This window comes from Myxine glutinosa, chromosome 2 (assembly GCF_964187855.1).
Source record: "Myxine glutinosa chromosome 2, kmMyxGlut1.1, whole genome shotgun sequence".
Classification (NCBI taxonomy): domain Eukaryota; kingdom Metazoa; phylum Chordata; class Myxini; order Myxiniformes; family Myxinidae; genus Myxine; species Myxine glutinosa.
In genome coordinates, this window is record NC_136262.1 from 158,556,641 (window position 1) to 158,628,729 (window position 72,089).

General features: G+C 44.3%; 1 protein-coding gene across 1 annotated transcript; it reads right to left on the reverse strand.

Annotated features, from left to right (window-relative positions):
* Positions 1 to 24,153: 24,153 nt before the first annotated feature.
* Positions 24,154 to 57,388, reverse strand: LOC137422256 (disabled homolog 2-interacting protein-like; the record flags this gene model as incomplete). Its single annotated transcript, XM_078772663.1, has 11 exons — positions 57,040 to 57,388; positions 52,538 to 52,635; positions 47,779 to 47,916; positions 47,336 to 47,554; positions 45,686 to 46,090; positions 40,354 to 40,498; positions 35,810 to 35,954; positions 30,061 to 30,297; positions 29,602 to 29,803; positions 25,591 to 25,832; positions 24,154 to 24,346 (listed from the first exon to the last, which is right to left on the reverse strand). Coding segments are annotated over exons 1-11 (2,373 nt in total), but the record flags the coding sequence as incomplete, so codon positions are not given.
* Between the last annotated feature and the right edge of the window lie 14,701 nt (positions 57,389 to 72,089).

Here is a 72,089-nt window from a genome sequence, read left to right on the forward strand (position 1 = left end):
TGGTCGCCGTAAAAGTATGGCCCTGAATGGATTTCTCTCATCTACTCTTCCTGTTCAGGCTGGAGTTCCCCAAGGCAGTGTTCTGGGCCCTGTGCTTTTTCTGGTCTTCATCAATGATCTCTCTGGAAAATCTCTCTGGAAATGACTCTCTGGAAAATCTCTCTGGAAATGACTCTCTGGAAAATCTCTCTGGAAATGACTCTCTGGAAAATCCTCTCTATCTCTTTGCTGATGACTCCACTCTCTGCCGCTCCATTCCTCATCCCTCAGATTGGCAGTGTGCAGCTTCCTCACTCTCTGCAGATTGGACAAAATCATGCACTGGTCAAACAAGTGGAACATGTCTTTCAATCCTGACAAATCTCACACTCTTACTATGTCTCTCCAAAAAGACCAACTGGACAACCCTCCCATCTACTTTCTCAACAATCCTCTCCAAGAAGTTCTGTCGCTCAAGCTTTTGGGTCTCACTATCTGCCATGATCTTTCCTGGGAAAACCACATTTCCAAGCTGGCCTCCAAAGCCAGTCGCTGACTGGGCATCCTCCGTCGTGTGAAGTCCTTCTGTGGCACACCTGAGCTCCTCACCACATACAAGGCTTTCATCCGCAGCTCAATGGAATAATGTTCTCCCCTATGGGCCGGTGCTCCTGCCTCACACCTAGCTCGGCTTCACGCTGTTGAAACCAAAGCTTTCAGAATCATTGGAATCTCCCGTGATGACTCGAACTCCGAGGGCCTTTCACTCACTCACTGCAGGCAGGGAGGTGCTCTTTCTGTCTTCTACCGACTCCTCTCCGGCCTTGCTCCCCCAGCTCTCTCTGTGCTCTGCACCCCAAATATTCCTGCAGGAGGAAAAAGATCTGCAGGCAACCCTCTTCTGGTGAAACTACCAAATTCTATGCTCTCTGCTCACCTTCACTCTTTCATTCCTTTTTTCTCTCACCTCTGCAACAAACTCCCACACTCTATTCAATCCCACTTATCCCTCCAGGTCTTTCAAACAGCTGTTCACCACCATCTCTTATCTTCACCCATGCAAAACCTTGATCTTTTCTACCCCCGCTAATTCACCCCAGATACACCTTCTTTTTTTTTTTTAATTACAACTTCTTTCCTGGAAGTCCTTGCAGTGTTCATATGTTTTTTTTACCTCTCCCACAAAAAACACACAGAAATGCATCTGAAACAGTGTTGGACATCAATAAATGAAGGCAAATTTAGGTTTATAGATGGATATGAAAGGGATTTATATTTTAGAATGAGACAAAGAAGTCTTCTTCCATGTTCATACTTAGCAAAAGACTGTGGAGGAGCAAGTACCATCGGCTGAGAAGGCGGATGTCCCGCTGATGCAGTGCCGTCTGCTGGTTATGGCAGGAATTTGGAATTTGTCCAGGGTGCCAATGATACACTTGGCGACGGTCACCATGTGATTTTTAACGCTCACCACCTCATGCCAAAGGCCCCCCGACTCTTGGCGAAAGGTCACCATGTGATCTTTAACGCTCACCACCTCATGCCAAAGGCTCCTCGACTCTTGGCGAAGGTCAGTCACCATGTGATCTTTAACGATCACCACCTCATGCCGGCACACGGGACACCCAGTTTAAGCACCATCTCATGTCATCCAACCTCATGACCATGACCTTTATGAACCAATCTTTAACTTCCTCATCTATTCCATCATGTTGTCTCTCGATTTTAATCCTTGCCTTCCTCCTCTTCCATCAATATTACCAATCAGTATTGTTTTGTATTGGTTCAGGTGATGCTCAGTGTGGGTCCCTCTGCACTATAGTTACACCTGTGACCAAGTGAAGCTGCTAAAACACCACCATGGCATTACTGGAGGATCAAAACAACAAGTTTGGAGCATTCATGGGAAAGGTTACTGTGATGAGAGGAAGTTGTTTGTGTCAGTGTCATGATGAACAAGCAGCCACCACCAGCAAATTGAAAAATAAACAAATCAACAACAAACATTTTCAGGTGTCTCTTCTTGCACTTGCAAATGAGATAATTTATTTTGTGAAAGGATTAATTCTCAAAACTCACCAGTTAGCGTCTCTTCCTCAGCAGATACATTTGTCACTTGGGGTGCAGCATTCTCCTCATCAACAGATTCATTTGTCACTTGGGGTTCAGCATTCTCTTCCTCAACAGATTCATTTGTAACTTGGGGTTCAGCATACTCTTCATCAACGGATTCATTTGTCACTTGGGGTTCAGCATTCTCTTCCTCAACAAATACATTTGTCACTTGGGGTTCAGCATGCTCTTCCTCAACCGATACATTTGTCACCTTAGGCTCAGCATTCCTGCAGAAAATAAAGATTTTGTAAAGCTGTCGTTAAATAAATGTCATAAATAAGAAACAATGTCACAATAAAAATGCAATCAGGAAGGTGATAATCAGACTGCATCGGTTCATTGTGTTTTCTACATTCAGACAGCAAACCACACCCTGCACTGGGCTACCCTCCCAAGTATTTTCAAACACAGTTGACAATGAAGCCAAGAAATGACACATGGTAAAGAGGGGGTGGGGGGGGGGGGGGAAGATAACCAAAGAGTATTATTTTTAACCACACTTTTTTCTTTCCCCTTTCATGTCCCAAGCTCCCACACTCACCTCCGAGCTGTCTTGCCTGGAATTGAATCCGAGAGAGTTCTAAAGATCTAAAGGGTCATTCTACAGGCTGAAAAAGGATAATTATACAGGGTTCCAAAGGGTAATTCTTATGGGTTTTGTTTTTTCTCTCCGTGTTGGTTCTCAGGCCTCAAAGGCCTCTGGTGTACATGAACCGCTGCAGGTTACCAGCATCGGTGCTGTGGTTACGTGATTGGGTGCATGTGTGGATATTTGGAGAGGCGAGTATTTTCTGAGAAGAAGAAAACAAGATTGAAAGTCTACCAGCGGCGTAGCTGGACTTGTTTGATACTTCAGGTGAAAAGGATAGTATGACCTGCATAGGGATACCAGTTAGCAAATAATGTAAGTGTTAAATTTTTTTTGAAGTACTGTAAGTCTTTAAGCTGTCTGTTACCATAGAAGTAAAGAGACTGCACTGATACAGTGGTTTATTCCATATGTTTTGAGTCATCAGTGAACGATACAGCGCTTCAATCCAGTAACTTTGCAGTCACGACAAAGGGATTGCAGTGTTACAATTATATTTACTGTATCATTTTTATTTATGTTATTATTATTATTACGAAAACGATACTACTTTATGAAGAAACCTGGGCTAATTTGTCCGAAATGGCCTGAAGGCGAGCCATGAAGGGATGAAGCCAAAGGCTTATACGAACTATCGTTGGAAGACCCATAACACATATGCTTTCAATATTTGATGGTCGTTTAAACAATCGGTTTGTTTGTGTTTCACACAGAAATAAAAATCTAAAGGTAGAGCATAGCGATTCTGATATATGACAGGTTCAACAATATGTTTGTCCTGAATGGCAATTTAAATCAAAATGGTGGTGTGTGGAGTCAGCCATCGTACACCACAATGACATCACAGACATAATCACATCACATCATCCCTGTCATGTGACCAGATCCTCAGCTCTGATTGGTGTACTTTTGTGAAGGACATACATACATACGGACATTCAAACACTGTTCCAGACGGCTTTGCCCGACGCCGTAAAAACTGGTGTGTTTGTGGGGACTCAGGTTTTGATTTTATCAATGTTTAAAAGTTCCATGCTTTGAGGCCTCACAAAGCTAAAGCATTTTGGGCTCTTCTACGATTTATTCTTATGATGTCCTCGTTTTGTGATATCATTTTTCACTGCTGCTGACAAAGTTTAAGACTCGACTCAAACAAATCCCGAGAATTCGGAAAACATTTGACTTTTTAAACAGAAATATATATATATATATATATATATATATATATATATATATATATATATATATATATATATATATATATATATATATATATATATATATATATATATCGCACCAGTCCGTAGGAAGCGGTTCAGTTTGGCATTTTTCATATGAAATTGGCAAAGCCGAGAAACGCACAAAATCCGTTAAAATTGCCCTTTATAAACCGATAGAACCAGCCTTTCAAACCCTTTAGAATTACACTTTCGAACCTGCTAGAATTATCCTTTAGATACCTTTAGAATTGCACCTTAGAACCAATTAAAATTACCCTTTGGAACCTTCAGAATGAAAAAGAGGTTCTTCTTCTTCATTTAGGCTTACGAACATAGCCATCCATATTGAAGCGGGTTCACCGCTTAAAAACAGTGGTGACTTGATTTTGAAGCCCCTTCCTAAACGGACAGACAAACAGACTGGCGGAGAACAGATAAATAGACTAGAAAGGGCATTCGGTAGAGCCAATACCTCTGCAAGGTTCAGCAGTTTATGTTTTGTACCCCACCAACAGGCCAGATCCGATTCCGGATGTGAACCAAAATTGAATTGGCTTGTATTTGACACTTATGCAAATCATGCACCCAGTTTGGCTATAACTCGTCCACAATATCATGCTAAAAATCGTTTTTGCCATTATCACTCAATGGTAAAGAATCACTTAAACTTAAAAAATTCTCATATTGGTATTCGGATATTCATCAAATTTGAATCAATTCTGCAATATATCTGATTTAGCATGAGCTTATCACTCAATTGTGGGAATCACTTTTTAAACTCTCAGATCTGAATCTTCACCAAAATTTCATCCTTGTCACACACTCAAACCCTCCACCAAATTTCTCCGAATCCATCCACAACTCTTTGAGATATCCTGTTCACAGACAAACAAACAAATAGACAGGCAGGAGTGAAATTCCATAACCTGTGCCCACCGATGGTGGCAGAGCTACAAACATGGAGAGACAACGGATCTGGTCCGAACACTTAGCTTTGATAAACTTGAAGGACACATGGCACGATTCAAGCCATTAAGAGTGTGGTGATGCGTGAGCTGGACGGAAGTACATGTTAATTTTGTTCAAGACTTGACCTGCTGCCCTATCATCAGTTCACGCTCTCTCTCACCATGCTCTTCCATGAGACTCCATGTTGCAGAGAAACAATAACAATGGAAGATGTAAAAACAGAACAAAAGGAGTGCCGGTTACCTTAAATATGTCAGAGGGTCATTTTCCTTGAACCAAGTGTGGTTCACAATCTCCTGCAAAACAATGGATGTGTTGGAATCAAATATGAACACGATCATGAAACACCTCCACTGGTGAGCAATTGCATTTTGATCCACAATAACAGGTGGTCAGTTACCCCAGCATGTGTGAACATTCATGTTTATGCAAATAAAACACTGCAGATGAAAACTGCATCAATCCCTCACCGTCATAGTGAGCCTCTCCATTGGATCCTCCCGAAGCATCGCAGCCAGAAGGGAAACCAATGTTTCCCTTGCAAAGGTTGGTGGACTGTTTCCCACATTTAAGTCAGTCTTGTCATGTGACATCTGCAAAGAAGTAAAACAAATGTATTCATGACTGAATCCCAAACAATCGTCGCAATCGAATACGAACATTTGCATAATAAGAACATTCCAAACAAGCACTAACTGATGCAATAACCAAGGTTTGACTCGAAACTAATAAAATACATTTTCATTCATCAAATAAGTTATGGTGTACAACACAAAAGTTTTTTTTTTCGCTGAAAAAAAAAACCCTGTCAACTCAATAATTGGATAATTTGAGGGTGAGATGCAAAATTGAGGGAGAATTTTGTGAAGCCATGGTGGACAATGGGGCCAGTGACACCATTATTGATCCAGGTGTGTCGAAGATTTTAATCCACATGTACAGGCAGACACACACCAACAGACACACTGACATTGTTTAACTCAGTAAGGATGTTACAAAGGCGAAACGTATTTTAATTGGATAATTATAAAGGTGATTGATTATTGGAGACTATTTAGTTCATGAAATCTCCTCTAAGAGTGTTGTGCCCCAGCAGTGCTGTTGGTGAGATGGCAGGGTGGAGTGAAGGCCAGCCAACTCCTCACTTGGTGTTTGCAGGAGATGTCTGGAGCACAGCGGCCTGTTTTGAACTGATAAATGCAAACACCTTTGTACGAACATCTCACAAAAGGAAACATTTGCCCTATTCATATGCAATTTATATGTTACATCTTAAATGCTAAACGAAATAGTGTGGCGTTTTACATGGTTGTGAATTCGAATTAAAATGTTGGCAAACTAGTTAATTGTATTGTGGTTAATAAAAATGTTCTTATAACTAAATATATGAATGTCCATACAAAGGTCAAGACGCCCTGGGCTCCAAGATGTCTGCAATCCCTATCGCTTGTACGTGACACAACCTTTGGTCTACTGCGGCATAATTTAAAACATTACATCTGCTGTGGCCTTGATGATGAGATAATCGGCCATGTTCGAGAGTATAAAATTGAGACCACTGAGAGAGGGAGGGTGAGAGAGGTCCTGGCCTAAATATTGTTAATGTTCTGTATTTGATGTTATTTTAATGTACTTTTGAAGGTACTCCACGTACCTCTGTATCTTTGGTATGTTCTTTGTGCCAGACCCCCTCTCCCGAGTGTGATGAAATGAAGGAGGAGATCCTCATTGTAATTCCCTCTCTTGTGGAGGGGCTTCCCTATAAGAAGGACGGCTTTGGGAGTGAGGGATTACTGCGCTATTAAATGTGACTGGACTTGAGTTGGTAAGTTGACTAATGTTGCTTATGGGCTTGCTTGAGAAGTGCTCGGGAATTATGTTTAGAGTTCTAATGTATTGCTTATTCCATGTTGTAGATGATGTGGAGATTGATTTCCATAAAGCTCTATATCTTGAGAGAGGTTGTGGATTTAAAATTCTACCACACCGAGAATTTAAAATATTCTTCATTGTAATCCCATGCAGAGGACAATCGATTATTTCATTACAATTGTGTTGACCTAATACGAATGATCGCAATTAATCCTCGTTAGACCAAAGTGTTGGAGACTGGGAAAAGAATTGATAGGTATTCAGGACACAGCCTTCAAATGGCTATGGTGGTGACGGCACCAATATTGGGATGCGGAGTTGTAAAAACAGAGTTGGGCAGTCTGGAGGTCAATGTGGTGGTATGGGTGGCCGAGGTGTGCGACCATGTCTTCTGGGATTGAGTTTCTTGGTTGAATACGACTGTCAACTACACCTTTGGTGAGGTCAAATGTGGTTTGACACGGGGGGCTGCGCATTTGGTCGAACTGGGGGATGTGAGGAGGTGCAGGGGACATAATGGGGATGCCATGCACTACGACAGTGCTCCTCATGTCTGAGGCCTTGGTAATGGCGGAGTTGGCGGCAGGTGCTCACCACGTTGGCCAGCTTGGGCTGGTGGAGCTGTGGTCCTCACAGGAGGCTGAAGGATGGATGGTGGGTCACGCCCTTGTGGACACTTGTTGACCATGTTGGCGGTCTGGCTGTTCAACTTGTCCCGATAGCCCTCGCACGGTAGAGGGGCAGAGCTGTCGTAGCCAAGTTTAGTCGCGTAATAAAGGTCACCGGAGGAGGCGGGTCCACATGTTTGCCAGTACAGTTGGATAAAAGGAAATTTGTAGGAAATTGGTTGGCCCCATGGGTAAATTTGGAAATTCGGCAGGGTGGATGACACTCTTGGACCCAACCAACCTGTGACTACCTGCACTTAAGGTAAGGCCTTCATGTTTACTGTCCCAAGTATTTGGTACTTGCTCACAAATTGGAAAATGAGTCATTTGGAATGGGGAGGACTAGAGTGACGACATGGTCGTTGAGGGAATCGGTTTGAGCGCCACAAAGTGTCTTTTGGGTGGTGATTGTATATGTGTAAACGTTTTGGTGTTTTTGTATTGTCGTGAGAATAGAGATTGAATTGTGTTTGGAAGAGTGAATATGGGAAATACAACATGTAAGCAGGCCATGGCAGTACACCAACAAATACCAACATCTTTATTGCGTGACTGTGTTGAGAATTGTATGGCAGCAGGGGAATGAATATCATTTTGGATTTTGTGGGTGGGAAAGGTGCGTGTGTCTGTAAGAATGGATCAAACTCTGGATGAGCGGTGACTGCGCCTCCCCCCTCTCCCCCCCCGAGGTAATTGGTCCCTGGCAGCCGGTGGTGTCGGAAATTGGAAACCCGTCAGAGGGGGTCTGGTTGGGCCACCAGCGGGTATTGAGACCCCTGGCGACCCAGAGGCTATGACAGCCTGAGGTCAAGGGAGTCTGGTGTGGATACCCTTCCTGGCAGGATGACAGATAAGGAGCTGTTTGGGTGTCAGGGGCCTATAGCTGAAAGAGGGGGAGGGGGGTGAAGAAGTCAGCCAAAATGTACGCCTTTTGGACTGCGGGCACCAAAGCCTGAAGTGCCCCCACCATCTTGCGTGTACGGTACCTCCAATCTACGTAATTGAGGTTCACACTTGTGGGTAATGACACGGAAGCATGGTTTTGCAGGGGGGTTGGAAGAAGTGTTGTGATTATTGAAATGTGTATGATTAATTATTGTGGGTTTATGTGAGTGAATGGGGGAAGATCCAGCGCATCATGTCACTCACCTGTACTACCAGGACAGGGCCCACAGAAATTTGCGTACATTGGGATGGCTCCGCAGGTAATGTTGGGCATTGTGGCATCTTTGTTGGGCATTGTGGAACGTGGTCTTTAGAGAGATACAGGGGTTGTACAAATGTTCATGGTCTTTCATTAAAGTGTGTGAGTAAGAAAGAGTGGTTTTGTGTGGTGACATTTTTCTTCCCGCCCAAGAGTTAGGAGCGAGGACTCAACTCAACTCAAATCTTTGAATGGTTGCTAAGGGGTGTAGAGCGGAAAGGAGAACAGGTAAGTCAGCTACTGCTCGTTTCCCACAGCCCCTCCTAATTTATTTCAAAGGCTAATTAAGTGTGAGTCGGTAAGTGTTAAGGCTGGAACGGTAATGCCTGCATTGAACCTGGGGGGGGGGGGGGGGGGGGGCTGTGTTACGTGTGTGGGTGTAGGCATGACATATCTTATTTGATATATAAATTGTGTCAGCTAGCGTTCTCCGAATGTCGTGTAGAACCACTTCTGTATCTAAGTAGGCCGAATGTTCGGGGTAGATTGTATGTCTCTCCATGTGTGGAGCTATGCTGACAAGATAGGGTCCATAAGGATAAACCCAGTGTGTAATTGCCCTGTGATTTTTCCCTTCGTTTTTATTGAATCAAAAAAGGCACTTGACAAGCAAACTGCAACAAGCACGGTAAATGGATCAGTTCACTCACAACGCAACTAGGTCCGACAAACCTAGCACATTCGCCAATTGGCAAGGGAACGTCATGCGAACATTCCCAAAAGACTGGGCTCTGCCCCCTCGATGGCCTGTAGCTGAGAGGCCACGCCATCTTGTCATCTTCTCGGTGCTAGATAGTGAGCGGTCGCATTCTTGCTTCTCTCCTGCTGAGTGGGCCACGGAGGTCGCTTACGCTCGTGTTTGGAGTGATTTGTGGGTCGAGGACGATTGCGTTTGGATACGTCATGTGCTGAGACGCTAGTTTCAAAACAGCTGGAGCTCGGAACGGCTAAGGAAGGAGAAAAAGGGCTGAGGTGATATGCGCCATCTTGGGTACCTCCCTGCGCATGGCTTTGGGTCGCTGTGAACGCCGATTGGAATTTGACGCCCTTGTTTGGACATAGAGCTGAGTTTGGCCGATAATAAAACATTTATTTTCTTTACTTTATCATTCCCCCTTGTTGGTTGTGTGCGTCAGAGTGTGGAGACGTCTGTTTAGTTTTATGAGTTACCTCACGTTTTCCTTTGTTCATTATTAGTGTAAATAAATTTATTTGTACATTTTATTCACTGTGTCTGTGTAATCGGATGACCACGTGTGTTTCCGATCAGATAAGGCCTCAAGCCTTTCCCACGAGCTCCAAACACAATTCCGCCAGAGATTGGAGTCTTCGCCTCGGAGTGTGAAGCTCGTTTTTGGCCATCTGTCACCCTGAGGTGTTCACGACAGGGTGGACGCGACAATACCCTCTCAAGGCACTGTGTGTGAAACACTCAAGACTCCCTTCGCGCAACACACTCATAGTATCAGCATTTCCTTTCACACCACATTCATAATCATAATCATGACACCAATACAAACTAGAACGGCACTCAGTTGAGAGCATACCACCGCCAGGTGAACAGTTTACGTTTTGTATCCCAGAGTAGACCAGAAAATCACAATACAGAATCACATTTCATCAAAATCATCCGTCAACAACTTTTTGAGATCTTCTGCTGTATGTAGTTTTTGGCCCTATCTCCCAATGGTGAAGAATCGTTTTAAAAAATTATACTTGCCGGGTCCAAATCCGGATCTTCACCAACATCTAATCATTTCGTCCTCGTCACATACGCTACCTTTCTGCCAAATTTCGTCAGAAGCCGTCCAAAACTTTTTGAGATATTTTGTTCACAAACAAACAGACAGACAGGGGTGAAAACATAACCTCCATCCACCTTTGGTGGCGGAGGTAAGAATACTCACTTCAATAATATTATGTCCATCAAATCGAAGTCCATCAAATAATTTTGTGAAGAGGATGCCAAGTGCCCACACATCGACTGGGGGACCTTCGTATCCATGCTCTGTGAGCTCTGGTGCCATATAGCCAGGTGTGCCCCAGTCATCGTAAAAAAATTTACGATGTATGAAAGGTGTGGCCATGTTGAAGTCGATGACCTTCACGATCCCCTCATTGCTGAAGAGCACGTTTTGTAGCTAGAGAATAAACAGAAGTCAATATGTGAAAAAACATGAAACCTTTGGTGATATATTACACTGAAGGAAAGATGTAAATGTAAATGTGAAGGGAAGGCAGGAAAAAAATTCCAGAAAGGGAAAGGTTTTATAAAAACATCCTCTATCAATTTCTGTCAGGAGTTTACATAATATGGAGGCAGCTGAAGTGAGAGTAGAAAGCGAGGTTTACAAACGATATCCAAATGAGGAGTACAAAGTCACAGGAAGTGAGACTTTGTTGAGCTAAATGACAGGAATCGAAGGCCACAAGTTGTGGAGGTGTGAAAGGAAAGAGAAACTCAAAATAAATTTCGCAATCTCGGTAAGGGACAATATTATATCAAGAGAAAAAGGCGATCTGAAGCATGGAATTAATGAAGAGTGTTCTGTGTGGATAGAGATTAGGGATGGAAGAGTAGTTAGTCACGTATAATCAGGCTCCTGGTGTGACGGAAGAGTAATATTGAAAGATTCATGAAGAATTCAAAAAGTATTGTCGTGTGGCTGGCTCAGTGAACACCGAGAGCATGCCACGGATGGATATAATCGAGCTTAACGAACGAGGCGTTTCCCAATTGATGGCGGATCATACATGAGATGGGGATTGGGGGATTATGCCGATTACCTTCACGGTCCGATGTCTTCTCCCTGTGGAAATTAACTCACGAACGAACACGGAATTTATGGCACAAACAAACAACAACAACAGGCATTTTAAGGCCATTTTCCCTGCAAGAGAAGGGGTTAGCCTTGCGGTCCCCATGACAATGTTCTCCATTTTGCCCTATTTTCTGCATCTCCCCTTGTTAACCCCCTTGCCCGCATTTCTTCTTCGACCATCTTCAGCCAAGTCTTTCTCGGTCTTCCCCTTCCTCTACTTCCTTCTACATTCATTCCCATCACTCTTTTCAACCAGTCACTTTCATCCTTCCTCAACACATGACCAAACCAGCTCAAACTGTTTCTCTTCACAGCATCCATCACAGGCTCTATTCCCATCATCTTTCACAATTCATCATTTGTCTTCCTCTCTCTCAACGATACTCCACACATCCCCCGAACCATTCGCATTTCCACCCTTTCCAGCCTTCGTTGCTGCTCTACGTTCATTACCCATGTCTCACTCCCATAAATCATAACACTTCTCACACATGCAGCATACACCTTTCCCTTCAGCTTCAATGAAACTCCCCTCCTCATCAGCACGCCACTCAGTTCCCGAAACTTCTTCCATGCACATCTCACTCTAGCAACCGTTGCCGAGTCTGATCCACCTTCTCCATTCAGCATGTCTCCAAGGTAACAAAATGTTTTCACACCTTCCAGCTTCACGCCATCTCCAAGATCCTACTCAACATTTCCTCCATCTGCAGCTCCCTCTGTGCACACCTTACACTTGAATGTAGCTGCCACACTGGTTAATGACCCTCTCAAACCACTACATTTTTGATGAACCCACTTAGCGCACATTGTACATTGAATGGAATTCACTCCGACACCCTTCCTGCACACAGTACACGGCCACTTCCCAGTTCTTTCCACCTCACCACATGCTTTACCACTTGCCATCACCTTCGTTTTTCCGATATTCACCTTCAGACCTTTTGTCTCCATACATTCCTTCCACTTGTTCATCTTCTCCTTCAGTCCATCCATACTTTCTGCAATCAACACCAGATCATCTGCAAACAACAACTCCCACGATAAACCCTCCTTTACGTTCTGAGCCAGCACCTCCATCACAGCTACAAATAGTAGTGGACTTAGTGCCAACCCCTGATGCACTCCCACCTTCAACTCAAACTCACCACTGTTCCCGTCCTTCGTCCTTACAGCTGTTCGCGTTCTTTTGTACATTGCCATCACTACTCTGATCAACCATTCCTCCACTCCTAACTTCCTCAATGCCCGTCACTACTTCACGTGGAACCCTATCGAATGCTTTCTCCAGATCAACAAACCCAAGAAACAACTTCTTCCTCTTCTCCATATACTTCTCCTGCAACTGCCTCACAATAAAAAGCGCGTCTGTCGTTCCTCTTCCTGGCATAAATCCAAACTGCATTTCGTCAATCTTCACTTTCTTCCTTATCCTCCTCTCCAACACCCTTTCCAATACCTTCATTCCATGCTCCAATAACTTTATCGCTCGATACGAGCCACAGTCCGGAGGGTCACCTTTCCCCTTGTATAGAGGGACGAGGGTACTCAGTTCCCAATCCACTGGAATGCGGCCTTCTTTCACCACCAGATTGCAGATCTCTGTCATTCTCTTCACACCCCAATTTCCCGCTTCCTTCAACATATCTCCCACAACTCCCGTCGGCCCTTCCTCTTTTCTACTCTTCATTGCTTTTATCGCTTCCTCAACTTTCTTCTTGGTTATCTTCTCTGCCGGTCCTAAAACTGGGTTACTCTCTATGTTGCCATCCCATTCATTCTCTGCATTCAACAGTATTTCCATATATCTCTTCCATCTTCCTTTAATTCCATCTGGGTCCACAACGATTTGTCCCACTTCATCCTTCAAGCAACTCACCCCCATCACATCACACCTCTCTGTCGCTATCTGCTTTGCAATCCTGCATAGCGCTCTCTGACCCTCTTCCAAATCCAAGCGTTCTCCGAACATTTTCCTACATGCCTCCTGTGCCTTTGCTACCTCTTTCTTTGCAGCCTTCTTGGCTGCCTTATAACTTTCATGCTCTGCCTTTTCTGCCCCCATACCCTTCGCCTTCTGCCACTCCTTGAACTTCTTCCTCTTCTCGGCAATCTTCTTTCCAACTTCATCTCGCCACCACCATGTTTCCGAGTGCCTCGGTGGTCCTTTTGTCATCCACATACCTCACCAACGGCTCCCAACAGACTATCTTTCATTGACATCCAACCACTTTCAAGCTCAACCACATCATCCTCCACCATACTCAGCCTCTCTTTTAATGCCTCCCTCACTGTCACCTCTTTCAACCTCCACACCTTCATTCTTGGTTGGTACTTCACCCGCCGAGCTCTCCTCGCACCTTTCACCCTTATGTCGCAGACAACCAAGTGGTGCTGTGAAACAGCCTCCTCCCCCGGGATCACCTTTGTGTCCTGGAGGTGCCCCCTATCTCGCCTACGCATCAGCAGGTAGTCAACGGTTGTCATCGACCCACCTGACGTGTATGTAACAAGCTTATTATCCTCTTTCTGGAACTGAGTATTGCAAATGAACAAATCAGCTCCATCAGCAAACTCCAAAATCCTTTCACCTTCTCCATTTCTCACACCATATCCGTAACCCCCATGAACTCCCTCAAAACCATCCATACTCCTTCCCACAAGTCCATTTAGGTCTCCTCCTACCACAACAACTTCCTCATCTTTCACATTTTCCATCAGCTTCTCTATAGCACACCAGAACTTGTCCTTCTCTTCATCGCTCCGGTGGAGCATATCCCGAGATGATGTTCACCAAGAGCTTTCCAATCATCATCAACCTTTCACTCACTCTAGTCACACTCACCACACTGTCTACAAACTCCTCAGAAAACAGGACACCAACACCATTCACGCCCTCTGGGCACCCTTGCCACACAAACTTGTATTTCTGTCCCTGCCTACCCTTCACCATTCTCACACCACTTCCCTTCCATCTCGTCTTCTGCACACAACATATGTCCACTCTTCTTCCGACCAATACGGAATTTATGGCACAAAAAGAAATATTTATTAAACGGAACTGAGAACAATGAAACGCGACAAAAGATAAATGTTCCAAATCGGGACGGCCCCATACCTCACTTCAAATACACGGACCGGAGGTGCCCCCCCCCCCCCCCCCCCCCGTTCACCAGGCCTGACGCAGCATTTATGGACAAGAGACCACAAGATAGTGTGTGTAGACTCGTAATAGATATCAAATTTACACACCAATAGATATCCAATATATATCAAAATTACACACAAATTCCAACAGTGGGTGGCAGTCTTTTTCACAGACTACAACCGAGCTGGAATGGGTATTTAATTTTGATTTCTTACTTTCTATTTATATTTGAAGTTTAAATAATTCTATAATGAACACAAAAAGGGTCCATATGTGACAGATCCCGCCCTCTTTCCCTCCATTGTAGGTTTCACCCAACAATATGAATTTTGTTCTTTCCTGCCCCCTTTTTGGGTAAAGTGGCAATGTTTGTTGATTTCCAAGCTGATGGCAGATGACCTTGAGCAAAAGAGAGGGTGAAGAGAACAGAGAGAGGGTGAGATAGAGCGGCAAAGCAGGATTTTAGGACCCATGGGCTGATGCCTTCTGGTCCAGTTGCAGAATCTTAGTCATTTCAACATCACATTTGTACATTTACTCACTATCATCAAGCCTGTTTAATTCAGAACAAAACTGAATGAAACGTCACAGTATATCCATTTTTCATGCACACAAAGACTGGTGCTGTAAAGTCCATGTAGCCATTGAGATCAGAAGTTACACAAGAAATGGGGATAACCTGGATGGTTTGAGAAAAAAAAACTCTCCAAACATATAAATCACCAGGTCAAGTCATAAAATCTTGCATCAATCTATTCATTGTGATATATATATATATATATATATGTATATATATATATATATTTTATTTATTTATTTATTTATTTATTTATATAATTATATATATATATATAAAATTATATAATTATATATATATACATACATACATACATACATACATACATACATACATACATATATATATATATATATATATATATATATATATATATATATATATATATACAGACTTGGCATTTAATATGGAATATTTTTTTTGTGGGGATGAACTTACTTTTCAAGATGACTTAGAACCAAAAGTTCATTGGAATTATGTTGACATTATTCTAGATTTTGTTAATGTGACCTTTAAAAGAAACAAAAACCACATTTGACATTTCGAAGCAAATAAATTGATCCTTGAAAGTGATGTAAACTGATATCGAACTCAATTCACGGACAGTACTGTGTAAAACTTCTGTACGTTTTCCAGAAGTATCTCTGTATTTTGCACATTAGCCAAAAAAAATTTCAACAAAAACAAAAGCTAAATAATGACTGGGATTACGGACAGTAAAATTACAGTTCAGTACTTCGTGTAACCCCCACGAGCATTCAGGAGAGCACGTACACGTCGAGGCATGCTGTTCACGAGATTTGCCAAGGTTTGGACAGGAATCGCTTGCCATGCAGTGACAATAGTCTGCTGCAATTCACGCACAGAGGTAGGCTGCGGGTCCAAGTTGTCGATTTGACGCGTTAATTCTGCCCACAAGTTCTCTATCGGATTCATATCCGGGGACATGGCAGGCCACTCCATATGCTCTACACCACGGTCAGCAAGAAAGTGTTGGATCATGTGAACAGGATGAGGCCGTGCATTGTCATCCTGGAAGACAAAGTTTCCTCGAAAGGCTGCACGAGCAAATGGAAGCAATGTTTCTTCCAGAATGACCCTGTACTTGAACTGGTTCAGGTTTCCATTCAGAACAACCAGGTCAGTTTTGCCCCCTGCATGAAAAGCAGCCCAAACGGTCACCCCGCCACCTCCAGCTTGGACTCTTGGCACTATACAATCTTCGTTGTGGGCTTCATGCACTTGTCTGCGCACTCGGACGCGGCCATCTTGATGATAGACCAGAAATCTAGACTCGTCACTGAAGGTCACGTGATTCCAGTGTCCTGGCTGCCATTGACGGTGCTCTCTGGCCCACTGTAATCGGTGCTGGCTGTGTTGTCTGGTCAGGCGTGGCTTTCTCAGGGGACGCCTGGCACGATAGCCTGCTTGAACCAGTCGTTGGTCGACTAGCCTTCTGGATACAGGCACATTTGTCAGTTGCTGCCACTCAGCCCTAAGCCGATTAGCTGACTTGGTACGGCCATTGCAGACTAACCGGTGCAGCTGTTGATCATCTCTCCTTGTGGTTCTGCGTGGACGTCCTGGCCTCGGTGTTGGAGTAGGGACACCCCTATGAGCATTTCGTTTCAGGTTCTTTGACACCTGACCTTGAGTGATGCCATACTGCCGAGCAACAGCACGCTGTTTCATGCTAGAATTTCGTAAAGCCACCACTCCATGACAAACAGCATTGTAAAGTTGACGGACCATCTCCAGAGGAAGCGGCAATAACTTTTGTAGACGTGCAGCAGTTGTTTTCCACTAATACAGAATGCAACAACCCTTATATACCCGATTGTGAAGCCAATCGTCAAATGTACCTGTCCTTGCATTTTGTCACGCCACCTGTGATATAATCCTGTTATTGACTTCTTGCTGCGAAAGACAATCAGTGACATGGTTCTTTCAACAAAGACATCACCGAAGGGTAAAAGAAACTCACCAGATTGATATACTGAGTTCAGAAAGTAAACCCAAGTCAAGAAAAAAAATATATTCCATATTAAATGCCAAGTCTGTATATATATACACAGTGCATTCAGAAAGTATTCAGACCCCTTCACTTTTTTCACATTTTGTTATGTTGCAGCCTCATGCTAAAATCGTTTAAATTCATTTTTTCCCTCATAGTGGAGTGGATATGTGCCAAAAAACACCAGAGTAGTGCACTTCTGGCAGAAAGCATGACATTTGGCACACGGGGGTTTTCGAGTATGCTGAATTCAATAAGAAGAGGCAAGTCGCAAAATGATTACTTCCGGTTAAAAATGGCGGATTTCAAAATGGCCTCCAAGTAAACCGATAAAAAACGTGTATCTCATATATCGGGCATATAGCAATGTGTTTGCATAACCAAAATAGCTAGAATATCATTATTATTAACTGTACATTGCTTCTTCATGTCAAGATGTACATTTGGTACCAGTGAGGGCCTGAAGGCATATTAATAACGTTCAACCCTGCGCGCCTATAAAATTGACAACTGACACCATATTGACACAATATTTTTCATTAATATCACACCATGAATTTTTGTGAGGTTTTAATTTTGTCATCACGTTAATTTTGACATAACGTTGGTGAGCTAACAGCGCCGTTGGTATGTTTAGTGAAAGTGCCATGGTCATTAAAATGTGGTAAAAATAACTTGTGTTGTTGTTTTTCTCTACAGTTTGGTACAGTCGATATATGGTTCGAACAGTCCACTGGTTATTATCTTATATTTGCATAACATAAATGATAAATGATGTTGAAGTCTATGAATAGTATTCATCTGCACTGATTGAGGTGTGTTCTATCTTTCCAGGGTTTGGTGTTTGGTGGTAGTCTCCACGCTACACTGCAGTGATGTCAAAGAAAATCAAGCTCGTGTTACCAGACACACCAGGTCAAGGCACAGACTGGTCACTGTGTGTTCTATGTCAAGAAGCCAGCACCGAAGTATTGGTAGATCCAAAGAGGAACCGCAATGTGTCCTACAGATCTATAGGATACCAGACTTTATCAGAGAATCTCCACGCATTGAAGGATTTAGACGCTGTTCCATTCTCCATGAATATTGCCAAATTGGACGATGGATCTGGTATTGAAGAAACGCTTACTAGAAATAACGCTAAATGGCACAAAACATGTTATCTATCCTGTAACAAACAACAAATTGACAGGGTTCGGAAACGAAATGCCAAACAGGACACAGGTACTTCGCCAAAAGCATCAACGCCTGTTAAAAATAAACTTCGGTGCAACTTATCCTTCGGTCAGTCAGATGACGCCACCGTATGTTTCTTCTGCGATCAACCTATACAAACTGAACACAAATATCACTGTGGAGAGACAATGAATGTCGATCAGAATGTTCGGCTAATGGCGACAGCACTGAATGATACAAAGTTGCTAGCTAAACTTAGTTCTGGCGACATGCCAGCTAAAGACGCTACATATCACAAGATCTGTATGACTGATTTGTATACGAGGTACAGATCATATCAACGACACCAAGACACTACAAACAAAGCTCGCGATATTACGCCAGACTCGATGGCTCGAGCAGAATTGGTCTCGTACATAGAAGATGCACACCAGAGCGATGAGAAACGAAACAAGATTTTTAAACTGGCAGATCTTTTTGTTTTGTACAAGGATCGCCTACATCAGCTCACAGCTGATAAACTAGGGTATATTCATGCCACTAGACTCAAGGAAAAGCTCCTCGCTATATTACCAGGCTTAGAGGCAAACAAGACCAAATCAAATGATGTGATCCTTTCATTCAAAGATGATATAGGTGATGCAATACTTACTGCTAGTCAGACAGACCCAGATAGTGATGCTGTCACACTCATGAGGGCCGCACAAATTGTACGCAGAAAGTTGTTTGAGGTAAAACAGTCCTTCTCAGGGTCTTTACTGGATACTCACTAGAGCAACCTTCCGTCATCCTTGCTAGCCTTGGTCCAGATGATACTCTGTGGTACAAATATCAAGAGTCAAACTGCCAGCAACACAGGACAGAGCTATACAGAGCTACAGATACAGAGCACCGTATCATCGTAGTCCCAGTTGTTATGCTACAATGCTGTGAAACGATTTCGCAAGGAAACTAAACTTGTAAGGCACAATCCCGATCGTGAGACAACTTCCACTATACTTGGGTCTTCTGGTCCATAACAAGACCAGAAAGCGTGATTTGGTAGACATCATGTTTGAGAAAGGTATATCAGTGTCGTACGATAGGGTACTACAAGTATCCACTGACGAAGCTAATAAAGTGATTGATCAATTTGAGCGAGATGGTGTTGTTTGCCCTACTTTAATCAGAACCGGACTCTATACTACCGGGAACCTCGACAATATAGACCACAATCCCTCGTCATCATCAGCTCAAGATTCCTTTCATGGCACTGCATTATCTCTAACGCAACATGTGACACATGACAATCCTGGTATTGCTTGTGAGCGGAATGAGCAAGTTGTTCAAAGTGAAACTTCTGTGTGTAAATCCAGAACGATTAAACCATTACCAGATGCTTATACATATGTCCCACCAGCACAGTTCCCAGTGGCCAAGCCTGAGCCTACATGTCAAATATATCACAGCCGTATACCAGATACCACACTACTGGAGGCAGATGAGACCCAGCATCAATGGCTATCCAAAGTTCGTGAACTCATTCATAAAGAAGACCTGGATAGTCATGGCAATATATCTTGGTCGGCATATTTTGCAAGTCTACAAGATTCGGTTCCACGTCCTCCAGCCGTCATAGGACTGATGCCCTTGTTCCGTGACTGTGCCCACACGTTGACCATGGTAAAACATGGCATGGATCTCATCAAAAAAATCTACAGAACACGTCAATCGAGGACAAATTCCTGTTATCACACTGGACCAACCACTATATGCTCTTGCAAAGAAGGTTCAGTGGTCTTGGCCTTCATTGTATGGAGAGGACAAGTACGTTGTATTACTAGGGGGCCTTCATAGAGAGATGGCAATGCTCAACCTCATGGGAGACTGGTTAGAAGGAAGTGGTTGGACGGCTGTTTTGTCAAGTGCAAACGTTACTCCCAAAGGCCGAGCTGATAATTTGCAGAGGGATTGATACAGCTAGCGCACAGTGGGCACACCAGGTAACAGCCGCTGCTCTCTTCATGCTGCAGATGAAATCATATAGCGCTGCAATAAAGACTACTGCACCAGATGATATTTTGCCTTTTCGTGAATGGTGTAACCAGATGGAACTCAACCATCCACAGTTCTGTTACTGGAGTAAAACTCTCCAACTAGAGCTCCTCTTCCTGCAGTTTCTTCGATCACAACGCGAGGGGAACTTCAAATTGTATGTGGAAGCACTTGGTAAAATCATTCCATGGATGTTCGGTTTGGACCACTACCACTATTCCCGATGGCTCACTGTACATGGTTGTGATCTCGTACAGCTCCAGGAACAATGCCCGAATGCTTTATCTCAATTTTACAAAGGACATTTCGTGACTCAGAAGACCTGTCACAAATTTTCTGCGATGGCCCATGACCACGTTCATGAACAGCTCAATGCTATGGTCAAAGGTGAAGGAGGAGCGATTGGTATCGAAGGAGCTTTGCGAAGGAGCTTTGCGACGTTGGATGGTAGCTGGGCCGGAGGTATCAATAATTCTAAACGAGTATGAGGACAGTCAATTGTCGAGGAGTACAGACAGTCGTCAACATGAACAGATACCCAGTACACAGAAATCATTTGCTTCTGATGTGACAAATGTGGTGCACGTGATTGATGGAATGGGTAATCCCTTTACAGATGATAGTGACGAATTGTATTCCTTGGACACGAAAGTAATCATGTCGGAAGAAGTGGTTAACGGTGTACGAACTGTAGAAGAACTTGGCAAAACCCAGTACAAGAGCTTTGTCGACGATCGAATTGCGAATTGCAAGCACGCGTACTCCTTTCTATGACACCATCACCAAAAACAACTTACCACTATTCAATTGTTACCACTATTCGTGGTAACAATTGTTACCACTTACCACTATTCAACTTACACTTGTCAGTGCAAAAAGAGCTGCTCTAGGAGGTGCAAATGTTCTAAAGCAAGCCTTCAGTGTACCCAGTTGTGTTTATGTGCAGGCCAATGTTCCAGGGACTGAGAACACTGGACGTTTACGTGTATATAATGTATTTCTCCTTAAGCTACCATATTTGTTGTGGACAATTTGTATATTTTAATGATATTAGATAAGCGTTAAGGTTGCAATGTATTTTCACAGTTCAAGTGATATTATTCAACATAATTCTATGTAAAATCAATCATGTTTAATTAAAAAAATTGTGTCGATATTGTACCAATTGTTTCAATTTTTCGGCGCACAGACGTAAGCATTATCCATATGCCTTCATGCTCTTTCGGGCAGCACTAAATGTAAATCTTAGTGTGCAGAAGCAATGTAGAGTTGGCATCATGATATGTTACTTATTTTGGCTTTGCAAACACATCGCTATGTAACCAATATATGAGATAAACGTTTTTATCGGTTTACTTGGCGGCCATTTTGAAAACAGCCATTTTGAACCGGAAGCAATCATTTTACGACTTGCCTCTTCTTATTGAATTTAGCATACTCGAAAACCCCCATGTGCTAAATTTCATGCTTTCTGCCAGAAGTGCACAACTTTTGCACTTATCCGCTCCACTATAGGTAAAAGGCGCTATATAAATACAATTATTACTATTATCTCGTCTGCATGGAGAGCTCGAGTCAGTTCTAGTCCCAATGATTTGTCATCTTTAGGCTTCACTAAGTATTCTACTTGCCATCGTAACACAGTCCACCAAAGGAATTACGCAATGTTACCTTCTCCAAATCTTGATCAGGTGTTTTTTTTTTTTAGTTGACACTTCTATAACTGTGCGGTACGTGCTGGGTGTGAAAATTGCCTTGGCCTAGTGATGAATGGAAAACACAGCCTGCACATGGACGGCTCTTTCTTCGATGTTTGAAGAAAATTAGAGCTTAACTTTTTCCCATGTGTATATAATGCCAATGGGTTGTAACAAACAATGAGAATCGTATCAAAACCACAAAAAAATAATGAAGTAACAGCTATTCAATCGCTTCCTTCCCTTTCTCCGTTTCTCCCACATTTGTATTTCCCTCAATCTTTCTCACCTCAGCGACACTGGGCCCATCCCACTGCACACGGCCGGATGCAGCATTCGACGCTAAAGTGCTGCCTGGGCCCAGGCAAAGTGACGGTGGCTCAGAGCGGCGCGGACGAGCTGCGACAAGTGGGGGGTTTTTGTCGGGCAATGTCTGCCGGCGTGCATACTCTCCACCGCGGTTAGCTTCATCGCCAGCTGTGAACCCCGTGCTAGAGAGAGAACAGCAAGAGGGAGGATGTCACAGCCAACATATGGTGGCTTGAGAAGGAGACTATTGTAAAATGTATAAAAATATGTACCACCTATGTGGTATACAAGTTGCTTCCATTTACTTGGCAGTAAGCCAAGGAAAAACGGCTAAGTTAGTAGTTATTGTGAAGTTTTCCGGATGGGTTGAGCTAGAATGCTCCCCACCGTCCTGACAAACTGCATCTCTGAAATAAAATCCTGGCTTCAAATCAACTTCCTCAAACTTAACTGTGATAAATCTGAAATAATCATCATTGGCCCAAAAACGCTCACAAAATCCACCCATAATTTTGCCCTCAACATCGACGGTATCCCAGTATCCACCTCCCCTCTCATCCGGAATCTTGGCGTCATCTTTGACCAAACCCTCTCCTTCGACAAATACACTAAACAGATCACAAAGACAGCCTTCTTTCACCTGAAAAACATCGCCCGTCTCCGCTCATCCCTCTCCTCCACGGCTGCAGAAACCCTCATCCACGCCTTCATCACTTCCCGTCTGGACTACTGCAATAGCCTCCTCTATGGTTCACCCTCAACAATCACCAATAAACTCCAATATATTCAGAACTCCGCTGCCCGTCTACTCACCCATTCCCGGACCCGTGACCACATCACCCCCGTCCTTTACAAGCTTCACTGGCTCCCCATCTCCCAGAGAATCCAGTACAAAATCCTCCTCTTGACCTACAAAGCCCTCCATAACCTGGCCCCATCCTACCTGGCTGACCTCCTCTCCAGACACACTCCCACCCGCAACCTCCGCTCTGCTGGTACCAACCTCCTGACCCCCCCCATCCGGACCAAATTCAGATCCTGGGGGGACAGGGCCTTCTCCATCGCTGCTCCCACCCTCTGGAACTCACTACCTCACACCATCAGAGACTCCTCCTCACTCACCACATTCAAAACATCACTCAAGACCCACCTGTTCAGCACTGCATTCAACATTCAACCCACAGCATTTAACCCCTGACTATCACTTCTCCTTCTCCCTCCTTTTGCTTTAAATATTTCCCTATTGATTCTTGTCTTTTTGCAATTGTTGTTTTCATGTTTTGTTATGCATTATGTTTTGCACTCTGTCAAAGCACCTTTGGGCTTCATGAAAAGTGCTATACAAAATAAATGAATTATTATTATTATTATTAGAAGCTCACCCGACACCATCGCCAGCAGGAAAATCGAGCATTGGGGCTCGGAGGCCAGACGTCCCCTCGGTGACCGACCCGGACGTAGAGCCGCGGGTGCAGTCGGGCGGCACGCCGAGATGGAACAGCGGATTGTGAAAAGACAACGGAAGCAGGGGTGGTGGTGCAACTGAGTGGCCAATATCCCTGGGGAAGGGGAAGTAAAATTACACATGTAAGATGGGAAAAAATTAAGGAAGGGTTGTTGGACCAGAGCGAACCATTGGTTCCATACCTGCCAACCTCTGCCATGGTCAACGCTAGCTGTTCGGGTCTGCGAGCCAAAACACCACCAGAAGTTTGCGACCAGCCTCCTTTAGGCCACAGCTTCCCACCTGGCCCCGTGCTCTCATCGGCCGAACCAAGGTCAACGCCACCACTGTGGAGGCTGCTGCTGCTTCCACCACCCACATCACCATCACGATCAGAGGGAGGGTGGCTGTGCGGTGCGGGTGGAGAGGATAATGGTGGCGGTTCGGGACGCGTTACGAAGAAAGCTTCACGGTTCTCTTGTGTCGGTGATGGTAAGCGAGTGACTCCCCTGAGAAAGGATAGAGGTGAAAGATAGTCGTTAACGAAAGGTAGTCATTCAAAATATTGTTTGTTCATAATCATTTTGTTCATAATGTTCATAAAAGGTAGTTTGAAATTGTTCATAATCGATCGAATGACACATATGTCATATAAACTCATAATGTAATCTTTAAAACAATCCTCGTGCTTGAAAACATGTATTTTGACACCCTGTTTGCATTTCTATCATGTTTTTAGGTGGTAATATGATAAAATGCCAAAATTGCCGCCATTTTGGACGCCATCTTGAATTTCCGTTGAAGCACAAGGCGGATGTCTGGGGACTTTTAGTATGTTATTCAGGACAGTTTTCTGAACATATCCTGAAATTTACAGCTTTGTTTGAATTTGTTCCGGGTTAAATCTATTATTCCTGGACTACTTACTGTGGATCAGAATTGCCAGTAATAAATACTGACAAGCTTCTGCAGATGAATCTGTGCGAACACTGCATTTGAATCCAAATCCTTCATGCTGCTGGCTTCGGCATCCCATTACAATGTCTTGACCCACTACGCCGCCAACGTCCCCTACAATTATGTTCCGGGCAACGGCCATTGTAGTATGGCTAATATCGAGTCAAAATGAACAATAACAATCATCCAGCAGGACACAATAGGAATGTTAATTGGACACCGTACGACAGAGGGCGGTGACAAAGAGCCATTGTTGTGTTATCAGTTATCCTGTATCTGAGGCTCGGAGACTACGTAACTTGTACATATGATTCATGTGCATATTCCTTTGCTATCTTTGAGTAGTTCCATTCTCGAACCATATTATCTCTAAATTAACATACATATTTGGCAGCAGTCGCTCCTCCATCACAAATGTGCCTCCTGAGCACAATCGAAAAAATAAAATTCACAATTGGGAATAGTACAATAATTTATACTTGGTGCTCAAAATCTACTCTTCTGACCAGTGAGTAACATTTGACAATATCATGTCATTAATATTGTAAATTACTCATGAGCAGAAGAACATGTTATTACCATCGACATTGGGAATTAAGTGTTTTAATGGCTTGGATGTGCTCGTGTTAAAATAGTTACGATGAATCCTGACTTGTTCAGCTTTGGGGCCACAATGGGACTGCCAGGTATGCACGAAGGAGATCAATGCTTGCCTAATCCACATTACATTGATTCGGTTTCCTGGTGCCAACCAAAATAGATCCCATCAATCCCATTTATGCCACCAATCTCTCACCCGGCCATATCTCCATCTTCAACTATACGATGGAGGCCTGAAGCCAAGCTCATGCTGCTGATGGCGGGCCCACTCGCAAGCCGATCTCCTGCAACACCCGTTATCAACAGGCCCGGGCATGCCGTGCCGGGTCCGTGCATAGATACCAAGGGCGCAGGTGGGGCTGGGGGGCTCGTTGAAGCGAGCGCTGCACTGATGTCACCCAGGATCCGTGGCAAAGGACCGAGTTTGGCTGCAAGAGTCTAAGGCAAGGGGTTGGGGGTGGGAGAAGGTTAGGGAAGAAAACGGAGTCTTTCACAGACAATTATCACGAATGTACAGTGATCAGACGGTATTGCCAAAACTCAAATCAACATGACGTTTTGGGCAGATTTTAGGCTTTTAAATAATTTTCCCAGGGTGCGAAGTGCAATTGGGTTTATAAGTTTTTCATATCCGTGTTTCATCCTCTTTGCAAGTGGTTGGGAAACTTCAGTGGCTATTAAATCACCAAATCTCCACCACCAAGCTCAATTTTGTGTTTTCCTCTCAGGAGATATCAATTCACGTGGTACCCCACGACAAATTACAGCAAGCTACAGGCACCAGCAACATGTAAAACTTGGCTTAAAATGCAGAGCTTTCAAGTCAACCTGTATACTAATTTGCATATACCAACAGATCCTCAGCAATGTCATCATGAATGATTAAATGAAGTAACCAATCAATAGAAAGGTGGACGAGGGAGTAACGAAAGGAAGCAAAGAGATGGTGAGGGAAAGGAGATGTGGGAGGAGATGAGGGACGGGAAGGAGAGTATGAGGGGAAGTAAATGGGAGAAGAGTAAGCTAGAAGGAGATGGGGGAAGAGAGGAACGAAGGAGAGGGAGGTTGGCAAGGAGAGGTTCGGAAAGGATGAGGGAGGTTGGCAAGGAGAGGTTCGGGAAGGAGAGGGGGATAGAAGGGAAGAAGGGGGAGGGAGAAAGGGAGGAAGGAGAGAGGAGGCAAGCAGGGGGGAATGAGAGGGGTAAGAAGAGAGGTGGTGGCAGGGGGGCGGAGAGGAGGAAGAAGAGGGAGGTTGGGGGAGGAGAGTGGGGATAGGGAGGAGGAGAGGGGAAGGAGAGGGAGAAAGCAGAGGGGAGGAAGCAAAGGGGAAGAAGGACAGGGGGGAAGGAGGAGGAATGAGAAAGGGAAAGGGGGTGAAGAGAGAATGGGGAAAGAGATGGAGAAAAGAGAGAGGGGGATGAGAGGGGGAGTGGAGGGAGAGGGGAGGGGAAAGGGGGGAGTGAGAGAGAGAGAGAGGTGACCATGCCTCATTAACAGGTCCGATCACCATCGAAGGATGCAGCTCAGCTTTGTGGTATCGCAGTACCAGCAGAATTCTGAGTTGAGGCTAGTTCTGCCACTGTGGCAGTGCGTGCGCAAATGAGCCAATTATTTGACCATCTCTTCTTCCCAAAGGATGTCCCATGTCACTAACAGAAATGGTATGCCAGCTGTCTTGGATCACTGTATAGTTACGATGGGTGCATTCATGAAAATGGCAACAGTAATGAAACTGCAGCTATGGTGTGGGCTTTCAGAAATACGCAACGCAGCGCATGGAATGGAGCCACCACACACTGCGAGTAAAATTTTGTAACGTAGGATGAAAAAGCCTTTTGCACTTCTTTCCTTCTGTGTATTTGGGAAAAAAAACCAAAAAAAAAACAACCAAAGAGAAGGCCACAATTAATATAGCACTTGGCCACAAAGTGAATCCCTTAAACAGCGGGTACAAGAGCAGCGTTTAATCCAAATGCCAGATTCTACACAATTTGGTGGGGATTCTACAACGTGCATTTCTTGGTAATTTGCATTCGTTCTCATAAAAGCATTTTGGAAGACCAAGCCTCGATGGCCTGAAATTGGGTCGACAAGGGCTGTTTGAAAACGCCAGTAATTAGATAAACATTTCAGAAAGAACAAAGGCTTCCTCTTCAGCTTACATAAATTGGAGTTTTTTTTGTTGTTGTTGCTCTAAAGTCTAAGCACACTGTCCTTTTCACAGAACCTATGTAACTACTAATGTATGGGCGATGTTTAATGGCGAGCAATCAACACAAGGCCTTTGGTAAACATTCCGACTCATACATATAACGAAACACCACCAAAGCACATCTGTTTCACTCGCCACGTCACTGTGGTAGTTTTGTTGGCATTCTGCTTGCCTTTGGTCTGATCTGTTTTGAGCAGGCCTGCCACCAAAGGTCAAATACGGTATGTTAACGAGTCAAAATAACTGTGACATGTCTGTTACTTGTCGTATTTTGCACATGTATGCACTAAACTAAGCATGTGTGCAAATGGTTGCATTGCACTAAACTTGCTCAAATCTATAGTGGTTTTCTAAAAAGGGATCTGAAAAACATGGTAGATGTATATCTGCTTTTGCATCTTCAAGAAAAGATGCTGCAAAAGCACCTATTGCAATGTCCTTTGCAAACTCGTCGAGACCCTGTTAATTCACCATGACAATGATTGGCAAGCTACGCACACCTCCTGCTCAGCTGAAACAGGTCGAAGGTAACACTCGTGATTTGTTGACATGATTACTCCGCCAGGGAGTAATGCATTCGATCGTGTCCGTCCGTGTGTGTGTGGTGTGTTCGTGTGTTTGCGAACAAGATATCTGGAAAAGTTCTGAACGGATTTGGATGAAAGTTGGTGGGATGATTGCCCTTGGGATAAGGAAGAATTGATTAGTTTTTGGTGAAGCTCAGGATATTATTCCCGATCCAGGAATTTTTTGAAGGATTTTTTTTACCATTGGAAGATGGGGCTCGTTTTTTTTAACATTATCTTCTATATATTCTATATTTAACATTGTGATATGAAAATAGTTTTCATATTTGTTGTAAATGTAGTTTAAACTCGTGGTTATGCGTTGGAGCGGTGTATTTTCTTTTAGCAGCGTCGTCTTCAATATTCTTTTTGTTTTTCTAATAAAGACATATTCTGTCATTTTAAAACCACCAAAGTGTGTATTAGGTTTCCCCGTTTCATAAAATGTATCGTTTGATACGTATAATGCTTTAAAACTTTTTTTTTTTTAAATCTTTACCTCAGAAGAGATATCAACATTTAGCTCAGCGAATGTCATTCGCGGTGTCAGTATTTGATGAACTTATAAAGACTTAGTTCCAGATTTGTCAATGGCTGAGGTATATTAACAAACGAATTAAAACAGATTTGGCAAAATTTCACCTTTTTAAAAAAAGATCGCACATTCACTCAGGGTTGCGAGAGGCTGAAGAAGAAGAAACCTCGCATGGGCTTCCCCGACCAAATAAATAATTCTGGTTCTGGCTCTGCGATTTTCAGGTTTATTACTCCCGCTAGGGAGTAACGCATTCGATCCTGTCCGTCCGTGTGTGTGTGTGTGTGTGTGTGTGTGTTCGTGTGTTTGTGAACAAGTTATCTGGAAAAGTTCTGAATGGATTTGGATGAAAGTTGGTGGGATGATTGCTCTTGGGATAAGGAAGAATTGTTTAGTTTTTGGTGAAGCTCAGGATATTATTCCGGATCCAGGAATGTTTTTGGAAATTTTTTTGGGAAAGATTTTTTCTGTTTTACAGCATTAAAGCTTTTATTCTTATTCTTAAATGATGTTTTTCTCCTCTAATTCCGAGATATATCAAAATAAATTCTGACAGTTAGGGCTTACTTCCTTTTTCATTTATTGTTTTGGGGAGAGGGGATGTCAAACAAAACGTATTATTCCAACTAAACCCACGGCGGGAGTATGCACTCTACTGAGTGGCGTTCTAGTTGGTACATGTTGCAGATTTAAAATCCTAGATATTTCATACTTAACAGTGTGGAAGGTTTATTACTTGGAGTAACCATAATTCTTCCTCCACAATGTCTGGACTGGCAGAAGAAATGAGGCTGTGCACCTGCTTTGAAGAATTCAACACCGATTATATAGTCACCGTAACTCCGGAATGATTGAATTGTAATGTACTGTATCCCCATGTTCTTGGCTACGTACCGCATCTCCTTGAGCGAGGAGTTCTGAAAGGAGGATGTGGAGGAAGGAGAGTTCACGGCCTAGGTCTATGTAGCCATCAAAGCTCTCAGAGTGAGGCCCTGAATCTGGGTTGGTCATTTCCAGCAGATACCGCTTCATCTTTCCCCACTCGTTTTCCAAAAAGTCATTCATGAAGGCCATGTAGTCTTCCTTGTTTCCAAACCTGACATGGAATGAGAAAATGTGGCATGGGTTGAGGAAATACGAAATGAGGGGAAGATAGGGGCTTTGGTGCAGGGTATGAGAGCACAACAAAATGCACAGGTAAAAAGAAGTTGAAAGTCAAGGAATTATGGATGGCAAAAGTAAGACAAGGTGGAATTATGTCCAGGAGTAAACAGATCTAGACTGAAGACAATAAGCTAATAATTGCAAGCATGATGGTTAAGTATATCTGAAGGCCGGATACCCAGCACTCACTTTGTGAAGTTAGCGAGGTTCTGGATGACTTTGGCAATGAGTGTGAGTGTTCGAGCGGTGCGCTCATCTGGGTACTCCTGGGTCAAACCAAACAGACTTGGGGACATGATGGCGGGACACAGGAAACGCAGGAAGAGGGAGGCAACTACGAGGCGCTCACTCAAATCGTGGCGCCCACGGCCGCCACATTGCTGCCGACAAGATGCAAACACTTCACGGAGCTCTCGAGGAAACACGCTGTGAAGGAAATGCACAAGATTATAAGTTTGTAATTAAAGTACCATGGGCTCATCTAAACCAAACAAAGTATGCAAGGCCTCTCAAACAGTATTTCTCTTGTTACAGGGTAAGTATAGCTAAAGTGTAAAGTTTGTGGTGGTTGCATTTCCTGAAACTTTGTTGCATTGTCATCACTGGTCCAGCTTCAATTCTCAAGGCTGCTCAGAAAAAAACCTCGACCGGAGGAGATGGGCACCACTGGGTATATCTGTGCAAAGAAAAACCACTATGGTGGCCTGACGAGCTTCATAAGGTCCACAGGAGTATTACCACCCTATTTCTTTTACTATACAGTACTTGCACTTGAAAAGAAAAAGGTGCGTTTTCTAAGCTGAGTGTTTATCTCAACTGATAAACCCACAATGCTCCACAAATTAAACTAGAAGCATCTGAAAAGGCAAAGCCCGTCCGCGTCTGCTTTGTATTCAGACTTCTTCTTCCGGATGGTAAACATGACGAAAACGGATAACAAACCCCCACCCCCAAAAACCCATTTTAGGTGATCTTGACCTCTTGACCTCAAAAGCAATAGGCTTCAATGACCCAATATGCAAATTCTTAAAACTTCAGGTAAATTGGATGAAAATTGACGATTTTATGACACTGACCTTTAACTTTTTGACCAAATAATTAATTTGTTTTCTCCATATTATAAATATAACTTTAAGAAAATCTGATGACAAAAGTTCAAATGTTAAAAGGTTACCGCCCGGACAGCCAAAGACACACACACACATACATACGCACACACGACTAGAACACTCGGTAGAGCGCATACCTCCGCAAGGCTGAACGGTTTACCTTTTGTATCCCATTGATAGGCCGGATCTGGATCCAGACCTGAACCAAAATCGAATCGTCTTGTTCTTGAAACACACCCAACCTGTCAACTAAGTTTCATCCGAATCTGTCTACAACTTTCTGAGATATCCTGCTCACAGACAAACAGTCAGACAGACAGGTGTGAAAACATAACCTCCGTCCACCTTCGGTGGTGGAGGTATTAAAGCACAAGAAAGGACCACTTGGCCCATCAAGCCTGTCATATTCACATCCCAAGGCCACAACGGTCTGCTCTTTTTAAAATACACAATGGGATATTTAATGTCCAGGACCTAAACATATATGGGACAGCCAATCATACAAAGCACCGCTCCGCTCCGCTCTACAATAGAGTGACACGCTGTAAAATTTTCTAACCTGAACCAAATTTCAAAATTTTAACTGTGGATTTGAGCTTAGCAGCAGTTCCGACTGTTAAAAAGGTGTCTCCGGGCGGTGCTTCGTATGACCCACTGAACGTGTTCTTCAGGCGCGGAAGCTCGCTGGTGATCGTTCCGGGTCTATTCTCCTTATTCCTAGAATTTTTCTTTCTCCATCTGACACGGATCATCCTTTACAACTCCGCGGAGGACAGTTTCCGGTCAGGCCGGTCTTTGCGATGACAATCAACAAAAGCCAGGGTCAGAGCTTGCTGGAGTGCTGCTTCCCACCAGTGTTTTTACGTTGCACCGAGTAGAGTAGGAGACCCACATTATCTGCGTGTCTTTGCCAACCAGAATTAATTGCGGATAAGGAGAGAGACTGAGCTTACTGCAGGCCGACTAACCCGCAACGTTGTTTATGGGGAGATCATCTACGAACTCAGGGGCAGATACAGAGTGAAAGTTTGAGGGATAATAGCTCCCAAGAAAATGATGCTTTAAAAAAAATGGACTAATTTGGCTCAGTAAATAAAACTTTTTTTTGTTCATTACAACTGACTATACCTAACTATTGTTCACCGTCACAAAGCATAAATGATGCCAATGGAAACAAACGCGATGCCCCTATAAGGCTAATTTGCAACGTTTGTTTTGGTCAGATGTATAAAACAACACGTTTGTTTTTCCTGATTGTCACTTTCATTTTGCAATTCATCATTTATCTCCACTTCAACATCTGATCTCTGGGAACATAAAACAAATTCATGACATTATCTTTTGGTAATAAGTGTGCAGACGACGAACATTAACGCTGGCTTAGCAGTAAACATAAACTTCTGAAAGCATGCGAGGCACCGCTTCGTTGCTTATACACCACCCAAATAAAGCGAGGCTTTTCCACAGAACTCTGTTCCACGGGTCCCTGCTCGTTCTTTTTTAAAATGTTCTTTTTGGAGAGCAAAGGTTTCCTCCTGGCACACCTCCCATGGAGATCAAATTTGTGCAGCCTCTTTCTAATGGTAGACTCGTGCACTTTGACATCAACAGTGGCAAGAGCTACGTCGGTCCCATGATGACATTCTGGGGTTCTTACAGACTTCTTTCAGCATCTTGCGGTCTGCTCTCGGGCTGAATTTGCTGGGGCGGGCTGGCCTGAACAAGTTGGCAGTTGTTTGGAATCTTCTCCACTTGTAGATGATCTTCCGGACAGTCAAATGATTGATTTCAAATTGTTTGGAGATCTTTTTAAATCCCTTCCCCGCCTTGTAGGCATCTATAACCTTCTTTCTGAAGGCCTCAGAGAGCTCTTTTGATCTAGGCATGGTGACGCTGCATACTTCAACAACAAAGAGCAAACCCAACTAAATGTCTGAGGTTTAAACAAGACAGGTTCCTGCAAGATCCTCTCTAACAATGTTCTAATCATTTGCACCTGAGCTGGTGCACCTGATTCTAATTTTAGGTATTTGAAGTAGTGATAAACGTAGGGGTGTACTTACTTTTTCTACATGCGGTATTTGCATTTATGTTTATTTAAATTATACAATGGACTACAAAATGTAAATGTTTCATGATATTTGTCATATTATATCACTTTTATCTATCAATATTGTTGAAATGAAGATCAAATAGCTGTATGTTGAAATATGTTGAAAAAGTCAAAACTTTACATGGGGTGTACTTACTTTTTCACATGACTGTACAGCTTACTGTGGCATTTTGTGGGGCTCACGTACCAGAAGTTTAAAAATATTATAACCACAAACTATTCAGTTAATTCTGTCCATTGATAATGGCATAATAAAAAATAATGATAATATTAACAAGCTGCCATCCATACATCACACGAAGAAGAAGAACATCAAGCATCGAGCACGTCCCCCAAAGACTAACGTACCTGAGTCGCATTGAGGAGAGTGAGTGAGCCTTCTAAGTAGGCCGCTGGCAAGGCTGCAATATTAATATTAATAATAATAATAATATTGACAAAAATAATCGTAATAATAATTTGACTCGACCTCAACAAAATCTGGAGGAATTTCCATTTTTTATCAGCTTTTCCACCTTGGAAAATGCCATGTTAACGTGTATAGATAGCAGCTTGAGTGTCATTTCATGTTGTGGCATTTTTCCAAGGCCATAACATGGCGCACCCAAGAACAAAAGTGATAACAACAATAACAATAATAGCATAATAATATTAACATTATTCTGATTCTGATGCACCATGCTATGTTTCAGAGTGTCAGTGTTGCCAAAGCAGTTTCCTGGCAAGGACTAGGTGGTTTGCCATTGCCTTTTCAGGAGTAATTTGGGCAGGAATTTGTAATGTGTTCATGGTGCCGGCAATAACTTGCCAACTCTTCGTGAAGGACAATGTGGGATCTGTAACGTCAACAACTAATGCAAACAGACAAGACGTCCAGATTACCGTGTCCATCCGAGGGACGACACACACATTGATGAATCATCCTCCCAATGAAACACCAGGATGATAGTTTATAGCTGGGTCTGGATTCAAACTCAAGCTCGACAGCTTAAAGGCGAGTGTGCATACCTCTAGGCCATCCTGCTGGCCCTTTCACATTATTACTAAGGAATAATATTAATAATAGTAATAATAATAAGGGTAACAGGATGACCCTCCACACTCACCCCTATTCTCTGACCACTCCTGTAAGGAATGAGTGAATATTTATAAAGGGAAGGGTGATGCCTGAGTTAGGGATAATTATAGGGGTTTGAAGCTGCTGGACCATGGAATGAAAGTGTTCGAGAGAGTCGTGGATAAATTGATAAGACGGAGTGTTAATATACATCAAATTCAAATTGGCTTTATGCCAGGATGGGGCACGTTCGATGCTATTTTTATAATTAGGCAAATACAGGAAAAATATCTGGGGAAGAAGAGACAGCTGTACTTTATATTTGTGGATTTAGAGAACGCATTCGACAGTGCCTCAGGTGCCTCGGGAAGTGGTGCAATGGTCAATGAGAAAGTTATGTGTGGAGGATTGGTTAGTCAGGGTAGTCATGGTGATGTATGATGGACCAAAAACTTCTGTGAGGGTAAATGGAGTGCAGAGTGAGGACTTTGAAGTGAAAGTGGGGGTTCACCAGGGGTCAGTCTTCAGCCCAATCTTGTTCATCATGGTTCTTGAAGCCATATCACAGGAACGTAGAGGAGACTTACCTTGCGAGCTCATGTACGCTGATGACTTAGTGCTGATAGTCGAGAGTGTGGAAGAGGTCATGGGTAAATATACAGTATTGAAGGAGCGTTTGGAGGCCAGAAGATTGAAAGTGAAGAGAACAAAAACAAAAGCACTGATTAGTGCGGTGGGAGAATGAACTGTGGAAAAAAAGTGGGAGGTGACCTTGTGTTGTCTGTAAAAAGGGTGCAGGTAGCAACTCAATATTGTGTAAATATTGTAACTGCTGGGTGCACAAGAGGTGTAGTGACATCAGGGGTAGACTGCAGGTGGTTCCTGACTTTAAGTGTGCTGTCTGTGCAGGTAAACAACTGGTACCAGTCAGAGTGGAAAGATTAGTTGATGGGGACATATCCCTGGAATGTGTAGATAGATTTTGTTACCATGGTGTTATGATTGCTGCAGGTGGCGGTGCAGTGGCAGCAGTGACTGCAAGAAATAGAAGTGGTTGGCGGAAGTTTAGGGAGTTGTTACCCCTGTTGACATCAAGGGGGATATCTCTCTCCAACTAAAGGGAAAACTTAATGCAGCTTGCGTTCGAAGTGCGATGATGTATGGCAGTGAAACCTGGGCGATCAAAAACGATGAAATATGAATGGTGAGATGGATGTGTAATGTGACACTGAAGGATAGGAAACCAAATGTGGAATTAAGAGGTAGGTTAGGTATAGAGAGCATGAGTGAGGTTATGCATAGGGGTAGGTTGAGGTGGTTCGGACACATGGAAAAGATGGGGAAGGGCAGCTGTGTGAAGAAGTGTATAAATATGAATGTGAATGGAAGAAGAGCTCCAGGCTGTCCGAGGAAATCATGGAATGAGTTGCTGAGAGATGATCTCAGAGTTAAAAGCCTAACAAGAGGGCTAGCAACGGATTGCGCTGCCTGGAAAGCAGCCATTAGGTGAAACACGGCTTACACATTCAAGCATGCAAATGGCCGTAAAACAACGACGACGAAGAAGAAGAAGAAGAAGAAGTAGAAGCAGAAGAGGAAGAGGAGGAAGAAGAAGGAGGAAGCAAGACCTTTATGGGTGAGTCACATTTAATCACCCACCAATAGGAATTGATTATTTTGCAGAACGCCAACTCGCAACACATGCGCAGGTTATCCTGGTTCATCTGCAGGTCACCGGGTGTGCAGCGGCTTGGGTCCACCTCGCAATTCTCATCTGACTCGTATAGAGCCTTGATGAATTCCCCTGAACGGTGTAAACAAAACGCACTGTTAATCAGCATCATCTGCTTCGCATCGTGTGATGAAGGAGGATCTTTCGATCTCTCAATAATGGAGACAAGTTCAGAATACCAAGTATCTTGATAAAAGGTCAAATTTCATAAATATAAACTTAGCGAAATACCAACAACCATCAATGACATCATCAGTGACATAGGGGACATAGCATGTATAATTGTATATATATGAAGAACACAAAGGACAAAAGGATTGTGACACCAAAATGTAAACAACCATTAACATGGATGAGCTTTCGGGTCTTTGAAAACTCTGTAGAACAGCAAGGATGGTTGTGATTTATTTCAGAAAATTATATTCTGCTTGACCTCTCTGGCACTCCGATGTGAGCACTTGGCTTACGATATTGAGATTCTCGGCTCAAATACAATACAACGTGTTGATTTGTTCACTGTGACCCGGACGTCATTGTCAACATGTAATGTATGTGATGACGATGGTGTGAGTCGTCGCTTTCTACGACTCTCTTCACTTTGTTGGCATGCTCACAAAGCATTGTGCGTTGTGCGATGGCTGAATAGGTAAAAATGGATGGTGAGCAGGTGAGCTGGTGCCAATGAAGGGAAAAACCAGCATGAAGTTGACACAGCTGTCTGCAGATGCTGCGCAGTGAAGCCTTAATTTGTGCCACCACTGACTTTCATGGGCACATTTATCCACGATGTTGTGCTGCCCAGGCTGACCTACCAGTGCGGTTTGATATTTGAGTGTCCTTCTCATAGCCTTAGCCGAAAGAGGCTTCCCCCACAAGGCAGTGGGGATCCGTTACCCTGGACGAGGGAGGGGCCCATACCAGGTACTGTTAGCCAGAACCAGCTGAGCACGGGACTCGCATGGGGCAGGGAGGTCACTCCCTGAGCGTCCTCCCCGCTTGTTCCCCCTTCCAACTTTCACCTTCATCTCCCTCAACATTCTGCCTCGCTCTTCCCCCTCGTCAAACACCTCACTGCGCCTCTCCCAATCACCATCAAACCTTTTGTCCGCCCCATTCTTCCCTTTCTCCAAGCTATTCTGTAATCTCCGACACACCTTCAACAGCTCCCCCTTCCTCTTCCTCTTCCTTAATGGTATGGACCTCAAACATCCGGGGCCTTCACTCAAACAGACGTGATCTGCTTAACAGAAACTTTACTCCTTCATGACGTCTCTGATTCCTTGGTATCTCTCCCAGGTTACTCCCTCCTCCGGTATGATAGACCTGAGCCTCGTCCTGGAGGTGGGGTTGCTATCTTTATAAAAAACTCTCTTCCTCACTCGCCCTGCACTGCCCTCTCTCCACCTCACCCCCAGGAATACCTTTGGCTACGGCTTCCCCTTCGCTCCCACCTTTTGTTCATATGTGTGTTGTACAGTCCACCAAACAGTGGTGACTCCATCTACATCTTGCTGTCTGAGAATATGGACCAACTTCTATCTACCCATCCCAACTCTCTCTTCCTCATATGTAGTGATTTCAACTGTCACCATGCCAGTTGGCTGGGTGTGGGTACCTCTCTCACCAGATATGGCTCTTCAGCAAAGGACTTCTGTGACTCACTGGGACTGACACAATCTGTCAATTTCCCGACCCGGATTTCAGTCAACCGAGCATCTTCTCTTCTGGACTTGGTTATGACTAACTTCCCTGAAAATGCCTGCTGCTCTTCTTCTGCTCCAATCGGCTCTTCTGATCATGTGCTTGTTAAAGTGGACATCTCTCTGACCATTCTCAGAGAGCCTCCTCAGCGTCGACGAGTCTGGCATTTCACTCAGGCCAACTGGCACGGTCTTCAAGCAGCCATCAATCATCTGGACTGGTCTCCCATCTCTACTGCCTCTGACATAAATTCTTCCTGGGAATTCTTCCAAAGCAAACTGCTCTCTCTCATGCACAGATTTATCCCATCTCGTCTTCTGTTGTCATACCCTTCCTCCCGTCCATGGTACACGGAATCTTGTGGTGAGGCTATTGCCCAGAAACAACTTGCTTTCGTCTCCTGGAAAGCAAATCCAACGGAAGGAAATCTCATTTCCTTTCACAAAGCCCGAAACAAGTGTGTGTCCACCCTCAGGAGAGCCAGGAAACAATATCTCTCCATTCTCAGGACCGAACTCTCTTATCTGTCTCCCTCTTCCAAATCCTGGTGGCATCTGGTCAAATCTGTTTCTGGTGTTTGTTCCCCCTCCATCCCCTCCCTCACCTCAAATGGCCACACGGCTGACTCCGCACGTGAAAAAGCTGAATGCCTCAACTCTGTGTTTGCCTCTAAATCTTGTGTCCCAAACCCATCCCTCTCTGTACCCACCGTACCCAGTCGTACCCAGCTGCTCCTGGACTCTGTGTCCTTTCCTCCTGACAAGGTGGAAAAGTTTCTGTCAACCCTTGACTCGGATTCTGCAACTGGACCTGACGGCATCAGCCCACGGGTCCTAAAATCCTGTTCTTCCGCTCTTTCACTCCCTCTCTCTGTTCTCTTCACCCTCTCTTTTGCTCAAGGTCATCTTCCATCTGCTTGGAAATCTGCCAACATCACCGCTTTGCACAAAAAAGGTGCAAAAACAGATCCCAGCAACTACAGACCAATCAGCCTTCTCCCAATTATCAGCAAAGTCATGGAATCCATCATTGCTTCAGATATGAAATCTTTCCTCTTCTCCAATGGCTTGATCTCTGATCATCAATTTGGTTTCAGACCTGGACACTCTACTCTGGACATGCTGCTTCTGCTTTCTCAACAATGGATGGAGGTCCTCAATGCCAAACAGGAAATTAGAGCAGTCTCCCTTGACATATCACGTGCCTTCGATACGGTCTGGCACCCCGCTCTGCTCACCAAACTCTCCTCTTTTGGTATCCATGGAAATCTCCACGCATGGCTGGCGGACTTCCTCTCTAGTCGTAATCAACGTGTGGCCCTGAATGGGTTTCTCTCATCTCCTCTTCCTGTTCAGGCTGGAGTTCCACAAAGCAGTGTTCTGGGCCCTGTGCTTTTTCTGGTCTTCAGCAATGATCTCTCTGACTCTCTTGAAAATCCTCTGTATCTCTTTGCTGATGACTCTACTCTCTGTCGCTCCATTCTTCATCCCTCAGATCGGCAGTCTGCAGCCTCCTCACTCTCTGCAGACCTGGACAAAATCACAGACTGGGCAAACAAGTGGAACATGTCTTTCAATCCTGACAAATCTCACACTCTTACGATGTCTCTCCGAAAAGACCGACTGGACAACCCTCCCATCCACTTTCTGAATAATCCTCTCCAAGAAGTTCTGTCACTCAAGCTTTTGGGTCTCACTATCTGCCATGATCTTTCCTGGGAAAACCACATTTCAAATCTGGCCTCCAAAGCCAGTCGCCGACTGGGCATCCTCCGTCGTGCGAAGTCCTTCCTTGGCACACCTGAGCTCCTCACCACATACAAGGCTTTCATCCGCAGCTCAATGGAATACTGCTCTCCCCTCTGGGCTGGTGCTCCTGCCTCACACCTAGCTCGTCTTCACGCTGTTGAAACCAAAGCATTCAGAATCATTGGAATCTCCCGCGATGAAGCTAACTCCAAGGGCCTCTCACTCACTCACCGCAGGCAGGTTGGTGGTCTTTCCGTCTTCTACCGACTCCTCTCTGGCCTTGCCCCCCCAGCTCTCTCTGGGCTCTGTCCCGCAAATATTCCTACAGGTCGCACAAGATCTGCCTGGCAACCCTCTTATGGTCAAACTGCCAAAATCAAGACTCTCTGCTCACCTTCACTCCTTCATTCCTCTTTTCTCCCGCCTCTGGAACAAAGTCCCTCACTCTCTTCAATCCCACTCCACCCTCCAGGTCTTTAAAACAGCTGTTCACCACAATCTCTTATCTTCCCCCATCCAAAACCTTGATATTTTCTACCCCCGCTAATTTCACCCTCGTTCCACTTTTTTGAAATACCAACTTCTGTCCTGGAAGTCCTTGGTGTCCTTGTGTTTTATACTTCTCCCTCCCCCCCCCCCCCTTCCCACGCCTCCTCCCCCCAAGCCCTCTCCCTTCCACACATCTCCCTGCTCTCAAATGTTGTGTTTGTGCGCTTCCCCTTCTCTCCCTATCTTATTTTCCGCTCCCTCTTTTTATATATTTTGTTTGTCTGGTTGATTTGTTTGTGAAGTAAATGTTAGCTCTTTCACGAGCCTCGATTCAGTATACAAAAAAAAAAAAAAAAAAAAAAAAAAAAAAAAGCTGTGAATGTGCCGTTAATAAAAACAGCTACTCTGCTACCCATATTCCTCCATAAGAAACAAGCTCCTTCATGAGCCTTAAACACAAAACAGATAAATGTACACACACAAAGCAAACACACATAAAATACACTCAAGTTCTCACTACTCAACATACGCACCAAGTGCATCCTGGAGATACTTGTGCCCAACGAGCTTCAGGAACTCCTCAATGGCTTTGGTACCCAACGTGTTTTCTCGAAAGAGTAGGTGTTCGTTCTCGCCGCACCTTTCAATCTCTGACAGCACCATCTCACAAAGAAATTCCTGCACAATGGAAGGTGTGGGGAGCGGGATGGGGTGAGCAGAGAAATATAATGTCATTGATACCAATTTATAATGTTTAAAGGAGCAGACAAAATGAAGACACCCATTTCAGTTGAACTATCAATAATATCCGTGACAAAATTAACGGGTGAACACAATGAACTTGTTGCTTGAATTAAATACAAGTTACGAAAGATAAATCTTATGTTTATAAATAGTAAAACATTTTTATCGCCTGCTGTTGGGTTTTATGCTTTAATCCATGCACACTTGGACGATGCATTTTTCCACAGGCACTGGCCATAATGACGGGATATATAATCACAACACAACAGATCAAAACAATTGTATAATTATTGTCGTTGTGTGTTAAAAGTGGGCTTGGCTGTTCACAACACATTCTGCGGTGATCGAGTGATCATTTCGGTGAATTCGGGGCCAAGATAAGGTTAATGGATCTGCTTCTTCTTTTTTCTTTTGTTGTATACGAAGTTGAGGCTTGTGTAAGAGCTAACACATAGAACATACAATAAAGGGAGCGGGAGACGAGAAGGGAAGGGAGAGGGAAGCACAACAATAGAGAATAGGGACATCGGGAGATGTGGAAGGGAGAGGGCTTGGGGAGGGGGGGGGGGGGTGGGGGCGGGGGGAGAGCAGTATTCCATCAAACTGAGGCTGAAAGCTTTGTATGTGGTGAGACGCTCAGTAGTACCGTGGAAGAACTTCGCATGACAGAGGATGCCCAGTGCCAACTGGCTTTGGAGGCCAGCGTGGAAATGTGGTTTTCCCAGGAAAGATCATGGCAGATAGTGAGACCCAAAAGCTTGAGTGGCAGGGCTTCTTCGAGAGGATTGTTGAGAAAGTAGATGGGAGGGTTTTCCAGACGGTCATTTCGGAGAGACAAAGTGAGAGTGTGAGATTTGTCAGGATTGAAAGACATGTTCCACTTGTGTGACCAGTTTGTGATATTGTCCAGATCTGCAGAGAGTGAAGAGGCTGTTGCCTGCCAATCTGAGGGTTGAGATATGGAGCGGCAGAGAGTGGGGTCATCAGCAAAGCGATAGAGAGGATTTTCCAGAGAGTTGGAGAGATCATTAATGAATACCAGAAAAAGCATAGGGCCCAGAAAACTGCCTTGATGAGCTCCAGACTGGACAGGAAGAGGAGATGAGAGAATTCCATTTGGAGCCACACGTTGACTACGACAAGAGAGGAAGTCCACAAGCCATGCATGGAGATTTCCATGGATACCATAGGAGGAGAGTTTGGTGAGCAGAGCTGGGTGCCAGACTGTATCGAAGGCACGTGATATGTCAAGGGAGACGGCTCTGATTTCCTGTTTGGCATTGAGGACCTCCATCCATTGTTGAGACAGCAGAAGCAGCATGTCCAGAGTAGAATGACCTGGTCTGAATCCAAATTGATGATCGGAGATCAAGCCATTGGAGAAGAGGAAGGATTTGATATCCAAAGCAATGATGGATTCCATGACTTTGCTGATAATTGGGAGGAGGCTGATAGGTCTGTAGTTGCAAGGATCAGTTTTTGCACCTTTTTTGTGTAAAGCGGTAATGTTTGCTGATTTCCAGGATGCTGGCAGATGACCTTGAGCAAAAGAGAGGGTGAAAAGAACAGAGAGAGGGTGAGATAGAGCGGCAGAGCAGGATTGTAGGACTCGTGGGCTGATGCCGTCTGGTCCAGTTGCAGAATCAGAGTCGAGGTTTGACAAAAACTCCTCCACCTTGTCAGAAGAGAAGGACACAGAGTCCAGGAGCAGTTGGGTTCGATTGGGTAAGGTGGGAACAGAGAGAGATGGGTTTGGGACAAAAGATTTTGAGGCAAACACAGAGTTGAGGCATTCGGCTTTGTCACGTGCGGTGTCAACTGTGTGGCCATTTGAGGTAAGGGAGGGGATGGAGGGGGAACAAACACCAGAAACGGATTTGACCAGACGCCACTAGAATTTGGAGGAAGGAGACAGGTTTGAGAGTTCATTCTCTTGTTCCGAGCTTGGTGGAAGGAACTGAGATTGCCTTCAGTTGGATTAGCCTTCCAAGAGGCAAAGGCAAGTTGTTTCAGGGCAACTGCCTCACCACAAGATTCAGTGTACCATGGATGGGAGGAAGGGTAAGACAACTGAAGACGAGATGGGATAAATCTGTGCATGAGAGAGAGCAGTTTGCTTTGGAAGAATTCCCAGGAAGAATTGATGTCAGAGGCAGTGGAGATGGGAGACCAGTCCAGATGAGATGATTGATGGCTGCTTGAAGACCGTGCCAGTTGGCCTGAGTGAAATGCCAGACTCGGCGACGCTGAGGAGGCTCTCTGAGAATGGCCAGAGAGATGTCCACTTTAACAAGCACATGATCAGAAGAACCGATTGGGGCAGAAGAAGAGCAGCAGACATTAGCAGGGAAGTTTGTCATAACCAAGTCTAGAAGGGAAGATACACCATTGGCTGAGATCCGGGTCGGGAAATTGACAGATTGTGTCAATCCCAGTGAGTCGCAGAAGTCCTTTGCTGAGGTGCCATGGCTGGTGAGAGATGAACCCACACCCAGCCAGCTGGCATGATGACAGTTGAAGTCGCCACAAATGAGGAAGAGAGAGTTGGGATGAGTGGATAGAAGTTGTTCCATGTTGTCAGACAGTGAAATGTAAATAGAGTCATCACTGTTTGGAGGACGGTACAAGAATACAAGCTTTCACTCGCGTGATGATCACAAAGCCTATCGACACGTGATCCATTTCAAATTTCTAGACTATGACGTCACACTGTGTGGCAATAACGCGAGCAACTGTGTGGCAAATCTCTTGTTCCGAGCTTGGTGGAAGGAACTGAGATTGCCTTCAGTTGGATTAGCCTTCCAAGAGGCAAAGGCAAGTTGTTTCAGGGCAACTGCCTCACCACAAGATTCAGTGTACCATGGATGGGAGGAAGGGTAAGACAACTGAAGACGAGATGGGATAAATCTGTGCATGAGAGAGAGCAGTTTGCTTTGGAAGAATTCCCAGGAAGAATTGATGTCAGAGGCAGTGGAGATGGGAGACCAGTCCAGATGAGATGATTGATGGCTGCTTGAAGACCGTGCCAGTTGGCCTGAGTGAAATGCCAGACTCGGCGACGCTGAGGAGGCTCTCTGAGAATGGCCAGAGAGATGTCCACTTTAACAAGCACATGATCAGAAGAACCGATTGGGGCAGAAGAAGAGCAGCAGACATTAGCAGGGAAGTTTGTCATAACCAAGTCTAGAAGGGAAGATACACCATTGGCTGAGATCCGGGTCGGGAAATTGACAGATTGTGTCAATCCCAGTGAGTCGCAGAAGTCCTTTGCTGAGGTGCCATGGCTGGTGAGAGATGAACCCACACCCAGCCAGCTGGCATGATGACAGTTGAAGTCGCCACAAATGAGGAAGAGAGAGTTGGGATGAGTGGATAGAAGTTGTTCCATGTTGTCAGACAGTGAAATGTAAATAGAGTCATCACTGTTTGGAGGACGGTACAAGAATACAAGCTTTCACTCGCGTGATGATCACAAAGCCTATCGACACGTGATCCATTTCAAATTTCTAGACTATGACGTCACACTGTGTGGCAATAACGCGAGCATAAAAGCAAAAAATAATGATAAAAGTAAGTACGTGTGCAAGTTTCTTATCGCTGCAGTAAGTAAAGGAAGTTATTAAAGGGTAACCACACTCGTTTCAAAAACTGAGAATTGCAAGATGTGATCATTTGAAATTTTCTGCCTTACACCCTTGTATGAGAACAAAAAGGCAGAAGCACTATTAAGCAGCAAATGTAACTTCATGAATCTGCTGGCAATGTCTGTGCATGTGGCCACGCATTTCCTTTGTTGGTTCCTGATTGGATGCGAAAGACATACCTTCATGCGGCTTTCAGAGCCAATCAGAGACGTCAGATAGGAACGCATGGCTGGCTGCACAGAAACAGATGGGGAGTTCAATGAAGTTGCATTTTTTGCTTAATGTGGAAGTTTTCATACAATAATGGGAAGTGGCAAATTATATGGCAATGAAATGAAGCTATTGTGTGTTTTTACATTTCAGTGTGGTTTCCAAATTTCCTTTGATTAATCTCAAATAATGTTCATCATTGAGACGAATAGCGATGGTAGTACTCGGTAGAGAGCATACCTCTGCCAGGCTGAGCAGTTTACGTTTTGTATCCCACTGATAGGCCGGATCTGTATCCGGACCTGAACCAAAATCGAATCGATTTGTTCTTGTCACCTACCCAATTCATCCACCAGGTTTTGTCATAATCCGTCCACAACTTTTGGAAATATCGTGCTATATATCGTTTTCGGTCCCATCTCTCAATGCTGAGGAATCACTTTAAAAATCCTTGTATCCAGATCCGGATCTTCACCAAAATTTAATTAATGTGCCCTTATCACACACCCAATCTATCGACCAAGTTTCGGCCAAATCTGCCAATAACATTTTGAAATATTGTGCTATATATACTTTTTGGCCCTATCTCTCAATGGTGAAGAATCACTTTAAAAAGTCTCGTATCTGGATCCGCATCTTCACCAAAAAAAAAAACCACCTTTAGAGGCCATTTTTCCCCGCAAGCGGGGGTTGGCCTTTTTCGGGAACTGTGGTTGTTGTTGTTTTTCGGTCCCCTTTTTGAAGCAATGTTTTACGGCCGGATGCCCTTCCTGACGCCAACCCTTTTTGCCGCCTTTAACGACAAGCAGGGAATTACCAGTGAACTGGTACTCAATTTGCCGACCTCGGAAGGATGACAGGCTGAGTCAACCCCCCTGGCGTTAATTCAGCGATTGACCGGGATTCGAACCCAGGATCCTAGGATCCTAAGCCGGCACCCTAGCCGCTAGCCCAACACCAGGGATCTTCACCAAGATCGAATCAATTCGTCATTGTCACACAACCAACCTGTCCACCAAATTTCATCCGAATCCATTCATAAATTTTTGAGATATCCTGCTCACAGACAGACAGACGGGTGAAAATACAACCTCCATCCACCTTTGGTGGCGGAGGTAAAAAGTGGGAAACTAGCGATCAAGAAGAGGATGGAAAGAATATAGCAGGAAGAAAAGACAAGGGATCTAGGTGGAGAGATAGGTAGAGGATCCCAAAGTCCACAAAATATTACAAGGAAGGTCCATTCGTCGGGCCAGCTGTGTCTCACCTTGGCATTCCCGGTGCTCTGTAAAATGTGAACGAGGGCACGTGCCACCTCCTCCTTGCTCTTTACTGACAGTAGGGGCTCGAGAGCAGCACATAGTGCTCCGTGCCGTGTTGTTATGTGCTCCGCAAACTCCTTGTAGCACTCCATGGGGAGCACCGCGATGCTCAAAAAACGTGCCTTTATGCGTAGGGCTGCAGGTGGGGATGCAGCCTTACCCGCACCACTCAGCTTAGTGGCGGCCCCACTCACACCACCCCCGCCACCACCGGGCCCGCTGCCACCGGGAGTTGAAATGGCGTACCATTTCTCAACAAACTGGCGGCCCCGTACCGCCATCATCGGTATCATGACCAGCCCCACATAACCACTCGCCTTGTCTTTCTTCTTCTTGCTTTTCTCTTGTTCCTGTGGAAGAGGTGAAAGAGGGCATGATGAAGACCAAAAAAAATGGATGGGTTCTCTGGAAAAAAAAACAAAAAAACAATGGACATAAGAAGAAAAGAACAAAGAACAGTGGAAAAAAATGGTGAATAAGCGACAAACAAGAGAGATAAAAATAAATAGCGAGTTCAGGTAAGCAGGCGCTGAGTGCAATATGGGATTGTAATTATTTAAGGAACAAATTGTGGATTAGGATTAGATCACAGATACGATCAGCTGGTTGCATCATCAATACGGTGTAGTTATCGTCATCACAAGTCATTGTAGATCTCATTATGCTACCTCGCTGCATGTTATCTCTTGTGTTGTGATCAGAATGCTGCATCAAGGAGGACGCCTCCCTTCATGGGAGATGTTACGCTTGTTGTTCCACCTGCTCTTGTGACTTACGGACGTTAAATATCTCGCGGTCTTTCAAAAAGAGCATGCCGATGTACGCCGGTGCCCTGGCCAAATTCTGCATTCTTGGGCTGGTATAGAGTGTGGACGCAATGCATCAGCAGCGTAGCTGTACCAAGTTTGCTGTGTTTAACCGCCAACTGTCCGATCAGCTGTACGGATCCAGCACTCGGGAGGAATGAATCCTTTAATTGTTACAGGAGCCCGTTTACCTATGTTGTTGCAATGTTCACAAAGGAGCATCGCCCGTGATCACCTTTAAAGCTTCAGAGCGAAAACCCCCTGCACTGACAAGACTTGGATTCAAATTCAATCCTTCCGGGCTCTACCTCAGGCCACTGGGGCTAGCAAACCCCGTGTGACAATGAGCAATGTCCGTGCATAGCTGCTAAGCCAGCTCCGCAAAACTTTTAGGCCGTTGCTCTTGCCCTAGCCAGGTGATAGACCCAGGAGATGATGGTGCATTATTTTCTGGATGGATTCTTGTGTACGGATCCCCTGTAGCCTATATGTTTTCACACATCGCTGGTAATCCACAAATACCTTTCAGGGATGCCTTTTCAAATGAACTATGGTAATATGCCTTTGGCGAGCTGGCTATATGCGCACTCTATTCGGAGGTCATTATGGCAGTACCTGCCGACAACTTGGTCAGTCGGTTGCCGACTGCTTTTGCAATGGCATGAGTGTTTTCACTTTGTCGATTCCACATTTTTGTTAGCTTTTTACCGTCGGTATAAGGCATTCCTGTTTCCCAAATTGTCCAACGATTTGATTTGCTATTTGGCCAATTAGCCGTTTGTTACGTACCTTGTACAAGTGTATGGTCAAGTGTCGAGCGGAAGACGGTAAAGCTGCAAACTCAAACTGCTCTCCCCAAAAGAGGTTCTCACGCCGCGCCTTGCTCGTGGTTCGTGCACACAGGGCGTCATCCACACACACCTCACAGAAGTAGCGGCGTTTCGGTGGAAGGTCTCTCGCTTCGATCACCCACACCCGAAGGGAATTCTCCACACGCCGAGTGTTGTCCTGTCAGGCGGCCGGTGGAATTGGACAAAAAGGTCATGGCTTGGAACATCCTTCGGAGCAATCCACACCGTTGCAATCTTTGCATGTTTACCTGTGCAGCTTAAATTTGGGTATAACTCGAAAAATGATATCAAAGATGAAGAAGTCCTGAATCCATTTTGTATAAAGCATCCTCGACTGCAACCGCTTTAAGTCACCGAGGTTGCCGATTCCAAATGGCCCACCTGCCAACTCAGAATGCTAAACGCCAATCGGAAAAAGAAGATCGTGTACAGACCGTGAGAATCAAACATGTCCACATGGAAATTCTTAAACTTGGCGACTTTATGCTCGGTGGCGTGAGCAATATTTCGAGGTATGCACTGTGGGTTTATCGATAGTGGTCTTTGTGGATTCAATCATTTTGTTCACCTCTCCGTTGTTATTATTCGATAAATTGATAAGCAATTGTCGGATATACATATCACCAGCAATGAGCCTCATTTTATGCCACGTTTCATTAAAAACACAGAACCCAGAGCCGTACACACTTTGTCTTGGTCCCTCCTGTTTGCCTGCAAGGTAGTGGAGCGACAGGGACGCAGTGGGAAGCCGGCTGCAGGTGGAGACGAGGGAGAGGTTTGTGGACGTCTCGCCTGATGGCTCGGCTCCAATTACTGTGCGCTGCCTGAATTATTGATGTCGTTTACATGCAGCACGCTCAAGACAAGGCCAAAATGGATGCTTGGCCAATTTTGCTGCCTGGTTGGATGATGTGTCCAAGTTACGGAATTTAAACTTTCTGAACACTTGTCGTGAAACACAATGAGCGACATTCCAAGATGTGTCAAAGCAACGACTACGGCAAGAATTGCACAAGAAAAACATATTATATCCCACCCGAACAATAATAGGAGGCCAACTTTCAAGTAAGGCTGTGCTGGTACACTGGAGGATTTTTTCCCCACGATTTTCCGGATTTTACGTGAATTCCCCCCGTTTTACAAAAATACACGAGACACGACATATCCAGAAAACATTACCACGTGAAAACGGATTGCTTATGGGAGTTCAATAGAATTGGAGATGAGCATAAAGCATTTAAAGTGCTTGGTAGTGAAAGTAAAATGATGGATTTAAAATAAGGTGAGGAACATCAAAGATGGGGGAGACATCCCCGATGGCTCGAACGCCATCGCTTCTTCAGTCGGACACAATTGGTGAGCATATGTCGCAGACAAACATACTGACGATGGGAGGTAAACGGTAGATTGACACCGGCATGGCGTAAAACTCAGGCTATTGTGCCATAAGAAACAGCCAATGGAGGCAGCTTGCTTTGCCAATAAATCTCCAGCATTACCCGAGCGTAAAGTAGGCAGCTGCTTGGATTTCATGAGGGCCCACCATTGGAATCGATACATGAACAAACAACAATATCTTGAGGAGCAAATGAGTCTTCTGATGGTTTGACAAGGGATTTGATACCATTCATTCATCGTAGAGGGCATATTTCAATGAAGGTTTGTTTGGTGACGAGGAAGTGCAGCTGCACACTTGTAGTTCCAAACCCAATGCAGGTCGTCGTTGAAGGATTTTGATTCAATTTATTCGGAGAAAGTTCCTTATTAGTGCAGCTCATAGATGCATCGTCATCACGAAAAATTAACTCTGGCCAGTGTGGCATGCAAATATGGATGCTGTGCCACTAAAATACAACGCCAACACATGTCACGATGACAAAGAGCTTGGTTCCTTCACAGACATTTATAAGGGGCTAAATCATCGGTGACCTTCCACACCGTAAAGGTCATTCGCCGCTTGTGATATTGAAAAATACAGCTCCTCGGGACATCTACGGACACTCATCACAGCACACCTTCGGAGTTGAGGTCGAACCCCGATGTATATTTCACACACGGAGACACACACACACACACACACACACACACACACACACACACACACACACACACACACACACACACACACACACACACACACACACACACACACACACACACACACACACAGACATGTCAGGTCCACATCCTACAACCTTCATTTCCACAATGCCACCAGCGTTTTGCCTTTATGTGCTTTCCTGTTGTTATTGCCAACATGGCTCCAATCTGTAACTGTGCAGCCTGAGGACATCAACTCAGTTTTAGACTGTACGGGTCAATGTTGCTGTCCCTCACAGACAGAAGCGCTTGTTTAATTGTGGTAGCATTCGCAAAGCTGTATCTGAGATGCATTAAAAGACAAATAACCAGTTATAAAAACCACTGGTAACTCTTATTCATCTGGAAAGATTTTTTTTTAAAGTATAGTGCTTTTACACAGAGTTTGTAGGTCATTAAAGAGATGTACAGGGGAGGGGAGGGTGGGTCAATTGAGATGGTGATGAGTCACCATTTTGAAGGAATGGAGAAGGTAACGGCATTGGACAAAGACAAGGAAGCAAATCAATATACAAGTGAAAAAAAACCACAAAGGAATAGATGAAAGTATACAGCTCCGATTTGAGCAGGATTAACAAGAGAAAAGATACCAGATGAGCAGGTGCTGATGGCGATGACAGAAGGAGTGATGGCCATATTTTGAGCAGTCAACGTGTAACAGGCCTTTCACAATAATGTTAATCAACCATGAGCTTTCAACAAAATTGTGAATGGTGTTGAAATGCTCAAAGAATGTCGAAAGTTACCTTTCATCGACTTTATAGTAGATTCTCAAGGAGCACAACATATATTTAAGCTATGGGCACAAATGTGAACGCTAATCCATTGATACCAGACACACGTGGATGCACGTCAGTCATATTACCCATTCAGATAACATTCAGAAAGTCACGTTACCATTTTAACACGAATATCTCCAACTTTTTTTTTTTTTTTGCAATACAAGATCGAGTGAAAGAGCTAACATTAATCACACAAAAAGGCAACCAACACATAACACACAAAATAAGGGGAGCGGACCACAAGATGGGGAGAAAGGGGGAACGACACAAACACAACATTTGAGAGCAAGGACATCGAGAGAAATGTGGGAGGGGGAGGGCTTGGGGAGAGGTGGGAGAGGTATAAAACACATCAACACTGCAAGGACTTCCAGGAAAGAAGTTGGAATTTCAATAAAAGTGCATCTGGGGTGAATTAGTGGGGGTAGAAAAGATCAAGGTTTTGCATGGGGAAGTTTTTATGATGGTTTTATGATGTTTTTATTTTTATGATGGTTTTAGAAGATTTTAGAAAATCCTCTCTATCTCTTTGCTGATGACTCCACTCTCTGCCACTCTATTCCTCATCCATCAGATCGGCAGTCTGCAGCCTCCTCACTCTCTGGACACATGGACAAAATCACAGACTGGTTAAACAGGTGGAACATGTCTTTCAATCCTGACAAATCTCTCACTCTTACAATGTCTCTCCGAAAAGACCAACTGGACAACCTCACTTCTGCCATCTGGTCTCACTATCTGCCATCTGGTCTCACTATCTGCCATGATCTTTCCTGGGAAAACCACATTTCCAAGCTGGCCTCCAAAGCCAGTCGCCGACTGGGCATCCTCCGTCATGCAAAGTCTTTCCTTGGCACACCTGAGCTCCTCATCACATGCAAGGCTTTCATCCGCAGCTCAATAGAATACTCAAATGGAATACAGCTCAAATGAATACGCCAGCTCTCTCTGTGCTCTGTCCTCCAAATATTCCTTCAGGTCGCACAAGATCTGCCAGCAACCGTCTTATGGTTAAATTGCCAAAATCAAGACTCTCTGCTCACCTTCTCTTTCATTCCTCTTTACTCCCACTTCTGGAACAAACTCCCCCACTCTCTTCAATCCCACTCCTCCCTCCAGGTCTTTAAAATAGCTGTTCACCACCATCTCTTATCTTCCCCCGTCCAAAACCTTGATCTTTTATACCCCCCCCCCCCCACCCCACCCCCGACCCCTTCCCATGCCTCCCTCCCACAAATCTCCCGATGTCCCTGTTCTCTGCTGTTGTGCTTGTGCGCTTCCCTCTCCCTCCTCATCGTGTCTCCCGCTCCCTTTATTGTATGTTTTGTGTCCGGTTTTTTTGTTTGTTTTTTTGTTATTGATGTTAGCTCTTACACGAGCCTTGATCTTGGATACAAAAACAAAATAATAATAATAATAATCAGTTCATCTTTGCATCATAATATATACTTATACCAAGTTTGGGCAAAATCCCATCGACGGTTCACAAGTTAGAACAGCAACAGATGTTTTCCTTAATGTGACCTCTGACCTCTTCATCCAAAAATGTAATCAGTTCACGTTTACATCATTGTAATACCTGTACCAAGTTTGATTTAAATCCCATCAGCTGTTCTCAAGTTATCATATTTTTACCTGACATGACCTCTGAACTTTGATCTGTTGATGCCACAAGCCAATCAGTTCATGTTTGTATCATAAACACGAATACCAGTGTTTGTTCAAAATCCCGTTACTGGTTCACGAGTTGGCGCAGCAACATAATTTTTACTTAACATGACCTGTGACCTTTGACGTCTTGATCCTGAAATTAAACAGTTAATCTTTACATCATTATACATACCTGTGCCAAGTTTGAATTAGATAGCTTCAGTCATTCTCAAGTTATAGACCTATCCCAGACTTTAACCTTTGACCTCTTGACGCCAAAATCAAATAATTTCATCTTTGCATCATAATACATTGTTGCATAAACTTTGGGCAGAATGACATCACTGGTTCACAAGTTATTGCGGTAACAGGATTTTTACCAAACATGACCTCTGACCTTTCACCCCGTGACCCCAAAATCTAATCAGTTAATCTTTACATCATTATACATACCTGCACCAAGTTTGACTAAGATCCCTTCAGCAGTTCTCAAGTTATCGCAGTAATGAAAGCCTATCACGGACGGACGGACGGACAACCTGAAACCATAATGCCTCCCGCGACTTCGATAACGGAGGCACAAAAAGTAAATCTAATGTCTTGCTTACCACCACCTCCGGCAGCTCGTACTCTTCAAAATCAGGTCTGCAATAACGACCATCACTGGAAGTGCTCTCATCGTCTTCACCATGACGGAGAGAAGATCCTGGAAAGAAGAAGCAAAATGGACATGAAACAGATATTGTGACAGAAAAAGATCAATGGACAGAATATCACGAAGTTCAGGTGTGTGTGCATTGTGGAAATAAGACATCAATTTCATAAATTAGTCTTCGTCTTCTTCTTTGCCAGCCAGGTGTTCACATACCATATCCCCTAGTAAGAGATCAAGGGCTCAGAACATGCAGAATTGGCCCAAGTCCTTGAGCAACTGTTTGGCTAGGCCTGACATCATCGTCGTGGATAAAGGCAGGAATTTGGAATTTGTCCAGAGTGCCAGTGATAGCTCCACTACTCTTGGTGAAGGTCACCATGTGATCTTTAACGCTCACCACCTCATGCCGGCACACGGGATACCCAGTTTAAGCACCATCTCACGTCATCCATCCTCATGACCATGATCTATATGAACCGCATTAACCCTTCCCAACCCAAACCAATCACTTGCTTCCTTTCAGCGTTTCCTCCACCTCAATGATCACGTCGTTTTACATTTTCATTGAAATTGATTTGCACTCTCACCATCATCTGGTACCGTCTACGATTCAGAGGTTGCTTCTTCAGGAACACCATTCAAATGTCTATCCAGCAGCTCGATCTTTAACTTCCTCATCTATTCCATCATCTTGTCTGTCCATTTTAATCCTTGCCTTCCTCCTCTTCCATCAACATTTCCAATCAGTATTGTTTTGTATTGGTTGAGGTGATTCTCAGCGTGGCCAAATATTACACATTGGGTCCCTCTGAACGATAGTTACACCTGTGACCGAGTGAAGCTGCTAAAACACTGCCATGGCATGACTGGAGAATCAAAACAAAAAGTTTGGAGCATTCACGGGAAAGATTGCTGTGATGAGAGGAAGTTGTTTGCGTCACTGTCGTGAGGAACAAGCAGCCACCACCGGCAAATTGGAAAATAAAGAAAACAACAACAAAACATTTTCAGGTCTCTCTTCTTGGACTTGTAAATAAGTGTATATTTTGTGAAAAGATAAATTCTCAAAACTCACCAGGAAGCAGCTCTTCATCAACAGAACCATTCGACACTTTATGCTCCGCATTCCTGCAGAAAACAGATTTTGTAAAGCTGTCGTTAAATAAATGTCACAAATAAGAAACAATAGCAGAATAAAAATGCCGTCAGGCAGGAGAAAATCAGCTGCATCGGTTCTTTGTGTTTTCTACATTCAGACAGAAAACAACACCACTACACTGTGCTACCCTACCAAGTATCTTCATACCTGATATCTCTACTAACCTTCACTCTTTCATTCCTCTTTTCTCTTGCCTCTGGAACAAACTCCCCCACTCCCTTCAATCCCACTCCTCCCTCCAGGTCTTCAAAACAGCTGTTCACCACCATCTCTTATCTTCCCCCATCCAAAACCTTGATCTTTTCTGCCCCCGCTAATTCACCCCAGATCTACTTTTTTTGAAATTCCAACTTCTTTCCTAGAAGTCCTTGCAGTGTCCATATGGTTAATACCTCTCCCACAGCACTCTCCCTCCCACAGATCTCTCAATGTCCCTGCTCTCAAATGTTGTGTTTGTGTCCTTCCCCCTCTCTCCCCATCTTGTCTGCCGCTCCCCTTATTATATGTTTTATGTGTCAGTTTGACTTTTTGTGTGATTGTTAGCTCTTTCACGAGCCTCGATCTTGAATAAAAAATAATAATAAAAAAAGGAATTGAAGACAATATTTATCTGCTGGGTTTAGAGTAAAGAAAGTTAATAGAATTTTAGAATGTAAATAAAGTCATTGTTAAAAGACCTATATTGATGTTAATACAAAAAGGAGAACGGAAGCAAAAACATATTTTCAGAAGACTTTTACATATTAATCAATAATGCTGTATTTGGAAAAACTATGGAAAATGTTAGGAATGGACAAAACATAAGACTTGTTACATACCGGAAACAGGCATCTAAATTAATTAATAAACCAAGTTTTCAAAGGTTGGAGGTGTTTTCAGAGAACTTATTGTGCTTTTCATTTGAATAAAGAGAGCATTGAAATGGATAAACCTATTTATATGGGAACATCAATTATTGACTTGTCAAAGTTGTTAATGTATCACTACTTTTACAACAACTTAAAGAGGAGATATGTGGATGATATTAATCTACTTTTATGGATACAGAGTTTTATTTTGAAAATCAATACGGAAGATATTTATGAGGATATGTCTCAGGATGTTGATATTATGATACAAGCAATTATAAATCAGATAACAAACTATTCTCGACAAAGAATAAAAAGGTTATTGGAAAGTTTAAAGATGAATTGGGTGGAAAGATAATGAGTGAATTTGTAGGATTGAGAGCAAAGGCTTATGCTTATAAATATATTGATAATAATATTGACAAGTCAGGAGACGACGATGGTTCACGAGCGAGCGGTATTCAATGACAAAGGACGGACTATAAGCGAAACAGGCCCGGACTGGGGGGGTCGGGGGCCCACGTGGCAGGTGTCGGCCCCTGGATTGCGGTGTACATGCCTATTTACAAAGGGCCGCAATGCGCTGCATGCGCAGGCCTTTAAGAGCCAGCTGTACGTAATTGTGTCGGGTTTTGGCCTGGAAATGTCAAAACGAAGGTTCCTGACCTTGAAATGATAGAATATAATGTATAATCAGTTATGACGTTAGTTAGCTACACAATACCAAAAATTGGGTTCGATTCTGACAACTTTGAAAATTTGACCTTTGTGACCTTCAAAGGTCAAAGGTCGAAGATTCTGAAATTTGTTGGAAAACTTGTATTTCATGATGTATGTGATAATATAAAAACATGTATGACATTTCACCCTATCAGGAAGCGAAGAATGTAATAAAACCATCAAAAATCGACTTTTCTAAATTTTGTGACCTTGTGACCTTGACCTTGGGGCGAAAATGAAAAATCGAGCTCCGTGGGGCTAGACACGTGACATTGGCCTAACCAAATATCGAAACCCCTGTCAGATTCCACCAACTCCCTCGGAGAAGATGTAGCTTGAAATCGGTTACCCCCGAAAAAGACATCTTTTTCGGGCATGGCTCCGCCCACAATGGCGCAATACGCCCACTCTCGGCATGACACAACTAGATCATGATATCGACCTCCCACCCAAATTTCATCAAGATCGGATGATATCATCGGGTAGTTATGCTGCGGACAGACAGACACACAGACACACACCCATGACGAATATAGTGGTCACTCTGTTTGACAACTCGTGAACCAAAAATAGTGATAAAAAGTTAAAGGGGGAAAAGAAAAATGTAATCAAAGAAACAATAAACTTTGAACATTATTACAAATGTTTAACCTTTGAGAAAGAAGAGTACAGAAAAATGAATACAATAAGAAGTTATAAACATCAATTATTTTCAGAGGAGGTAAATAAGAAGGTATTGGGGGCTTTTGATGAGAGGTTTATTTTAGACAATGGAATTGACAGCCTCCCTAATGGTTATAAGTGTTAAGATAAGTATAAGTGTTAAGATAAGTATAAGTGTTGAGATAAACATGAGTTAAGATATTTAAAAGATAAGTATGAGTGTTAAGATATAAATATGAATTAGTTTAAAAAGGAAATGGGGGTGGGGGGGGGGTTAACGGGCTCCCCCCACCTTTTGTAGTGGCATACAAATGGTATAACCAGCAATAACCAAACCACAGAATGGAGAAAATCACATCCTTGGTATAAAAATGGAAAACGTACAACTCAGGGGGTTCTCAGACAAGAGCAACAAGAGAGGTTTATCATTTCATCTCTGCCTAACAAAGATACTTAAACCAAGAACCAAGTTCAAACATACTGTCACGTCCGTGGCCAGCCTTGGACCAGAGCAGTCTTGACCTTGGCCTTGGACCAGAGCAGTCTTGACCTTGGCCTTGGACCAGAGCAGTCTTGACCTTGGCCTTGGACCAGAGCAGTCTTGACCTTGGCCTTGGACCAGAGCAGTCTTGACCTTGGCCTTGGACCGGACCAGAGCAGTCTTGACCTTGGCCTTGGACCGGACCAAACCAGCCGACCAGTTAACTCCGAGGTGTATTTCGAAACTTGGCGGGATTATCGTTGGCGCGCGCGGGAAACGTTAAAGGCCTAATCTAGTCAGACGGTCTCCACGGGATTTTATTCCTCGACCCACAAAGGAGGAAACGAATACGACACAAAAGTGAAATGCAACAATAATGAATTTATTAAAATAAACAGGAAACGTTTATAAACGTTTTAGCTCTTTCAAGAGCCTCCATATTGTATAAAAATAAAAATATAAAAAAAGGCAAAATTAATGTTGAGGTTAAAAATAACCTATTATTCCTAATTTGAGATGTCTGCACTATTAAGATACACGAAACAGACAACGGGATGATTGAAGAAAATAAAAATAAAATGCACCCTTCGACGTGGCACTGAGCTCCGGTGTCGACGAGTACTTCGTTGGGATCGGTCGCTGAGACGACCACACGTCAAAACGCCCGAACAATGGCGCTGGTCGATGGCGCAGCGCACCGAGCAGTGCAGCAGGCGGCCAACGTTCCCCCGCTCCATCAACTTGGCAAAGGCTCCACAAAGCCACGAATGCTCTCTTTTTAGCGCACACGAGGAGAGCGACCGTCGACCACAAAGCGAGCATCAGAGAACTAGAAACTGCTTCTTCTTCCTCCTCCTCCACGATCCACGACCAACGCGACCGCAGCACCAGTTCGAGAGACAGCGACAGGAACAGGAAGGGACGCATACGCATCCTCCTTTTCCCCTTGCTGACGTCACTCCCTGACCAATCCTGACATCCCATTACATCATCCCATGGCTCCTCAACCAGTCACGAATCTCGGGGCGTGGTTTCTCCGTCTCGAGTCAGAGAGGTGGGTGGAGTCCAGCCATCCTTCGGGAATCGGGAATGTTTGGCTGGGTGGGGTTCCCTTGCCGATCGGAATGTCCGGTATACTGTCGGCTATTATGGTTGTTGTAATGGCGGCCCTTTTTGATGAAATAAAAACGAAGGGAACGACAACGGCACTCAGAAGAGAGCAAACCTCCGCCTGGTTGGCCATATCACTCAATGGTGATGAATCACTTAAACATAATACGAGCCGGATCGGGATCTTCACCAAAATTGAATTGATTCTTCCTGATCGCACACACAACCTGTCCAACAAGTTTCGTCCAAATCCATCCATAACTTTTTGAGATATCCTGCTATATATTCTTTTTGGCCCGATCTCCCAATGCAGTGGTGAAGAATCACTTTAAAAATTCGAGTAGCCGGATCCGAATCCTGATCTTAACCAAAATCTAACATTTCGTCCTTGTCACATACAGTACATTCAGAAAGTATTCAGACCCCTTCACTTTTTTCACATTTTGTTATGTTGCAGCCTTATGCTGAAATCGTTTAAATTCATTTTTTCCCTCATCAATCTGCACTCAATACCCCATAATGACAAAGAGATAACAGGATTTTAGAAAGTTTTGCAAATTTATTAAAAAGAAAAAACTGAAATATCACATTTACATAAGTATTCAGACCCTTTGCTTTGACACTTGAAATTTAGCTCAGGTGCCTCCCATTTCTCTTGATCATCTTTGAGATGTTTCTTCACCTCGATTGGAGTCCACCTGTGGTAAATTTAATTGATTGGACATGATTTGGAAAGGCACACACCTGTCTATATAAGGTCTCACAGCTGACAATGCATGTCAGAGCAAAAACCAAGCCATGAGGTGGAAGGAACTGCCTGCAGAGCTCAGAGACAGGATTGTGTCGAGGCACAGATCTGAGGAAACCTACAAAAAAAAATTCTGCTGCATTGAAGGTTCCCAAGAGCACAGTGGCCTCCACAATTCTTAAATAGAAGAAGTTTGGAACAACCAGGACTCTTTCTAGAGCTGGCCGTCCGGCCAAACTGAGCAATCGGGGGAGAAGGGCCTTGGTAAGGGAGGTGACCAAGAACCCGATGGTCACTCTGGCTGAGCTCCAGAGATCCTGTGTAGAGATGGGAGAAACTTCCAGAAGGACAACCATCACTTCAACACTCCACCGATCTGGGCTTAATGGCAGAGTGGCCAGAGGGAAGCCTCTCCTCAGTGAAAGACACATGAAAGCCCACTTGGAGTTTGCAAAAGAGCACCTAAAGGACTCTCAGACTGCGAGAAACATGATTCTGTGGTCTGATGAAATCAAGATTGAACTGTTTGGCTTCCGCCTAGCCACTCTGCCATAAAGCCCAGATCGGTGGAGTGTTGCAGTGATGGTTGTCCTTCTGGAAGTTTCTCCCATCTCCACACAGGATCTCTGGAGCTCAGCAAGAGTGACCTTCGGGTTCTTGATCACCTCTGTTACCAAGGCCCTTCTCCCCCGACTGCTCAGTTTGGCCGGGCGGCCAGCTCTAGAAAGAGTCCTGGTTGTTCCAAACTTCTTCCAATTAAGAATTATGGAGGCCGCTGTGCTCCTGGGAACGTTCAATGCAGCAGAAATTTTTTTTGTAGGCTTCCGCAGATCTGTGCCTCGACACAATCCTGTCTCTGAGCTCTGCAGGCAGTTACTTCGACCTCATGGCTTGGTTTTTGCTCTGATATGCATTGTCAGCTGTGAGACCTTATATAGACAGGTGTGTGCCTTTCCAAATCATGTCCAATCAATTAAATTTACCACAGGTGGACTCCAATCAAGGTGTAGAAACATCTCAAAGATGATCAAGAGAAATGGGAGGCACCTGAGCTAAATTTCAAGTGTCAGCAAAGGGTATGAATACTTATGTCAATGTGATATTTCAGTTTTTTCTTTTTAATAAATTTGCAAAACTTTATAAAATCCTGTTTTCTATTTGTCATTATGGGGTATCGAGTGTAGATTGATGAGGGTAAAAATGAATTTTAACAATTTCAGCATAAGGCTGCAACATAACAAAATGTGAAAAACGTGAAGGGGTCTGAATACTTTCTGGTTGCACTGTATGCTACATCTCTGCTAAATTTCGTCTGAATCCGTCCACAACTTTTTGAGATATTTTGTTCACAGATAAACGGAAAGACAAACAGACAGGGGTAAAAACATAACCTCCATCCACCTTTGGCAGCGGAGGTAAAAATCGCAGGATGCAATACATACTGGGAATTATTAATGTTGTGCCCTTTCTGACGAACATAAAACACCACCGTCTGTGTGGTGACACGTAAACACTCTTAACCTGAACATTTACCCTGCTTATGTACATTGAAGTTCTGCATCTTCGCGTCACAAGGTCCATGTTAATTAATACATTCCTACCTTTCCGATGAGATTCATCCTTAACCCCACAAACATAACAATATTAATTGTCAATATACTCGATGGTGATGAGTTCAAAAAGAAAATTCAGTTATTCCCTAAAATAGAACAAACAAACATTTGTTGGCTCTCTGTGTGAGTTTAAAGGAAATATGGGGGTCCATTGAGAAGTTAACCTTTGTTGATGGCTTCGATGGGGAAGGGAGAAATAGACAAATTATTTGAGGGATATGGGGTTTTGGCCAAATAGTTTTTCAATTCGAAATTTAGACAGTGTGATACGGGAAAAAATTAAATTTGGGTGTAAGGGGTGAGCGGCAGGGTGGGGAGGGGAAAGGAGAGGGGGCGCTTGTCGTAGGAAAATGTTGGTTTTGAGATAAGCGCCAAAATGGTAAAATGAGTGCAGCGAGTGAGCTATTTTGGTGATTGTCCCAAAACCAACATTTTCCTACTACTCACACCACCTCAACACCCAACACCTTCTCAAAGATAAGTACATGAACTGATTAATTCAATTCATGTGGCGTTAATTGAGAGAAAGCATTATGGGAGAAATGGCTTCCTCAAAGTTCCTTGTATTGGTTGACAGTATTGGTGGTATCTTTCGAATATAATATTGTACAAAGCACTTGGTGCGTCCTTTGTTATGGTTCAAATATTTGCAAACGAAGATTAATATTTTGATACATCTAGTTTAAGTGGTATTCAGTGTGTCACGTGTATCAATAAAAAGCTGAATGCCTCAACTCTGTGTTTACCTCAAAATATTGTCCCAAACCCATCTCTCTCTGTACCCACCTTACCCAGTCGTTCTCTCCTGACAAGGTGGAAAAGTTTCTGTCAAACCGAGACTCTGATTCTGCAACTGGACGAGACGGCATCAGCCTGCGGGACTTAAAATCCTGATCTGCCACTCTTTCACACCCTCTCTCTGTTCTCTTCACCCTCTCTTTTGCTCAAGGTCATTTGCCAGCATCAGCTTGGAAATCAGCCAACATCACCGCTTCACTTTTTTTTTTTTTTTGTATACAAGATCGAGGCTCGTGAAAGAGCTAACATTAATCACACAAAGAGTCAAACCGACACACAAAACACAAAAAACAAGGGGAGCGGCAGACAAGGTGAGGAGAGAGGGGGAAGGACACATACAAAACATTTGAGAGCAGGGACATCGGGAGGACTTGGGGGGAGGTGGGAGAGGTATAAAACATATGAACACTGCAAGGAATCTGGGGCGAATTAGCGGGAGTAGAAAAGATCAAGGTTTTGGATGGGGGAAGATAAGAGATGGTGGTGAACAGCTGTTTTAAAGACCTGGAGGGAGGAGTGGGATTGAAGGGAGTGGGGGAGTTTGTTCCAGAGGCGGGAGGAAAGGGGAATGAAAGAGTGAAGGTGAGCAGCGAGCCTCTATTTTGGCAGTTTAACCATAAGAGTGTTGCAGGCAGATCTTGTGCGACCTGAAGGAATATTGGGGGGACAGAGCACAGAGAGAGCTGGGGGAGCAAGGCCGGAGAGGAGTCGGTAGAAGACAGAAAGACCACCAACCTGCCTGCGGTGAGTGAGCGAAAGGCCCTCGGAGTTAACTTCATCGCAGGAGATTCCAATGATTCTGAAAGCTTTGGCCTCAACAGCATGAAGCCGAGCTGGGTGTGAGACAGGAGCACCAGCCCAGAGGGAAGAACAGTATTCCATTGAGCTGCGGATGAAAGCCTTGTATGTGGTGAGGAGCTCAGGTGTGCCAAGGAAGGACTTCGCACGACGGAGGATGCCCAGTCGGCGAATGGCTTTGGAGGCCAGCTTGGAAATGTGGTTTTCCCAAGAAAGATCATGGCAGATAATGAGACCCAAAAGCTTGAGCGACAGAACTTCTTGGACAGGATTGTTGAGAAAGTAGATGGGAGGGTTTTCCAGTCGGTCCTTTCGGAGAGACATTGTAAGAGTGTGAGATTTGTCAGGATTGAAAGACATGTTCCACTTTTTGACCAGTCTGTGATTTTGTCCAGGTCTGCAGACAGTGAGGAGGCTGCAGACTGCCGATCTGAGGGATGAGGAATGAGCGGCAGATAGTGGAGTCATCAGCAGAGAGATAGAGAGGATTTTCCAGAGAGTCGGAGAGATCATTGATGAAGACCAGAAATAGCACAGGGGCCAAAACACTACCTTGGGGAACTCCAGCCAGAACAGGAAGGGGAGATGAGAGAAATCCATTCAGGGACACACGTTGCCTACGACCAGAGAGGAAGTCAGCAAGCCATGAGTGGAGACTTCCATGGATACCATAGGAGGAGAGTTTGGTGAGCAGAGCTGGGCGCCAGACCATATCGAAGGCACATGATATGTCAAGTGAGACAGCTCTGATTTCCTGTTTGGCATTGAGGACCTCCATCCATTGTTGAGACAGCAGAAGCAACATGTCCAGAGTAGAATGACCTGGTCTGAATCCAAATTGATGATCGGAGATCAAGCCATTGCAGAAGAGGAAGGATTTGATATCCGAAGTAATGATGGATTCCATGACTTTGCTGATAATTGGAAGCAGGCTGATCGGTCTGTAGTTGCAAGGATCTGTTTTTGCACCTTTTTGTGGAAAGCGGTAATGTTTGCTGATTTCCAAGATGCTGGCAGATGACCTTGAGCAAAAGAGAGGGTGAAAAGAACAGAGAGAGAGGGTGAGATAGAGTGGCAGAGCAGGATTTTAGGACCCGTGGGCTGATGCCGTCTGGTCCAGTTGCAGAATCAGAGTCGAGGTTTGATAAAAACTTCTCCACATTGTCAGGAGAGAAGGACACAGAGTCCAGGAGCAGTTGGGTTCGAGTGGGAAAGGTGGGAACGGAGAGAGGCATTCGGCTTTGTCACGTGCGGAGTCAACTGTGTAGCCATTTGAGGTCTGGGAACAAACACCAGAAACGGATTTGACCAGACGCCACCAGGATTTGGAGGAAGGAGACAGGTTTGAGAGTTCAATCTTGAGAGTGGAGAGATAGTGCTTCCTGGCACTCCTGAGGTTAGACACACACTTGTTTCGAGCTTCGTGGAAGGAACTGACATTGCCTTCAGTTGGATTTGCCTTCCAAGAGGCAAAGGCAAGTTGTTTCAGGGCAACTGCCTCACCACAACTTCCAGTGTACCATGGACGGGAGGAAGGGTAAGACAACTGAAGACGAGATGTGATAAATCTGTGCATGAGAGAGAGCAGTTTGCTTTGGAAGAATTCCCAGGAAGAATTGATGTCAGAGGCAGTAGAGATGGGAGACCAGTCCAGATGATTGATGGCTGCTTGCAGACCGTGCCAGTCGGCCTGAGTGAAATGCCAGACTCATCGGTGCTGAGGGGGCTCTCTGAGAATGGCCAGAGAGATGTCCACTTTAACAAGCACATAATCAGAAGAACCGATTGGAGCAGAAGAAGAGCAGCAGACATTTGCAGGGAAGTTAGTCATAACCAAGTCCAGAAGAGAAGATACTCCATTGACTGAGATCCGGGTCGGGAAATTGACAGATTGTGTCAGTCCAAATGAGTCGCAGAAGTCCTTTGCTGAGGTGCCATGGCTGGTGAGAGATGAACCCACACCCAGCCAGCTGGCATGATGACAGTTTACGTCGCCACATATGAGAAAGAGAGAGTTTGGATGAGTTGATAGAAGTTGGTCCATGTTGTCCGACAGCGAAATGTAAATGGAGTCATCACTGTTTGGAGGACGGTACAGAACACATATGAACAAAAGGTGGGAGCAGAGAGGAAGCCATAGCCACAGGTACTCCTGGGGGTGGGGTCGAAAGAGGGCAGTGCAGGGAGAGTGAGGAAGATAATTTTTGATAAAGATAGCCACCCCACCACCAGGTCAAGGTAAGGCAGACATAAGAAAGGTGCGAAAACAGATCCTTGCAACTACAGACCAATCAGCCTGCACTCAATTATCAGCATAGTCATGGAATCCATCATTGCTTCGGATATCAAATCCTTCCTCTTCTCCAATGGCTTGATCTCTGATCATCAATTTGGATTCAGACCAGGTCACTCTACTCTAGACGTGCTGCTTCTGCTGTCTCAACAATGGATGGAGGTCCTCAATGCCAAACAGGAAATTAGAGCTGTCTCCCTTGACATATCACGTGCCTTCGATACGGTCTGGCACCCCGCTCTGCTTACCAAACTCTCCTCCTATGGTATCCATTGAAACCTCCACGCATGGCTTGCAAACTTCCTTTCTGGTCGCAGTCAACGTGTGGCCCTGAATGGAATTCTCTCATCTCCTCTTCCTGTTCAGGCTGGAGTTCCCAAAGGCAGTGTTCTGGTCCCTGTGCTGTTTTCTGGTCTTCATCAATGACCTCTCCGACTCTCTGGGAAATTATCTCTTTCTATTTGCTGATGACTCCACTCTCTGCCGCTCCATACCTCATCCCTCAGATCGGAAGTCTGCAGCCTCGTCAATCTCTGCAGACCTGGACAAAATCACAGACTGGTCAAACAAGTGGAACACGTCTTTCAATCCTGACAAATCTCACACTCTCACTATGTCTCTCCAAAAAGACCATCAGGACAACCCTCCCATCTACTTTCTGAACAATCCTCTCAAAGAAGTTCTGTCACTCAAGCTTTTGGGTCTCACTATCTGCCATGATCTTTCCTGGGAAAACCACATTTCCAAGCTGGCCTCCAAAGCCAGTTGCCAACAGGGAATCCTCCGTCGTGCAAAGTCCTTCCTTGGCACACCTGAGCTCCTCCCCACATAAAAGGCTTTCATCCGTAGATCAATGGAACACTGCTCTCCCCTCTGGGCTGGTGTTCCTGCCTCACACCTGGCTCGGCTTCACACTGTTGAAACCAAAGCTTTCAGAATCATTAGAATCTCCCACGATGAAGCCAACTCCGAGGGCCTTTCACTCGCTCACGACAGGCAAGTAGGTGGTCTTTCTGTCTTCTTCAGACTCCTCTCCGGCCTTGCTCCCCCAGATGTCTGTGCTCTGTCCCCACAAATATTCCTTCAGGTCGCACAAGATCTGTTAGCATCCCTCTCTGGTGAAACTGCCATAAATAAAGACTCTCTGCTCACCTTCACTCTTTCATTCCTCTTTTCTCCCACCTCTGCAACAAACTCCCTCACTCTCTTCAGTCCCATTCCTCCCTCCAGGTCTTTAAAACAGCTGTTCACCACCAGTGTACATTTGTTTCATACCTCTCCCACCCCCTCCCCTTCCCCTGCCCCCCCTCCCACAGATCTCCCGATGTCCCTGTTCTCTACTGTTGTACTTGTGTGCTTCCCTCTCTCTCCCCATCTTGTCTCCCACTCCTTTTATTTTATGTTTTATGTGTCCATTTATGTTTCTTTGTGATTAATGTTGGCTCTTACACGAGCCTCGATCTTGTATACAAAATGATAATAATAATAATAATAATAATAATAATTCACATCCCTCTCTTCAGATCAAGTATCTCCTGATGCTTCTCATTTGCACTTCTCGATAGACATTCATGTCACTTTTAACTTTCTCTTCTTCGTCAGATACCTCTCCCTTATTTTGGAGTCTTGCTGTGGGAACAGTTGTAGCAGTGGGAACAGGTGTAGGTCAAGATTTTCACGAATCGCTTGACCAATCAACCTCGACTTGGACAAAATCACAGACTGGGCAAACAAGTGGAACATGTCCTTCAATCCTGACAAATCTCACACTCTTACGATGTCTCTCCGAAAAGACCGACTGGACAACCCTCCCATCCACTTTCTGAATAATCCTCTCCAAGAAGTTCCGTCACTCAAGCTTTTGGGGCTCACTATCTGCCATGATCTTTCCTGGGAAAACCACATTTCAAATCTGGCCTCCAAAGCCAGTCGCCGCCTGGGCATCCTCAGTCGTGCGAAGTCCTTCCTTCGCACACCTGAGCTCCTCACCACATACAAGGCTTTCATCCGCAGCTCAATGGAATACTGCTCTCCCCTCTGGGCTGGTGCTCCTGCCTCACACCTAGCTCGTCTTCACGCTGTTGAAACCAAAGCGTTCAGAATCATTGGAATCTCCCGCGATGAAGCTAACTCCAAGGGCCTTTCACTCACTCACCGCAGGCAGGTTGGTGGTCTTTCCGTCTTCTACCGACTCCTCTCTGGCCTTGCCCCCCCCCCCCCAGCTCTCTCTGGGCTCTGTCCCCCAAATATTCCTGCAGGTCGCACAAGATCTGCCTGCAACCCTCTTATGGTTAAACTGCCAAAATCAAGACACTCTGCTCACCTTCACTCCTTCTTTCCTCTTTTCTCCCGCCTCTGGAACAAACTCCCTCACTCTCTTCAATCCCACTCCACCCTCCAGGTCTTTAAAACAGCTGTTCACCACCATCTCTTATCTTCCCCCATCCAAAACCTTGATCTTTTCTACCCCTGCTAATTTCACCCCAAATCCACTTTTTTTAAATACCAACTTCTGTCCTGGAAGTCCTTGGTGTCCTTGTGTTTTATGCTTCTCCCACCCCCCGCACCCCCCTTCCCACGCCTCCTCCCCCCAAGGCCTTCCCTCCCACACATCTCCCTGCTCTCAAATGTAATGTTTGTGTGCTTCCCCTTCTCTCCCCATCTTGTCTTCCGCTCCCTCTTTTTATATATCTTGTTTGTCTGGTTGATTTGTTTGTGAAATAAATGTTAGCTCTTTCACGAGCTTCGATTCAGTATACAAAAAATAAAAATAAAAAAAAATATCGTTTTGTTGACTGGCAGGAATTTATCATTTGTTCAGGGTACTGGCAATAATTTGTCAACTCTTTACAAGAGACATGCCAGCTCAGTTTAAACAACTCAGTGGAATCCTTCAGCCCTGAAACTTCCAAACAATGGTACAGAAAATATTTCAAGAGCAAAATGTGATGGAGATACGACAGGGAGAGCTTGAATTTCCTGAAAGGAATACCATTTCCATTGCGCGCAAGTTTCATGTCGGGACATTCCAAAGGGATATTTTCTCATACTTACACGTCATGTGCAATGTCACCACCGCACTTGTTCTTTTTATGTGTTGTAAACTTTTGCCTAGGTTGAAAAAGATTGAAATGTTAGCTTCTTGTACATTTGTTGTGGTGGATATAGTCAAAAAGAAGTTAAAAAAGTCAAGAGGAGGAAAACAAAATTATTTACTTCAGACGCTTCCAACAGCTCATTTTCTTCGTCTTCGATGACGAAGACGTGTTAATCTTTGGTTCCCTGCAAAAGAACAGATCTCTTCATCCAAAACCGAGTTCAAATGTGCTAAACCGGTGAATAATCAATAAATGAATGAATTCAAATAAATAAATATGTAATAATGGTAATAAATAATAATAAATGGTAATAATGCTCCTAATCTATATACAGACTTGGCATTTAATATGGAATATATATATATTTTTTCTTAACTTGAGTTTACTTTCTGAACTCAGTATATCAATCTGGTGAGTTTATTTTACCCTTCGGTGATGTCTTTGCTGAAAGAACCATGTCACCGATTGTCTTTCGCAGCAAGAAGTCAATAACAAGATTATATCACAGGTGGCGTGACAAAATGTAAGGACAGGTACATTTGACGATTGGCTTCACAATCGGGTATATATGGGTTATTGCGTTCTGTATTAGTGGAAAACAACTACTGCACGTCTACAAAAGTTATTGCCGCTTCCTCTGGAGATGGTCCGTCAACTTGACAATGCTGTTTGTCATGGAGTGGTGGCTTTACGAAATTCTGGCATGAAACAGCGTGCTATTGCTCGGCAGTATGGCATCACTCAAGGTCAGGTGTCAAAGATCCTGAAACGAAATGCTCAGAGGGATGTCCCTACTCCAATACCGAGGCCAGGACGTCCACGCAGAACCACAAAGAGATGATCGCCAGCTGCACCGGTTAGTCTGCAATGGCCGTGGCCAAGTCAGCTAATCGGCTTCGGGCTGAGTGGCAGCAACTGACAAATGTGCCTGTATCCAGAAGGCTAGTCAACCAACGACTGGTTCAAGCAGGCTATCGTGCCAGGCGTCCCCTGAGAAAGCCACACCTGACCAGACAACACAGCCAGCACCGATTGCAGTGGGCCAGAGAGCACCGTCAATGGCAGCCAGGAAACTGGAATTCACGTGACCTTCAGTGACGAGTCTAGATTTCTGGTCTTTCGTCAAGATGGCCGTGTCCGAGTGCGGAGACAAGTGCATGAAGCCCACAACGAAGATTGTATAGTGCCAAGAGTCCAAGCTGGAGGTGGTGGGGTGACCATTTGGGCTGCTTTTCATGCAGGGGGCAAAACTGACCTGGTTGTTCTGAATGGAAACCTGAACCAGTTCAAGTACAGGGTCATTCTGGAAGAAACATTGCTTCCATTTGCTCATGCAGCCTTTCGAGGAGACTTTGTCTTCCAAGATGACAATGCACGGCCTCATCGTGCTCGCATGATCCAACACTTTCTTGCTGACCGTGGTGTAGAGCATATGGAGTGGCCTGCCATGTCCCCAGATATGAATCCGATAGAGAACTTGTGGGCAGAATTAACGCGTCAAATCGACAACTTGGACCAGCAGCCTACCTCTGTGCGTGAATTGCAGCAGACTATTGTCACTGCATGGCAAGCGATTCCTGTCCAAACCTTGGCAAATCTCGTGAACAGCATGCCTCGACGTGTACGTGCTCTCCTGAATGCTCGTGGGGGTTACACGAAGTACTGAACTGTAATTTTACTGTCCGTAATCCCAGTCATAATTTCGCTTTTGTTTTTGTTGAATTTTTTTTTGGCTAATGTGCAAAATAAAGAGATACTTCTGGAAAACGTACAGAAGTTTAACACAGTACAGTACTGTCCGTGAATTGAGTTCGATATCAGTTTACATCACTTTCAAGGATCAATTTATTTGTTTCGAAATGTCAAATGTGGTTTTTGTTTCTTTTAAAGGTCACATTAACAAAATCTAGAATAATTTCAACATAATTCCAATGAACTTTTGGTTCTAAGTCATCTTGAAAAGTATGTTCACCCCCACAAAAAAAATATTCCATATTAAATGCCAAGTCTGTATATAAACGTGAGTTGTCTGTGTGTGTGTGTGTGTGTGTCCGCGTATTATTCAGAGATGGCTGAACGCATTTTCATCAAACTTTCATCAGTGAGTGCCTGGGAGTGTTTTAGGCAAAAAAAAAATTGAAAAAATAAAGTTCGTTTTTTTGGAGTTAACAAAAATAAAATAATTTTTTTTTAAAAACATCGCTCGATAGTGCTGAAGCCTTTTAAAATGAATGAGAGTTATATACAAGTACACATTCGCATCAATAAATACAAAACAATTACCAGACATTTGAATACAAATAAATCAAACAATTCCGGAAGTGTACGAATGAGTATTAGTACGTAATTAGTATTAGTAATTCATTAGTACGGCTTCTTCTTCTTCCTGATCGGCATCACACTCAACTAAGAAACGTGAGCCACTCCCCTTCCCCCAATCCTCTTCCTCCACCCCTTCCCTTCCTCTCCTCCCCTCCCCTTTAAGATATAAATACTCTGTAAAAGAGCTTCCAATTCTGACTGCTCCCCTTCCTTCCCCCCTCCTTCCCCTTCCCCTCCCCCACTCCTCCCCCGCCCAGCAACGCCGGGTACTTCTGCTGGTATGTAATAATGGTGAATAATGGTAATAAATGTGTGAATCTGTATCACATACATTCTTCATTTCAACAACTGACATAATAATGTCCCCTCCAGAAACATCATGTAAAATAAAACAATTTGGGCAACGGTGTATAAAAGAGAACAAAAAAACCCCACAATTTTGGCAAGATGGGCGGACAGACGAGAGAATGTGCAATCAATGCGTTTCAGATTTGGAAAAGACCTCGCAGAGTAACATCCAACACAAGATGAGCCTGGAGTTCAGATATTTCCAAAGTGATTGCTTCTTCAGGTTACCGTCCTCGTACCAGGGGAAAGGGAGATGCGTTGTGATTGTGGTTTGAGCCTTTCCCATTGTTCTCTTCCTCATGCCCAAACCTTCATTTTCCTTAAATCCTCTTTCCCAAACCTTCATTTTCCTTCAGTATTCTTCCCAAACCTTCATTTTTCCTCTTTTTATTCGAACCTCATTTCCAAACTCGTATTTACCGACACCTGTACTTGAACTGACCGCCATTTTCAAGCACCCATTCTCAAACCGTTATTTCCTGACACCCGGATTTGAAACCCCCTTCTCAAACACACCTTCTCAAATCACATCACCTCACCATTCTTTCCACCTCCTCACGTCTGGGTAACGCAAAAGCTCCTCACATTCTGGTAACTGTTTTTCGCTCCTCATTTCCTGGTAACGCAAAAGGCGCCACACACGGTGCTCCCCAAACTGCCGAGCAGAACAGGCAATGACCTCATCCCGGTAAGACTGACATCTTGCATGGCTTTCGCACACGCACCGCACAACCTTACATTTTTCAGCGCATACACCTCAGGGCTCACCTGTTGTGGAGCAACATTGAACGACACAAGACCTCCAATATTTGTCAGCGCTAAACACCCACGATACACTCCACGACAGCACACCTCTCGCTTGCACCACTCGTCTTCCTGCATTGACACCTCGTTGAGCCCGACGGCGCCAAGCCTATTTACATGAGGGTGAGGAATGGGTCGCCAACACGCCCCCGACCTCTTACTTTATGTCCCCTTTTCTGTCTAATTTCCCAGGATGAACGTGGAACCTATCTGTATTTTGTTTAAAGCCAGTTGTACAAGGGGTTTCGTTGAATGCTCGGGATAGGACTGTTTCTCATGTGACACTGCATTCTCTTGTAAATACGTGCCTGTTTCATGCTAGATTTGTTGTTTCCAAACCTGCTTGATTGTCTCTTTCCTTCATTGGTTAGACGTAGCAAACAATAAATAGAAGGGAGGTTGTACCCCACTGATTCACCACGCAAGTCTAGCCGGAATCCCGCCTACGGTTTTGCTCGGCCTTATGTAATAAAAAGATAAAGGTGGGAGCCGAGAGCATAGTCCGATCTGATGTAACTAGTTCGTCACCGGGAAAGTAAAGTGAAAGTTGGCCGCAGGGACTCTGCCAGATTTTAATCACCTTAGACGGCGTCCGTGGTTGCTTCGCAACCCGTCGGGTCGCGGATTTATCCACGACTCATTGGTTTCAGGATCCAACGTCAGGAAGCAGGTCCGAGAGAGGCCACTAGTTACCAGGTGATGTACCCATAACATATGCTTGTTCATCGCCAGATGATATTTCTGCAGCTCCTCCACCACCTTCTCATATCCATAAACTCCAACACCACCTCAACACCATCTCAGTGATAAGTACATGAACTGATCAATTTAATTAATACGGTGTTCATCGAGAGCAGGCATTACGGGAGAAATGGCCTCCTCAAAGTCCCTTGTATTGGTTGACAGTATTGCTGGTATTATTCTGATATAATATTGCGCAAAGCAGTTGTTGCGTTCTTCGTTGTTAATCAAATATTTGCAATCGAATATTAATATTTTGATACGTCTGGTTTAAGTGGTATTCCGTGTGTCACATCCGTCTCCTCAGATCAGGTACCTCATGACGCTTCTCATTTGCACTTCTCGATAGACATTCGTATCCCCACCTTACACTTTCTCTTCTTCATCAGATACCTCTCCCTTATTTTGGAGTCTGGCTGTGGGAACAGTTGTGGCAGTGGGAACAGGTGTAGCACAAGGTTTTCACGAATCGGTTGACCAATCGTTTTGTTGACTGGCAGGAATTCATCATTTGTTCAGGGTACCGGCAATAATTTGTGAACTCTTTACAAGAGACATGCCAACCCGGTTAAACTACAACTGCACTCAGTAGAGAGCATCCCTCCGCCAGTTACGTTTTGTATCCCACCGATGGGCCGGATCTGGATTCGGACCTGAACCAAAATCTAATCGCCTTTTTTGTCACCCAACGAACTCATCCCCCATGTTTCGTCATCACTCGTCTATAACTTTTTTTAAACATCATGTTTTATATCGCTTTTCACCCGATCTCTCAATGGTGAAGAATCACTTGATAATCAAATAATTGTCAAATCCAAATCCACATTCAGATCTTCACCAAAATCAAATCGATTCGTCCTCGTCACACACACAACCGGTCCATCAGGTTTCGTCCAAATCCGTCCATAACATTTTGAGATATCGTGCGATGTATCGGTTTTCGCTCCATCACTCAATGGTG